The sequence below is a fragment of the Gadus macrocephalus genome, chromosome 9 (assembly GCF_031168955.1).
Source record: "Gadus macrocephalus chromosome 9, ASM3116895v1".
Classification (NCBI taxonomy): Eukaryota; Metazoa; Chordata; class Actinopteri; order Gadiformes; family Gadidae; genus Gadus; species Gadus macrocephalus.
In genome coordinates, this window is record NC_082390.1 from 8,946,170 (window position 1) to 9,015,458 (window position 69,289).

A 69,289-nucleotide genomic window follows, 5' to 3' on the forward strand; every position below is an offset into this window, starting at 1 on the left:
AATGTTACATTTTCTATGTTAAATCCGAAATAAATTGTTGACATTTCTAAACGAAAGCCGGAGACTCATCATTAAATGTATTCGTTTTCACGGTTATTCAGCTTCTTCTTCTCCTCTGGAAAAACAGGACCGCATTGCATTGTGGTATATAGGAGTAACATGTAGGGTACATCGTATGTACACTCACATTTTGGGTATTTTAAGTGCACTATATAGTGCATGAAATTAACCACTGAGAATTCGAACACCACTACAAAATGGCGAGCATCCTATATAGTGCACTATATCTGTGACAGGGAACAATTTCGAACACGGCTATCGTGTCATGAAATTGGCTAGTCGTTGTTTATTGTTAGCTACATTAGCCTCTTTAGCAAACCAGCCCGAAAACAAACACAACTTTACATTGTATTGCACGCACAGCAAGACCATGCAATGCATAAATTGGTGACCGAAATAAAGTAACAATATAATAAATCAAGTATGTAAGAGCATTTCACGTATGGATTACGTAGGCGGTACAAATTTGGCACCCGGTACAAATTCGGTGTGACAGAGCCAGTGGACTGATATGTACAGTAGCGTGACATGATGTGCTTGCACAGGCTGGCTGAATACCAGGCGTGTGACTGCATGAATCCCATTCACCAGGGACAGCAGGGCCCGTTGAGGGCCCTGAGACGGGTCAGGAGCCATCTGATCCTCCAGATGTTGCCCAGAGTGAATCTGAAGGAGCGGGTGACCGCTTCGACATGCTCAGCCAAAGTGGCTCATCGTCATTCGCAATGGAACCATTGGCAGAATTGGTAGGTAGGTACTAAATGATGACGAGAAGCTAATTCTTAAGACAGCTTCGGCTGAAGGTTGGTGTGCCTTCAGTCTGACACCGATGTCTGAGACGCATCTCGAAAAAGTACAGAGACTGTGGTTTTGTCTAGGGGGGAAATACGACATCCATCGGCATAGCAATGGAGAAGCTGGGGGCCTCAATTATAGATCAAAATGAGGATGTGGACAGCGATAAGAGGAACAAGGAATGAAACCAGAGGCACGGTGGTTCCCCTCTGATGTGAGTTGGACCACTCCCCCCCGCCATGACACCTCCAATAGAGTCATATTAATATTCACGTAATATTAATTAGGGCTGCAACTAATTAATATGTTTTTAACTGAAACATGGCTGGAACAAAACAGTGCAGCCGTTCTGATAGAGACAGCTCCTCACCACTATAACTTTTTTGATGCATGTAGATCTGGAGAAAGAGGTGGAGGGGTTGCTGCTGTATTTAAAAATGTATTTCAGGGGAAACAGATGTTATTTGGTCTCAACATGTGAAAGAGGCTACTCATTGTAAGGGGCATACTCTAGACCTGGTTATCACAAAGGGCCTCTATGTTTCTGATCTCTCTGTGACTGATCCTTCCTTGTCTGACCACTTTTGTGTTTTCTTTAACATATCTTTTATTCCCGACATACAGACAAAATCAAATACTGTCAAAAAACGGTATATCAATGAAGATTCTAATATACTTTTTAAAAAGGCCATCTCCTTGCTTCCCACTCTCAACCCATGTTCTGCTGATGATCTTGTAGAAAACTTTAATTTGAAAATTTTGAAAGTCATAGATGTCATTGCACCTTATAAGGTTAAAACGATTTCTGGAAAGCAAAAGGCACCCTGGAGAAAAGCTGCTTCTGTAACAGCACAGAAAAAAGAATGCAGGAAGGTTGAACGCATCTGGCGTAAAACGAAACTTCATATTCACCATGATATCTATAAAGAGAGCCTCCGTGCCTACAATTTAGACTTAAAAAATGCTAGAGAAACATTTTTCTCCAATATCATTAAAACCAACACTAATAATGCAAAAACCCTATTTGCAACTGTTGACAGACTGACCAACCCCCAAACACAAAATTCCACATGATCTCCATTCCACGCAGAAATGCAATGAGTTTGCAGCTTTTTATACTGATAAATTTGAAGGCATCAGACAAGCCATCAATATCTCCACTTCAAACAAAAATTTTGGACTACCACCCTGTTCAGGCAAAAGTAACGTGGCAAGGATGGCATGCTTTAATGTTATAGACTCTCAAAATCTTGTGGAAACTGTGACACAACTAAAGCCATCCACCTGTTGCCTTGATACTTTACCTACCAACCTCTTTAAGAATGTTTTCGACTGCCTAGCAGTAGACATATTGCAGATAGTTAACAACTCTCTCCAGTCAGGCAATTTCCCAAAAGCTTTGAAAACTGCAGTTATTAAACCCCTTTTAAAAAAGCGGAGCCTAGATGCCTCTATTATTAACAACTACAGACCAATATCAAATCTACCCTTCATAAGTAAAATCATTGAGAAAGTTGTCCTCCAGCAACTTAATCACTTCCTGGCATCAACTGGTTGCTATGACACCTTCCAATCAGGATTTCGACCCCTGCACAGCACTGAGACCGCTCTTTTTAAAGTTGTAAACGACATCCGTCTTAACACAGACTCTGGCAAAACCTCAATACTAATGCTACTTGACCTCAGTGCTGCATTCGACACTGTAGACCATACATTACTTCTGGACAGGTTTGAAAACTGGGTGGGGCTTTCAGGCACTGTCTCAAATTGGATCAGGTCCTACCTACAAAATAGGAACTACTTTGTTTCCATTGGCGACTTTGTATCAGAATCAACCAACGTGACATGTGGAGTCCCACAAGGTTCGAACTTAGGACCCTCTTTATTCAACATTTACATGCTCCCACTTGGGCAAATCATGCAAAATAACAATATTGACCATCATTGCTATGCCGATGACACGCAAATCTATGTATCGCTATCACCAAATGATTATCGGCCCATAGATCTGCTGTGCCAGTGCATTGAGCAAGTGAAAGAATGGATGTGCCGAAATTTCCTTCAACTAAATGAGGACAAAACAGAGATAATTGTATTTGGTTCTAAAGCGGAAAGGCTTAAAGTAACCCAACACCTTCACTCTCTGTCCCTGAAAACCTCAATCAAAGCCAGAAATCTAGGGGTTCTCATGGATTCAGATTTACATTTCGACAGTCACATCAAATCAGTTACAAAATCTGCATATTATCACCTTAAAAATGTAGCAAGACTTAGAGGGCTCATGTCCACCGAAGACTTACAAAAACTTGTACATGCCTTTATCACTAGTAAGCTTGATTACTGCAATGGTCTCCTTACAGGTCTCCCAAAACAAACTCTGAGGAAGCTTCAGCTTGTTCAGAATGCTGCTGCTAGAGTTCTAACAAAGACCAAAAAATTTGAACATATTACACCAATTCTGAAATCGTTACATTGGCTTCCTGTAGGTCAGAGAATAGATTTTAAGTGTGAGAGAGTGAGCCCCCCCTCAGAGAAAAAAATGCAGCTGAGCCCCCCCCCCCCAATTTTATTTTTTCTAAATACCTGTGTTTTGAAAGCTATTTTAATTATTTTACCCATTTGAAACATCACTGATCATAATTTTAAAACATTTGAAACATATTTTTGAAACATTTGAAACATATTTTTTAGACATATTTTTTAAACCCTTTAAACATTTTTCTGAAACATTACAACATCTTTGTGCGTTTTTAAACACATTTCTTAACACAATTTAACAACTTTATCTAAGCATGTTTTAGCTTAACCTTTTTTAAATACATTTGAACATCTTAATCTGTGTAAACTGCCAGTCGAATCAGATCTGCCTTTTTAGTCCATAGATTCGACTATTCGGCGGGGTTTGTTTACCGGCGTTGCTATGGTGACCTCAATTATAATAAGCAACTGAAAACGATGCCGGTTTGAAACTAAAACTGTGATTCTGAAAAAAGTATAAATGCTATCAAAATTCCGTTTAGATAGTATGGAAGATATAAGTGTGTAGATTTGTTTAATGGTTTGAACGATGGAAAACGGTTGAAAAAGGAATGAGTTACGATGTTTAGAAGTAGGTGTATCAGAATGGGCTGACGTCTTCAATGAAAACAGCTGAAAACGAAGCGGTATGAAACTAAAACTGATTCTGAAGAAATTTTAAATAACATCGAAATGTGTGTAGATTTTTTAAATGGTTTGCACGAAGATAAACGGTTGAAAATTGATTTAGTTCTGTTACTTCTACAGTTGAAGTACGACTGATGATTTGAATCATCGACTTTCATTTTTTTTTTCGTAAACTGAAAAGCAGGTTTCAGGTCAAGGTTGCAGGTCAAGGACGAAATAGCACAATACAGAAAACGGATCGCTAGATAGAAGGTTCGCGAATGTTCGTGAACCTTTCAGGCCCCGTGCCCACTACCTCCGTCCGTTGACTGATCCCCATTGACTTTGAATGGGGACGGACGCGCAATGCATTGTGGATCCGTCCGTTCCGTTGGAGCCTTCGGCTCCATCAGAAAGTTGAAAAATGTTCAACTTTTCGGCAGCGACGGATCCGTCATCCAATCAGATCGCTGTACGATTGCGGATTGACGCCCCGCCCTCAAAGGGGAAAAACCTCAGTTTGTCAAACCTCATGCTAATGATCATGTTTTTTTCCCCACGTGTGATTTGTTGACCATTATGTTAATTTTGATGTGCCTGTCCCCGGACGTGATTGGCTGCTGCATCGGAGGGCCGAGGATCCGGGAGGATAAATCACGGGCGAGCTCAACATCCACGGCAGCTGGCCTTGGATATGCAGCTTGCCATATTGGGTTTACGAATGGTTATTTGTTGGTTGATAGAGGTTCTTGTTAATTGCTACACAGGAACTGGGCCTGAGTTTTGTTAGAGGTTATCGAACACCGACTCGCAGCTATACTTTTGTTAAAGACACTAGACGCAGGGGTGCTGTTCCACTCATGTATTTTGGGAGCTTCTTCTTGGTTATATTCATTTATTTGATTTGGACAGCACCCAATGGTCCTTTTCCTTTTGTAGTTTTGCCTCCTCTGTTTGTGTTAAATTGATTATCCCATGCTCTGGGCTAAATAAAGAACTTCCAGTTAACCAAAGACATCTGGTTTTATGTTGCCACCCCTTCCCCTAGCGGGGGACGTAACAATCGCGTATGCAAATTTAAGCACTGTGACGCGACTCGGGCTCTGACGATACTGGAAAGCGGGAAAGCGGGTCATCTTGCATCGCAACAAGCAGGAAGAAGCGGGAAGAACCCGGCAAAGCGATTTGATTGGCTGACGGATGCCTCTGCAAAGACTACTCCCCCATCAGTCAGCCACGCCTTCCCACGTCTGTTGACTGACGGTGCAGTGGGCATGTAGGTTCAGGCACGTCCGTTGACTGATCCCCATTGACTTTGAATGGGGACGGACGCGCAATGCATTGTGGACCCGTCCGTTCGCGTCACAGTGCTTAAATTTGCATACGCGATCTGATTGGATGACGGATCCGTCGCTGCCGAAAAAGTTGAAAAATGTTCAACTTCTTGACTGAGCCGAAGGCTCCAACGGAACGGACGGATCCACAATGCATTGCGCGTCCGTCCCCATTCAAAGTCAATGGGGATCAGTCAACGGACGGAGGTAGTGGGCACGGGGCATTACCCTACATGCCCACTACCTCCGTCAGTCCCCGTAAGGCGCGGGATGACTATATGCTCTGTAAGGTGACCTTGGGCGTCTTGAAAGGCGCCTCTAAATTAAATGTATTATTATTATTATTATTATTCGACGCGATCGTCCGTTGCCAGGCAACGGACGAAGCGATCATCTGTTGCCAGGCAGATTTGGAGTGGATTACGTATGGATGACGCGCCCGGTACAAATTTGGCAGCCGGTACAAATTTAGTGTGACAGCGCCATCTTGTGAGACCAAATTTACAGGAGTAGTGGGAGGATGCAGCAGTTACAGTTACATTAGCATTTGTTGTGGATTAAACCTTTAAACGAACGAATAAGTGCCCCCTAAAACGATAACTTACGTACCTGTACAGAAAGTAGTATTTAAGTCGATAAGAAAAGCTAGGGTCCTATAAATGCCGTCCTGAAACCGCAGCCTCCTCTGTCCACTGATGACGCTGTTCTGCCAATTTCTGCTACCCATCAAATTCTGCTTCCTAGTGGTTCTGCACACGCGCATCTCGAAACTGCGATCCTGCGTGCGCACCCATCAGTTTCTGCTACCTTATGGTGCGTTCAAGTATTCTCTGCGAACCGACTCGGATCTCGGATCTGACGCCACGCCCACACTTCAAGCGTTTTATTATTTCGCTCGGAGGAAAACATGGACGCCACCCGGAAAGCTGTTGTCGCGGTAGCATTGGCAGAGGACCAGGCGATCCAATATAAGTAGGCTATAGGCCATAGTCAAGTCAAGTCAAGTCAAGTTTATTTAGATAGCACATTTAAAACAACAGTAGTTGACCGAAGTGCTGTACACAAATACAATATATTTGTGTACATAGGCAGAGATACGGACGCAGTAAGGTAGGCCTATTGCAGTAATACGAGTGATTGAAATTACAATTTAAGCCACCAAAGTGGTCCAAGCACAATGAAAACAGTTCATACTTCAAGTCACAATGGGCGCAGCCATCTTGAATTCTGTCTCGGAATTTCGCTCGGTCACCACCGAGTTCAACCGAGATGGCGAGATCGCCGTCCGAGGAAAAGGGGCGTGTTTGTGCTTGTCGCTAGGCAACGTCCTCGGACCTCCGAGACGGATGGATATTAAAACGCACCATTAACCCTGCGTTCACACCAAAAGATGCATTTGCTGCCCGAACGCGTTGCCGCCGAAGTTTTGCGGCGCAGCAAAAGTTTTGCAGCGCGGCAAAAGTTTTGCCACTGTTGCGCGGCAAGTTTTGCCCGCGGTGCTTCTGAATTCATTCACAACCATGGCCGACATTACGAGCATTGCATGTCTTTACCTGTTGTGGAAGAGGGAGAGACGTTGGAATGCCCGTCGTTTATGGGTTCATGAGACCATTCGGAGCCGTACAGAGCTCGGTGAATTTCACCGTCTTCTGCAGGAGCTCCGTCTGGATGACGACCGCTTCCAGCGCTATTTGAGGTTGACTAGGATCAGTGCTACGATCTCTCGGTTGGACATTTATACTTATATATATATATGTATTGGACACTTATAACTGGCCACGGTGGTGTTGAAGATCACCGGGTATGCGGAGACTGCAATTATTATCTTCTCCTCCATTTTAGCGCTTTGATCTGGATCAGGTAGTGAACTCAAAGTCACTCCAAGGGAGTAACACTGATTGGCTGTTACGGCGTGGCAACGCCTCAGTGGCAACGCTGTTGAACGCTGATTGGCTGTCATCACGCGTTTGCTGCGGAAAAGTTGAAATATTTCAACTCGAGCAGCATTTGACGCGCCGCAAAATACGTGAACGCGCCCGCCGCCCGTGCCGGGCACGGGCATGCTGCGCTGCAAATCAAATTTTGCTGCCCGTTTTCTCGGCAGCAAATGCTGCGGCAGCAACGCGTCTATACATTCACTTTGAATGGGATCGTGCCGCGCGTCAACTTTTTGCATCTTTTGGTGTGAACGGAATGGCTGATGGTATTTTCTTTAAAACATGTTTTTAACTGCGCAATTATCTGACAAATATGTTTAACATTGCGCCTTTTGACCTGTAAGCACGTAAATATGTGCACACTTCTGATGAATGTAGAAATAATAATAATAATAATAATACATTTAATTTAGAGGCGCCTTTCAAGACACCCAAGGTCACCTTACAGAGCATATAGTCATCATAAATCGTTTAAAAAAAACAAGACATTGTGGAAAAAATAAATAAATAAACATAATAAATAAGAAAGAAATAAAACAAAAACAAGACAAAACAAAACAAACAAACAATCAAAACAGTGATCAGTTAGACGTTGTGTGCGAGTTTGAACAGGTGAGTTTTGAGTTGTGACTTGAAGGTTGTAATGGTGTCTGACTGTTTTATGTGTGGGGGGAGGGAGTTCCAGAGCCTGGGTGCTGAACAGCTGAATGACCGGGCACCCATTGTAGTGAGTCGTGATGTGGGGATACATAGTAGTCCAGCAGAGGTTGAGCGGAGGGAGCGGGAGGGAGTGTATTCTTGGAGGAGGTCGCAGAGGTAACTGGGGGCTAGGTTGTGGAGAGCTTTGTAGGTGAGGAGTAGGGTTTTGTATTGGATGCGGTAGTGTACTGGGAGCCAGTGAAGTTGGATGAGGACAGGGGTGATGTGGTCAGATGATTTGGTGCGGGTGAAGATCCGGGCGGCTGAGTTCTGAATGATCTGCAGTCTGTTGATGAGTTTGGTGGGGAGTCCGGTGAGGAGGGCATTGCAGTAGTCTATGCGTGATGTGACAAATGAGTGAACTAGGATTTCAGTGCTGCATTGGGTCAGTGATGGGCGGAGTCTGCCGATGTTGCGGAGGTGGAAGAATGCAGTCCGGGTGATGTTGTGAATATGGGGTGCGTGCGAATGAGAGGGTGTTGTCCAGGATGACGCCGAGGCTTCATCTTTGGCTTTGGAGGAGAAGGGTACTGGGAATCCATCGATGATTATGAGTGGAGCTGGGTTGTGTTGTGATTTAGTGAGGGTGGATTTGGATCCGATGAGCAGGGCCTCGGTCTTGTTTCCATTGAGTTTCAGGAAGTTCCTGCTCAACCAGCTCCGGATCTGAGCTGGTTGAGATAGAACTAGGAATTGGGACACAGCCTATATGCGTATAAGTGAAAAGATTCTGCATATTGTCTATAAAATAACTATGCCAAATGCAGAATTGTTCGCCATTAATCCAAATAGAATGATGATGATTTAAAAATGCATAAGCAACGTCCATCCTGCCTTATTCTATAATTTAGGGAATTCACTTTAAAACACCCTATGTAAGAAATGTATAGCATGTTTTCAACCGCTAAGAGGTAGCGGCTGTAGCGTAGTGGATTAGTATAAGACCCGAACGCCAGCGACCGGGGTTCAAATTCGCCGGTCTATCATCATGCATTTTACCCCCATAGATGTGGTGCCAGCACGGCCTTGAAAATATGGGTCCAAGTTCGAAATAAGCACAAAAATATAATTCCATAAGCTTTTGTGAATTTGTATTCCATATGCATAAAAATTGGGACTTTTTAAGCTTCACATAAATTCGCGTCCCTTGGGAGTCGAACCCCCCGCGCAGAAGACTACCTCCACTCTATCACTCTGTCACGGAGACACAATGCGCAACAGTAATCATTGTCTACATAAGGTCCAAAAGGACGATCAAATAACGATCATCCTCTGATGAGAATTTGTATCTCTCATGAAGAACCCCAATTTCGTCGTTTGCACAATGAAAATAAAGTCTGAAATCTGAATATCGTCAGACAATGCCAAGGGATCGGTTCTGTCCCGTAAAACCCTCTGTCTCCGGAGAGACGCCTGTACGAGAAGTGCGCCAGTCTTAATAATCGTGCCTCACGGAGATTCCTTCGGAGGATCGCAGCCTCTACGTCCACAGGCTCTCGTAGAAAAGGACATGCCATTTCTAACACTTCCTTCTGTGGGAGAGCTGCCTTCAGTCTTATAGACAACAAACTCAGAGTAGGTCTAGGTTCTCTTGGAGAGCTATGACGAGGAGAAGGACATTATCACAAGGAAAGGGAACGCTAAAGCCTCTGTAACCCAGAGAACCAAAGCCTGGCAGCGGATCGCTGACCGCGTAAATGCGTTAGTTACATTTCAAAAGCATGATATTTGAACGATGAATCTGTTAATATCCCAGTAAAGCATTCTTAACGTTCCTACAACATAACCATTTTCTTCTAAAAAAATATGTAGCCTAGGCCTACTCCGATGGCTCCCAAGCAGTCAGAGGGGTGTTCCACGAACGGAGGTTTAACAAACACTGAGTTAACGCTGAACTCTAGGTTGATTGACCCTGTGCCGACCAACTCAGAGTTGTCGGTTCCACAGCAGCGGTTATGCATTAGTTCAATCAACTCGGGGTTGGTTAACACAGGGTTGTGCGCGTCCACGCCAAACTTAAAAAGACGTAATGTATGGATCATGGAAACCCTGATCGATATGGCGAAACGGGCCGCTTATTTCAATGAAATGGAACTCCAGGTTCTCCTGGAGAGCTATGACGAGGAGAAGGACATTATCACAAGAAAAGGGAACGCTAAAACCTCTGGAACCCGGAGAACCAAAGCCTGGCAGCGGATCGCTGACCGCGTAAATGCGTTAGTTACACGTCAAAAGCATGATCCTTAATATTTGAGCCATGAATATATAAATATCCCAGTTAAGCATTCTTAAAGATCCTACCACATAACCCCTTTCTTCTAAAACAATATGTACTCCGATTGCTTCCAAGCGGTCAGAGGATCAAGTATAAAAATGAAGTATAAAAAACATACAAACAAGCTTTTCCCACCATCGTATTGATATACATTTAAATAAGCCATTTTTTTAAGCCAATCGTGAAAAGGCCGACAGTCGGCAGACTGGATCTGGCCCTCAAATTGTCTTGACCCCGGTGGAGGAGCTGTTAATAAACATAAATCCAGGGCGCCCTGGCATGGAGGGGGTACCTGGAGGTACCTACCACCTCAGAGTCATGGGCCATACCCCACACTGGTTGAATGTAGGTTTTTGTGTTTTCTTGTATTTTTTTTGCCTTCGAAGTAACACATGCAAACCGTGTGCTTGCCACAGCGCATACTATTCCAAATGTTTCTTTTTTTGGTAACTGGGTAGAAAACCTAAAAGTGACCATTCATCAACTTCACAGATCAAGATGGATCAGTGCTTGTAATGAAGCCGCCGGCTACGATCGAACATTCTCCAGTGGATGCAAGTCCGTTAGGACTATTTTATACTTGATGTTGTAAATGCCTCTCGGCATAGTACTCAGACAATATTGCTCTTTGTATGATAGGAGGCCGATACAAATCTTGGATGGGTCATCTGAAACGACTGTGATGTGCTCAGCATCTCCAGCATTATAGCCTAGATAAAACTACCATTTGAAAAAAACGGAGGGCTACGCAAATAGTCTGGAGTGAACTGAGGCCAGGTCCTCGATTGGTAGTGTTGGCTATGTAAGGCTATTTAAATATATTAAAGATTTGCGCGAGAATCTATATCTCTCCACTCCAGCAAAAAGTCATCCAATGTGCCAAGATGTCGAGCCGTGGTCTTATCAATCGCTCCCGGTGGATTGCACGCATAATTTGCGCTCTGATATCAGCAGTTCTCTCATCAAAAGGGCATGCCATTGTGAACACATGAAATCTGCGGTGAACGCCGGTTGAAATACCCAAAACCGGGTTATGTTTCAAACTTAACCTGCGCAAAACCTGGTCCGACCAGGTTTGATTCAGAGCATATGTTGCTATAGCAACTAACATACCGTGATCCTTTTGGAACGGAAAACCTCGGGTTACCGAAAACCCTGGGTTAACTTACCCGGTTATGTGATAAAACCGGCTTTGTGGAACACCCCACAGCTGATCAAGTCAAAATGAAGTATAAAAACATACAAACTGGTATTTTCCCAGCATCGTATTGGTATAATTTGTCAGTCCAGCATTTAAATTGTCATACCATATTCGTCACTCCTGCATTTAAATTATGAAATTATGAAATTATTTATGTCCAAACATGGTTTTCATAGGAATGAATGGGCGCCATTTTGGTCCCTGCATTTAGCAGACGCATTTATCTAAGGCGACTTACAAAAATAATATTTGAGGAAAGGTTGTTCATAGAAACAAGTGCCAAGCACTATAATTTGCAAGTTCAACCCAGTCCCAAATACGGTAACAATAAAGATAGTAAGAATAAGAAACTACACAATGCTAATTTCTATTCTTAAGTGCCAGGACCTACAAACACACAATAACTGCGTACATTGGGTGTCAGGACGTACACACATACAACATCAACGACAACAACAACAAAAACAACGACGACAACAAGTGCGCAATAATCGCCATGTTGATGTAATTCTCACCGTCACCATGCCGCGGTTCGGAACCATGTGATCCTTCTGGTGACGAGGTTAAACGACTGCCCCGGCAGCCAATGGGCGGCCCAGATACTCTGACGCGCTCTACTCGGTCACAGGTGAAACCTGCTGCTGCCCGTTCACGGGCCACGGCTGGGACAGGGTCTACAGTGGTCCTCCGGGGTCCACAGCGCACCGCGGGGGTCCTGCCTCGGGGTTGGGGTTCTGTCTCCTGCGAAAGACTAGAGTTATCATGAAATGGATATTAATACGCGTTCCAGACCCTCCTTGTTTGGAGACATAGGTAATCTTATTATGTTTCTATCTCTTAATATGAAATATAACCTGTGTCTCACCATGGTATAGCGGTATAGTAATAGAGTGTGCAGCGGGATGGTGGGGTAGCCTCGAACAGAAGGCGTTGCAGGAGAACCCAGCGGTATTTTAAGTGCATGTTGGATAAGCTCGTTAGTGTGGCTGACATATTAGGAGTTGAACCTGTTCTGTCAAGTGCGTCTCTTGACTCGGTTCTGGCCAGTGCCTTTAAAACCCGAGTTACCTGAATGGTTATAATATAACGTTCTGTATTTCTATGAATTAGCGTCTCTGGCGTTATTACCATCTCTTCCCTGCGTGATTGCCACGGGTCTAGATGTGTGGGCCCTCCTGCTCTCTTGAGGTCATTACGGGGTTAAGAGATGATGTTTGATAGGAGGGTCGGAGGACAGATTAATAGGCTACACACCTACTTTTTGTTAGATCAACACGTAATACATATTTATACTATGTATTATATTCATATACATATTTATATATATAATACATTAAAATTAAAGCATAAGTGACTTCTCGAACACACCTACTATGCACCTACTTATGTTAGATAAACAATGATAATACATGTTTATACTATGTATTGGATGAATATGTATCTAATACATTGAAATTAAAGCCCCGTCTTTCTTGAACTTCAAATTGTTACATCATGTTGATTGATTTCAATGATTCAAACCTGGCGGCCATGTTGGTTGATCCCCCGTTGCTTAGCTCACGGTCTGGGATTCTGGACGGACCGCTCGGCCGTGCACGAGGCCGCGGCCCAGGGCAGGAGCCTCGACCTGCAGCGGCTCATCCAGGGAGGGGCGCCGGTCAACATCGTGGCGGTGGACTCCATAACGCCGCTGCATGAGGCTTGTATCCAGGGACAGACGCAGTGCGTCAGGCTGCTTCTGATCGCCGGCGCACAGGTGAGGCGTCCCACATCCGTCCCCTCATCCCAGGGAAAGGGTCAGAAGCCTCACAGCCCCACGTTGTTTACCTCCTCCCCTCGCTCTAAGCCTTCTCGAGGCTAAGGAGTGGACCCCCGAATCCAAAAGGAAGACACCTTGACAAGGAGCACAGACGAGGGATCCCTCCTTCTAGGGATGGTTGGGAGGGAAATCCCTGAAGAAGACTCCTGACATGACACTGTTGAGACACACACAAGATGCTGGGATGACTCCCAGAAGATAGGTACTGGCTACTGATCTCATCACTGAATGCATCCTTTAGCAAGAGGCCTCATCCCACCTGCTCCTTCAAAGACCTTAATCTGAATGGGATGTAGGTTGCTTTTATAAAAGCATTGGCTAAATAACAAAACAAAAAGTATATCGGCAATGGTAAACAGACTGCATTCATACAGCGCTTTTCTATCCAGTGGCCACTCAAAGTGCACACTCCGACGGCGGTGGCAGCCACGGAAGGCCACAGCCAGCTCGTCAGGAGAAGTCAGGGTGGGGTGTCTTGCTCAGGGACACCTCGAGAGTCCGCTAGGAGGAGCCGGGGGATTGAACTAGCAACCTTCCGGTTACCAGCCAACCGCTCTACCTCCTGAGCCACATGACGCTCCTATATTAAAGCATTAAAGTATGAAGGTCGCGTGGAAGGCTCTGTGGCGCCGGTGACGGTGAACCTGTTTCTCCCCTGTCTGCGCTCCAAGGTGGACGCGAGGAACATCGACAGCAGCACCCCGCTGTGTGACGCGTGTGCTGCCGGGAGCCTGGAGTGTGTGAGGCTGCTGCTGCAGTACGGAGCCACGGTCAACCCGCCGCTGTTCAGCTTCTCCCCGCTCCACGAGGCCTGCATGGGAGGTGGGGTCACCTGACTGGGAGCCCACCTGATGGACATGACCTTGTTTTAAACACACACCAACGCATTAGTATGTGTTTGTAGCACACTTATTGTATGTTGTAGATCCTCACACTTTTACGTCCTTGCACCTAACAATAGCACTTAGCATCGTGTAGCATCTTATCGTAGCTATCTTTGTTGTGTACGGGGAATGGGTTAACCTTACAGCTGTTAGTGCTTGGCACTTGCTTCAATTAAAATCCTTACTGTACCGACAGCGATATATAGCTTTTCTTCCTTCTGACGGATGTACGTCGCTTTGGTTAAAAGCATCTTCTAAATACCTTAAATATAAATGTTGTGGCTGTCGAGTGTTTCCAGGATGCTGACAGGCTGACTGCTACCTGTAAGGCAGACATACTATCAGGTAGACTGCTACCTGTAAGACAGACATACTATCAGGTAGACTGCTACCTGTAAGACAGACATACTATCAGGTAGACTGCTACCTGTAAGACAGACATACTATCAGGTAGACTGCTACCTGTAAGGCAGACATACTATCAGGTAGACTGCTACCTGTAAGACAGACATACTATCAGGTAGACTGCTACCTGTAAGGCAGACATACTATCAGGTAGACTGCTACCTGTAAGACAGACATACTATCAGGTAGACTGCTACCTGTAAGGCAGACATACTATCAGGTAGACTGCTACCTGTAAGACAGACATACTATCAGGTAGACTGCTACATGTAAGGCTGACATACTATCAGGTAGACTGCTACCTGTAAGGCATACTATCCTGCCCCCATTGTGTCCAGAAATCCCAAGACAAACATTGCTGCAGGACATTTTCACCCAGGAGCTCATTGAAGTCCTGTTTGACAGGGAACGCCGACTGCGTTCAGCTCATGATCGATGAAGGGGCCCTCATGGAAGCCCACGACTGCCACTTCGGGACTCCACTGCATGTGGCCTGCGCCAGGCAGCATTATGACTGCGCAGAGGTGCTCCTCAAAGCAGGTGAGTCCGTGCCTTACAGAAAGAAACGATGGTTCAAAGACCGCATTCTAACCATTTTTGGTGACCATTAGAAATCATGATCATCATCGTTGTAATAAGCAGTGATGCAATATTTCACATTCAGAAGCATTTGTTTTTTGAACGACGCCACTTCCACCGAGAAAAACCTTTTCTGGGTTATATTATGCCACAAGGGGTTATATTATGCCACCAGCTGTGAGTGTGATCATACACTACAAGCCGTTTGAAAATCTGCCGTTTCCTGTGTTTTAGTGGGAGAGTCCACCTCGATGTATGATGGATAGATATGCAACATTGGCTACAGTCCACTGGGTAGGCTGGTATCTAGGTGGACTACAGTGGACTACAGTCCACTGGGGAGGCACCCACAAGGGATGTCCCTAAGGCACATGGAAAGCCTGATTTCAATAGGCTGGTAATGGCTGATCACAATCACGCCTGGTGGCATGATATCAACCCTTTAAGAGTGCTCTGTTGTCGTCCCTCCAGGGGCGAACGTGAACGCGGCCAAGCTGCACGAGACAGCGCTGCACCACGCAGCCAAGGTGAAGCACCTGGGCCTCATCGACCTCCTGGTGGAGTTCGGGGGCAACGTTTACGCCACGGACAACCTGGGCAAGAAGCCCATTTATTACGCCGGCACAGGCTCTCCTGCTTACCTCTGCCTCGAGTTCTTTGAAAGTAAGCTGAGTATACACTTAGATAGATATCACACACAGAGATATAATTTACATCTACATTTAGAGCTTTTAGCAGAGGCTTTTATCCAAAGCCACTTCCAACGGTTCATGCACACATTCACACAGCGACGGCGGTGTCAGCCATGCAAGGTGACAGCTAGCTCGTAGGGAGCAGTGGGGGTGAGATGCACCTCGACGCTCCCGCTAACCCGCTCTACCTCCTGAGCTCCAGAACTGTGTCCCAATCTTAAAGCATACTTTATTTGAAATGTTTTCTCGTAATTTAGTTGAATTCCCTTCTCCCCCCTCCCCCCCCCCCCCCCCCTGCTCAGGTACGCCCCTCAGCCTCCAGCAGATAAGTAGGCTGGCGTTCAGGAGAAAGTACGGCTCCAACACTCTGAAGGTGGTCTCCCAGCTGAACCTCCCCGACCGCATCCGGGGGTTCCTCTGTTACGAAGCCCCACCCGAGTCCCAGGTTCCTGCGCTCTAGATTAGGGGTCCCCTGCTTTCATACGGGGGCACAGGGGATTGTTGACTTGTAAGCTATATGAGCAGCTATTTGATGATCCGTTTTTTATAAAAATGTATTTTCGATAAAGGGCCCTTTTATATCAAGTGATTTACACCAACTCATGATTCAAAGCCATAAGCAGACCGCTACTTACTGCACCACTGGGTATGGTCGTATGACGGGGTGATGTTGATAGAGTTAAGAGGCTGGTGGGAAAGCAGGTGCAAAACATGTGAGGAGCTTGGGTTGCAAGAATCTTCAGACTGCAAAATGTGTCATGGGTGCAAAACGTCGTGAACCACAGATCTAGATACAGATTCTGCACAAAGTTTCTGAAATAATATTAGTGGATACATGGCTAACTTCAACAGACTTGAATCTTCTTCTGTTCCAGGTCAATCTGGAAATTGGCTTATTTTATGAAGTTAAAGTGAATGTTGTATATTTTAGGCATTATCTTGGAAATGGTTTGTTTCATCAAACATGAAAGCTCAGAAATTATGGACAGTAATAACGTTATAATTTGTACATATTTAATACCACTTAATGTGAATGTGAATATGTAAATACAATCATCTAAGTTAATGTCATTTGGGTAAACAGACAAATACAGGATATTTTAAGCACATTTTTTTCCCTGTTCTCATTCTCATTATGTAACAAGATTCACATTACACAACAACAGATTCCAACAATGTTATGCACAAATTACAACACGGCATCACTACACAAAATTCTATGAAATGTTTTGTTAATGATAAAAAATGAATCCAAGTTCTCAAAAGAACTCAAATCTCTTGGACCACAACATTTGTCTTCCCCGAAACACATCGATTTACATATCAATATTTGAATAGTGGACGTTTTTGTTCTTGCCTTCACAAAGACACTTTTAAAAAAAATAACAAAGAAATCAGTTAGAATTTAGAATAATCAAATTCTTAAGAGCTACAACAACAGTGGTATGAATGTCAAACGATGTGAAACAAATTCCACAACTATTTAACTGCTGCACGTAAACAAACATCAGAAACATATTTTGTAAACTAAATACACACTTATTTTTTCACCCCTCTAAATCGGAAAAAAGAAAAGTTAAACATAATTTTTGGACGGAAGTGATTGGGGGGGATTTCCCCCTCCCCGTTAAAGGCCGAGGTAAACAGCCACTGGACTCACACTTACAACACAATGGTTTATCACCTGAAATCATTGTTATGTTCAAAGCGCACGGCCGCATTCCAACAGCAACACACACACACACACACACACACACACACACACACACACACACACACACACACACACACACACACACACACACACACACACACAGGAGCGTCTCCAACACTCCCCGGGCCTCCTAGACCCCCGTCTCCTTTCTCCTCAGTGACCCGCGGAACCTCTTCTCCAGCCTCGTTTTGGACTGCGACGGGGCGACGGCGTCAGGGCAGTGGTTCTCGTCCGCCTCCTCGTTGTCCAGGGAGACGGTGGAGGAGCGGCGCCGGGAGGAGACCGGGCCGGCGGTGGTCTCCGTCCGGACCCTGGGGGGCCCGGCGGGCTGCAGGGCCATGGCCCCACGCAGGCAGTTGAGCCACTGCTGCTTGTGGTAGACGTCGTTGACCTGCAGCGTGTGGGACTGGCCGTGGGACGGGTCCAGGGAGCTGACGCGGAACACGTTCTTGGCTGGAGGGACGAGAGAGAGAGTGGCGACAAGCGTGAACACGTTGTCATAGGAGGTGGACTACAGGCCACGCATTTTTCTCCCCACTTATGTTTGATCTTTATAAGCCCACACTAGTGGGTTTCATGGTGACATGGAAGACCGGCAAAAGTGTGATCATCTCCCCGGTACCCATTACGTTTTAACTGACTACCAGCTGCGACTAGTTACTGAGTATAAACTGAACCCCACACCAGTGAGTTAGATGATAGTGAAAGTCCGCTACTAGTGTGATCATCTGCCCCGGCATCCATTACGTTTTAACTGACTACCACCAACTGAGAGTAGTTACTATATTACCCAATATTAACTGAACCCCACACCAATGAGTTACCGATAGTGAAAGACTGCTCCCAGTGCGATCATCCGCATGCATTAGGTTGTGACAGACCGCTCACAAGCATCTTCCTATCACACCCAAATAAACACCAAGACTCCGCCCACCTTTCTCCCCATTGGTGAAGGCCCCCCTGAAGGACCCTCCCATGCGGGCATCGCCGTCCTGCAGGTCCTCCAGGGCCAGGTCCCGGACGGGGATGGGCTGCCGGTACACCTGGAAGCAGCTCCTCTCGTTGCGGGTCACGGGCCGCGTCAGCACCAGCAGCTCGGAGAACAGGAACACGTGCAGCTTCTGCAGGGAGACAGCGTCACCATGGTTACTACCACTACCGGAGTCAAGGGTCGCATTGAGACTACATAATGGAGGATGAGGATAATGATGATGATAATGAGGGTTGCCGATACCCTTTCCTAATCCTAATACCGATTCCTGAACTTGAATATCAGCCGATACCGATTATATACCGATAGAACATCTAGTATTGTAGCACTTGTTCTTATTGAAGGGTTCTCTTACGATGACAGCAATGTATAGTCGGTTCATTTACTGTCTACTCATTAGTTTTTTTCAGCGTAGTGTTTGTGATGTTCTCTGCCTGTATAGTAAATGAGCTAGTCATGTGATGGTATAGACTTGCGCACTCGCCGATACCAGATACTGCACTCAAAGGCAGTAAAGGAGGAATTTCCGATACTGGTATCGGAACAACTCTATTTGAGACAACAGAAGGGATGATGAAGATGAAGAGGATGATGCGTGACTGAGTGATGTCACGGTGAAATACAGCATCCCAGAGTTCATCCCCAGAGCTCCTCCCAGAGTTCAGCCTTCTGAACATCGGTCCGTCTGGATTCTCACCGAGCCGCTCTTGTTCCTCAGCTCGCCGTGGCACGATAAGCTCTTGCAGCTGTCAATCAGCGGGTCTCTCTGCCGGTCGTCCAGGTACTCCAGCTTGTCGATGTAGTATTGGCACTCCGACTCTCCTTTCTGAACGTTGATGTCGGACAGGATCCCCTGGATGATGGCGATCTGGGAAGGGACAGCGTCGTTAGTCTCACTATGCTGGTTGGATCCCCAACGACCCGAGCCTACTCGGAGGCACTCCGGAGCAACATGCCGTGCGTCTAGCTGCTGCTGAATGAGTTGTGTCTGCCTGATGAATGGCTGACCGGTACGGTATCCCATGAGGACTCAATACAGCGTGACCAGCGGCCTCAGGGCATCGCTGGTCATCAGCTACTAGAGTACAGATGGGAGGCCAGACGGGGGGGGGACAGACGCTGGGACAGAAGCAGCATAACGAGGTGATCAACGTACGGCCTTTTCCAGGCTGGCGATGTCCGGGTGCTCGGCGGGCGTGTGGCGGAGGATCTCCCGGAACAGGAGTGGGTACTTGACCAGGCGCGAGCGCGGGATGTCCAGGAAGCTCCAGAGGTCCAGCTTCCTGCTGAAGGGCGACTCCAGGCAGCGCTGCAGGAAGTCCTGCACGCGCTTGTCCTGCTTCTTCTGGTCCAGCAGGGCCTTGGCGGCCAGCTGGTGGCTGCAGTACACCTTGTAGGAGTTCAGGCCCGGGAGCTGGGGAGGGAGGGGGGGGGGGGTGGACAGGGCAGCGGGCTGGTTACCTTCACAGTGTTTAATGGTCAACGGACTGCATTCATACCTCGCTTCTCTAACCTTCACTTTACCACATCGCCTCACGTTCACACGTTCGTGCACACATTCACACGCCGACGGCGGTGTTAACCGCGCAAGGCGACAGCCAGCTCGTCAGGAGCAGTCAGGGGGAGGTGTCTCGCTCAGGGGGCACCTCGACACTCTAGGAGGAGCTAGGGGATCGAGCTAGAAACCTTCCGGTTACCAGCCAACCCGCTCTACCCCCTGAGCCACATGCCACCCTGCTGACTGGAAACTAGGTCCTGTGTGTCAATGTTGGCCCCTGAGTGGTATGAAGGGTTGTGTGTGTGCTGTGTCAACAGTGTTTCCATCTGCTTCCATATCGCGAGCAAACAATGACCAGTAATGAATGCAACGACTTTGAAAAGGAAGGGATATTTGAATGTCAGGTAAGGGACAGTAAGTGCAGCTGAAAGATATCATATGCCATTTAAAAATATATATTATCCATACACAATATAGGCAAGCCGTAACAAAAGATGACAAAAATGACCAACTATAATATGTATAATTGTCTCGTTACTTTAAAATAAACATGAACCCTCAGTGCAGAGGCAAACACGATGATATCCATGACCTTGCCTCAGTTTAAATACATACCCAATCTATAATGATCTGTCCAATCTGGCCGACGATGCCGCTGGGACCGGCAGCACTCTCTGTGAGCTTTGCGTACAGATCTGCAGACACAGGAAAGGCACAGGCACGGTTTATACACCTGAAATGGGGGGGCGAGGGCCTGGGTTGGGAGACTTCACTGAGCCCTACCCTCGTGAAGGGGAATGTAGGTGTCCAGCTCCCCGAAGATGTGGGCCAGCTCCTCCTCGGTCATGATGGACAGCTTCAGCATTGGATCGTGGTACGCCTGAAGGCATGGAAGCAGGAGGACCAGGGTGAGCAGCCGCATGTGTCTTAGTACTCACAGTGTATATTACAGAGTCTCTGAGCAGGAGCTTTCTTTCAGAGCAGCCTACTACAACCTACAACTTTATATATACATTATAGATCATATTTATTGGTCATTATTGATCATATAAATACATTACTCCAGGATGAATAAAGGTAGACTGCGGACATCAGGGTTTCGAACCCAGAACCTCTGGCCCGGGACATCCAAACTACTATGGAGTGGACTCTGTGAGGTTCTGCTAGGACTAGGTCCTAGCAGAACCTAGCCGGACCCTAGGACTAGGTCATAGCAGAACCAGGTCCTAGGTCTTAGCTAGGCCCTGACCTTTCGTGCCATCTGGAGGTCTTCGATGAGATCCTGCTCGCCTCTGTAGAGTTCATGGATGGCCTGAGGAGACAGAGAGGACGTACCAAATAAGACCACAACAAACCGAGCAATATGAACGCATGATCCAAGCAGAAAGTTGTACTCCTTGGTTGTGTCCCGAAGGGGAATTCCCGGCCCGCCGCTCTACCTCTTGTCTCTTGATCTCCTTGGTGGAGAAGGTGCTCTTCTGGTGGACGTCCAGGCTCTCGGACCACAGGGTGCTGTTCCTGCGCTTGGTGGGGGTGGGGCCGGCCCCCTTGCTGCTGGCTCTCAGGGACATCCCCGGAGACTTGCTGGACATGGACTGAAGAGGAAAACGTGAATTGAATACAAGTATACACAGCCGGTATCGGTTAAAGGGTTAAATGATACCACCAAGGGTGATGTGATCGGCCATTACTTTTAACCTTTAAACTGTTGTTTTGTTGTAGCTTTTTTTTGTTTCTTATGATTTAGCTTATGAAGCGATTGTGAAGCGTCTTTGAGCACTGGGAAAAGCACTACATAAATTTGATCTATTATTACAAGCCATTTTAAAATCAACCCTCTAGTGACATCACACGTGGGGGTGTCCACCCTGATGGAGTATAGGTAAATCAAGCTACCAGAACTCCTAGTCGACTGTACCAAATGGAACGCTGATCCATCCAGCATTCACACATCTGGGTGGGTATTACCACTATAGAGTAGATTATGCAATAACATCTAATGGGCTGCATTTATCTAGCACTCTTCTAACAAGTTACCACTCAAAGTGCTTTACAATATTGCCTCAAGGGTAATGAGCCAACCCGCTTTACCTCCTGAGCTGCATGCCACCCTTACTAATGGCTGTTCAGACTCGTTTTACTCGTTTACCTGGAGGGTTTGTCCAAAGCGCCGGACGGCTCCATTCTTGGACGGTGACATGAGGTTGGCCAAGGAGGTCACCTTAACCAGCGGCCTCACCCGCTTGTTGCTAGGCTCCTGGAGATCAAGGAACACAACGGGTGTGGTCAGAATAGAGGTGTAATGGATCCATTTAACTGTCACTAATTGATGAATCACCATTTAAGAGTAAGAGTAAGAGTGCTTTCTCTCTCCTCTTTTTTTCTGGAATCATTAACGGATAACACTGAACTCATGGTTACTAGGGGTTGGGTCCTATTCACTTCTGTTGTGATTCATGCATGTTATTAAACAGTGAAAATAATCGAAGTGCGAAATGGTACAAAATCAAAGCTCTCACCTTGAGATCGAAGCTGGAAAGACTGACTGTGTCGTCGTCCTTTTCTTTGCGTTTTCTTTTCTGGGGACGTAAACGATGAACAGTGAGGAAAAAAAAAATGATACACTGGTTGGTCATATCAGTTTTCAATAAATCTAAATATGCCCCCGCACACTAAAATATAGAATGAATGAATTGTTGTCCAACACAGTGCCCTTTATGGTCAGCGGGGGCTTACCAGACTGAAGTCCCATGGCGTCCCTGGAGTCAGGAAGGTGAAGGAGCTTCCTCTCTGCAGCGGGGGTCTGCGGACAAGCAGGGGAAAGTAGTTACTCAGCTTGACCTAGATCTGATGGCAGATGATTACAGCGACATACACAGTCCTACTCGACATTATGTGGATCATGGGTCGTATCATAGCCGCAATGTAAATCTAAAACCACTTTCTGAAATCTGCCATAGTGTTTCGGGTAATAATCCACTATGTGGACACACTGAGGATCCATGTTGAATAGAAAGCAGTAGTAGCAGGGAATTACCTTCTTAAAATCAGACCCGTAAACATGGTTACACTGTTATTACTCTTTGGTTATACTTATATTATGACCCTGATATAACATAGGTGGAATAGAAGTACATAAGTAAAGTAAGATAAAGTTATTCTGATACCACCAGTAGGAAACCCAAGCCACCATGACTGAACCCGTCAGGTCAAAGGTTAATGAGGGGCCAGGCCGGGCTGAAACCACCACACAACACATAGACATTCAACACACACCATACAACACATACCCAAAACACATGTCAACACGCACCGTACAACACATTCATATAACACGTTCACACACAACACACATCATAAACCCAAGCATAAGTGTGTAATTTCTTTATCTGCCAGTCCTGTAACAATATCTGGAGACATCTCCTTCCTATCATTACATATGACTGGGGAGCTACACTTTGTTATACCGTGGCCATGACTAGACCCCCCATAAACATAATTTGAGCTTGCTGTAATGATTCTAAATATTCTGATATTGACAGGGTGGTCCTGACATTTGTGTCTCGTTTACATACACACAACACAACACAACACATCATGATAACAAAAGGAAAACGGGCCCAGGTTTCTAAAACCCGCGCAGCCCTCCGGTCCATGCATGATGAATATAGGACCAATATATAGGAATATAGGACCATAGGTGGAGCGTCCTTACTTCTTCCTATTGTGGTCCCGGGCCTCGGGGGATGCCGAGGGGTCCGCGGGTCCGATGCTGGACGTCCTGGAGGCCATCCTGCGGAGCTGCTTCTTACTCTTCATCCCGGTACACGTCGCGTCCTCGCTCTCCTCCATGTACGGAGAGGTTCGTCCTATTATAAGGTATTTTTTTATTGATAATCGAACATACAAATGTAAACAAACGAGGACGGAAAATGACACTCGGTTAAACGAGCCAACGGAGGTTTGAATATGGCGGATCCTCGGGGTCAGCCAATCACAGAGCGGATCCGTTTCATGGGCGGGATCAGCCAATCGAGAGCGGCTCGGCTGCGGGAGGGGCGGAGCGGTTTACGACAATAGAGGTAGGATGACGTCTATATGCTCTTATATTTATTATAATGACCAACAAGTTTTGTCGAATAGTTGTAATATTGTTATATCATAAAATTGTAACATTGTAATATCATATTCTGCAGAGGAGTCAACAAGTTGCCCATTTACTGACTGCGTGTGTTCACGCATGCGCACACCGTCTACTGCTGCTTGTTCTATGGTTCTGCTCTGGTTCTACGGCATTTCTCTGAGGCACGCCCCCTTTTTGTCTTCATTTCTCGGAATTATGAGAGTAGTGGTGAGTTCACATCAGGTTCACATCGCTAGAAATTATGTCGGAAGGTTCGCGTGAACGACACCTCATGACGCTCTTGATTCTACTTTCGTTCTGCAACTCGGGACGTTTGTGGTGCGTTCATATCGCTGAAAATTATGGGGAAAACATTTTCGCGATAATGTATGTTTGTGCATATCATAAATAAAAGCCAAAGGATGGTAGGTGATAGGCATCAAGGAAACAAAGGCTTGCAAACTTGAAACTGATCCTACTAAGTTTTGTTTAGTAGCTGTTTCCTAAGTGCACATGAAACGTCGCTGTCGTGAACACGCGTCGTGAGCGTCATCACTGGCGAGCCGTCTCTTTATAACCAGGAGATTGAACGCGCCTTTAATCACACCATTATAACTTAGATTATAAGCAAAGTCAGACCTTTATTTATCTCCCAGTCATGTTACAATATTTGAATATATCTGTAATACTAGACCCCCCATAAACGTATTGTGTGGTTGCTGTTCCCATCCTAAATATTCTGATACTGACCCCATTACAGGGTGGTCCTGACCTATATGTCTGGTAAAGATGTCCTGCAACGTAGAGGGGACCCAGTCAGTGTCTAGTGTTCAGCACAATACACACAATAACATCCCTACACAAAGACATTGTGGTTTATAAAGTGTAAAGTGTGCACGTCAACTGGACATCCATGAAGAATTAAAGCAGGTGTTCATCATTCCCTTTATTTCAAGATTTCAAGATGAAACAAAAAGTTTATCGCAATTATCACGAGCTTGGTACACATCAACACCTCTAAAATTTGACTATTAGTCAGGAACAATCAAAATCCCTATTTCTAGTCAAAATGTCGAAACAGTAAGCATTTAACATTCATTAAGAGTTTTACATTTAAAATTACTCACATTCACATTTACATTTAGAGCATTTAGCAACTTGGTATACTCTCAGAATTCCGAGTGGGACCGACCAAAAGGGGTCGTTCCTTCGTGAAATGCTGCAAGAAAGCAGGGAGATTTGTGTTAGGCTGTGTGAGTCATGAGCTCCTCCAGAGCCCTCTCACGGTTGTTCTCGTGGACCAGGAGAACCGCTTTGATAGCGCTCTGCTGGAAGCCCATCTCCTGGAACTGGGTCAGGACTCTCAGGAACTCGGAAGCCTGAGGAGCAGAAGCAGAAGTTAAAACTTGGGTTGGGTCAAAACTTGTGCTGGAAGGACATGTTGTCTTTGGCGTGGAGGACCCTGTCCTCACCTTGCTCTCAGAGTTCTGGAACATCTCCAGGGCCTCCTCTACCTGGGACTCCTCGTATCCCAACTCACACAGATGACTGGTGGCCCCCAGGTAACTCAGGATCTGCAGAAGTACAGAAGGAACATAGAATATATGTAAATGGTAAATGGACTGCATTTATGCAGCGCTTTTCTAACCCTTGACCACTCAAAGCGCGGCCATTCACCAATTCATGCACAAATTCACAAACCAACGGCGGTGTCAACCATGCAGGGCGACAGCCAGCTTGTCGGGAGCAGTCAGGGTGAGGTGTCTCGCTCAGGGACACCTCAACACTCAGCTAGGAGGAGCCGGTCAACCTGCTCTACCTCCTGTGCCACATGCCGCCCATGTGGCAGATGGAATGCATATTCTTTATATTTTTCTATATCCTGTAGAAGAATATATATATATTTATATAAGAATAAGAATATTCTTATATAACCTTTATAAGAATGTAGGGACATGAGGAACATACAAGTTTGAAGTAACGTGAACGATGTAAACATTAGTTTAATGAGTCTAGTTTAGAAGAGGACCAGACCACCGGAGATGTAGCCTACCTGCTCGGGGTTCCGGTAGGCCGTCTTCTGCAGGGCCAGGATGGCCTTGCGTAGCGGGAAGCCTTTCCTTGTGACGGCCCCCAGCAGCTCTCGCTCGTCCTCGCTGAGGGCCGACAGCAGCTCCTCGGAATGGTCGAAGGAAACCTCGCGGGGTCCCACCACTCTCAGGGTCTGGAGAAGGACAAGGCATCGGGTTGATCAGTAAGATGACGCGAAAGAGAGGGATGATACAACGGAAGGGACATGAGAGGCAGCTGAGCTCATCTTCTGCCTGTGTGTGTGTGTGTGTGTGTGTGTGTGTGTGTGTGTGTGTGTGTGTGTGTGTGTTTCGCTGCGTATGTGTCTTTGTCTCTGCGTGTGTGTCTTTCTCTGTGTGTGTATGTGTGTGTGTGTGTCTCTGCGTGTGTGTGTGAGTGTACTGACCTTCTGCCTGTGGCTCTTGACTGTCGATCCCGCGGAGGACGGCCTCGGCTGCTGGGGCCTGACCTGAGAGCCGCAGACGGACTGCGCTCCGCCGCCGGCTGCGTACTTCTTGTTCACGGAGCCCAGGGAGGCCTGCTTCTTCCTGCAGTGCTTCCCCCCTGGACAGGGGGGGCTGCCGTGCAGGCTCTGCTCCAGCGACGGCTGTCTGCGGCCGCTGGAGGCAGACAGAGGCCGGGCCTGGCCCTGGTGCTTACAGTGCGGCGCAGAGGAGCCGGCGTGGAGCTCCCTGAATCTGGGGGGCGTGTCCTTTGGGGAACAGCTGCTGGAGCGCTCTCTGACCGCAAAGCGGCGGACCCCGTCGTCGGTGGACGAGCCCTCGTCGTCCTCCGAGTACCCGGCCTCGTCGTCGGGGTTGAGGACGCGGAAGCGGGCCGTGCGGGGGTGCAGGCGCCGGATGTCTGCGGCGTTCAGGCTGTGGCTCCGGGGCCGAGGGCCTTGGTCCCGCTGGTCGCTCCTCCTCGGACCGGCCCAGGAGCCCTCCTGAAGGCCGCTGAACATCATGGAGAACGGAGGGCAGGACGGAGGCTTGGGGAGCCTCTGCACCAGGGAGGCGGGCCATGCTTCTCTTCTTTGATAGCCAGGCTCGTAGCCAATCAGCACCCGGCGTTCAAGGGCAAAGTCGTACTGGGAACAAATCAACCAGCGAGTGAATAGTGGGTTAGTTAATTGACAGTCTAGTCCCTCAAAATCATCACCTTATGAGGTATTGAACTGACAAACATGACCTCAATGCGAAGGCTGTGGGATGAATCCTAAATAAAAGGTCACCCTAGTTAACCCACAGATGAACAAACACTGGTAGACCGTTATCAGACTCCCTTTCTAATGGAAGCAGAGATGAAATGAGGCTAAGCCGGCAGAACCAGTGGGGTCATGTCTGACCTTGGTGTCTCGCAGTATCTGACGGCAATCGGGGACTGGGAAGTCTGGCTTCCCTGCCGGTGCAAGCTGGCTCCGAGTCTCCCCCAGTGAGCCGGCGGGCGTCTGAAACGAAACGCCTTCCAGACTGTTCATCGTTAGGAATACGCTGCCTCAACGAACCGGTCCTCAGTCTGCATGAGAGGAGCAGGACAGCCAAGCTAAAATCACCTCAGCACATCACAGCAAAAGGTCTCATTCTAGCAAGGAACACTTGTGATTATGTGTTGAATGAGCACGCACCTTTGAGTGAGTCCTGAAGTTGTCGTCCGCAGCATGACATGTGGAGACCGAGTAATGCGTACACATTATCTCATGGGATTAATCTCTCCAATCGCTAAGCCCCTAACCCCTCATGAGCACTTGTTTACCTCACCAAGTGTGTTCCTCTTCACACCAAAATCAGTGTTGAGCAGCCTTCATATTTACGTTGATATAAAGGGGAATCATAAAAACATTGATTTATTAATTAGAAATGTAAACTTCTTTGGGAATTCTCATGAGTTAATCATCAGCAGGCTCTCTAACATTGGATGCAAGGGAATGCAGAGGGACTCATTGAAACAGACAGCATCCCTGAGATTGTGAAACTGCAATGGATGCACACCTCCAGGACCATTAACCGAGCTCTGGAGATTGTTTCTTTCTGTTTTACTGTGTGTTGCCTGCATGGACAAGACCAAATCAAATTCCTAGTATCTGTATACATGGCGAATTAAGTTGAATTGAATGACGGCTCTGGAGCAGAACAGCGCCTTTGGTGTCTAATGTTCGACACTATACTCTTGTCTTGAGTGTGTTATTGGGTTTGCACACGAACATATCACTTTGCTTCAACAGAAGGAAACCAGTGTGCTGTACATAGATATACATTTTATTTATATATTTAAACAATCACATCAATTTAGGAGTCACAACCTTGTGTCGCACAGCTTCCGTTGACGACTCTTGAAATTAAATGAGTGAAAGTAACATCGCTAAATCAAACAGGCAAACCTAATTCATCTTACTGTATAGTATGATCGCGGTGCGCTTCGAGGGCATCCCGGTAGAGTGGTGGTGGAGGAGGAGGTGGAGGGGTACTTTTGATTAAAGGCTTTATCACAGGACATGTAGAAGCACAATTTATAGCATGGCATTACATCGTTAAGATTAGCTGAAATTACTGGAGGGACAAAAACATAACCGCTCTGATTCCGCTCCTCACACTGCTCCGAGAGACTGGAGGGGTATTCTACCAACTAAAAATATCACAGGTGGTCGTTTAAAAAGGGCACCTCGAAATCCACCTGGACTGCTGCTGTGTGCCCGTGAGGACCTAGGAGTGACTGAGTCCTTAAGTTCCACGGCTGCTAATCTGAAGTGTGTGCTGCGTCAACACTTTCAGCCAAACATTCTTATAAATTATGCTATTATGAGACACCTCTTTGAAACGGTGGACGTGAAGAATCATCGACAGTATCATTGTGCTTGTGGAATATGATGACGCGCTTATGAATGATGCGAGCATCACCTGTATTCTGTAACATGACGACAACATGAGCACTCACAAAGGCCCTGTTCTGAAGAGCACAGTATGACCCAGTGATGTCTGTGTGTTTGATCCCCTTGCCATATCACCAGGATAGTCCTCTAGCTACTAAATCCGTCTCAATATTGATAAAAATGTTGTTATCCCCTGGAAAGATAAAAATTTTAAACAACCTGGCTAAGATTGAAAGTGTACTACGAGGGCCACCTCAGCAGTCAAACCTCTTTACCAAAAGAAAAATATAATTAACGTTTAAACGCACAGGACCTGAAAGGGTTGTTACGTTCTGAAGACCATGTTCAATGTGACACACGGCTCCTCTTCCATGAGTCAGCAGCTTTCCTTTTCAATTCGGTTTCTCCCCACACACACCCACACACACACACACACACACACACACACACAAACGCACACGCAGCCCAGCCATTGAAACGTGGGGGCCGGCTGGAGATGGTTTCCTTCCATGGGGGGTGGAGGGGGGGGGGGGCGGGGGGTGGAGGGCGATCAGGTCAGGGGGGAGGGGATCAGTTGTTAGCCGCGTCGGCCTGCCGGGGCCAGTTCTCCTCCTCAATGCCCGAGTCGTACTCCTCCTCTGTGGACTCCTTCACCGGGGCTCTAATACACACACACACAAACACACACGTCAGGCTAGGCACGCGTGTTCAAAGAGTGTTGTGTGTTTGTGTTTGTCTCTCTCAGTGTGTGTGTGTGTGTGTGTGTGTGTGTGTGTGTGTGTGTGTGTGTGTGTGTATGTGTGTGTGTTTGTCTCTCTGAGTGTGTGTGTGTGTTTATGTGTGTGTGTTTGTCTCTCTCAGTGTGTGTGTGTGTGTGTGTGTGTGTGTGTGTGTGTCTCTCTCTCAGTGTGTGTGTGCGTGTGCGTGTGCATGTGTGCGTGCGTGTGTATCTCAGTCTGTCTGTCTGTGTCTGTCACTCTCTCAGTCTGTCTGTCTCTTAGCGTCTGTCTGTCTGTACTGACCTGGTGTATCTGGGCTCTGTCTTGCCTTGGACCACGTCTCTGCTCAGCTCCACAGCCATGATGTCTGAGCAGGGTACCTCGAACATGGGCTCCAGCAGCAGCTTCTCCTGCAGAACCAGAGGAAACATGTCATGGTGGAGTCAGCCCACTGCCCCCTGAACTAATACGAACCGTGTCTGATGCCTTCTGGGAAAGTCACATCAGATGTTTGATGATAATAAAAAGACAATAGACGGATTTGCCTAGCCAGCTGGCCATACCAACTGGTTGGCTTCTATAGCCATGTTCCCTTCATCCCAATCTAAGCCGTACTGCCATCGGGTCTAAGAGCAGTGTTGCCAGATTGGGCCCGATTTCACACCCAATCAGATTGGGTGTAAAATCTGGCCAAATCTGGCAACACAGATCGCTCTAGGGCAAAACGGAGGCACTTTTTGCATTTCATTCACACACTTTAATATCCTGTTAAGTACTGGCACAGGGCCACTTGATAATTGATCCTGTATACACTGTTACTCCTGTTTGTCCTTACTTTAGCATCTCTTTTTGTTTTCCTCAGCACTATTTACTGTTTTTATTGCATTGTCTTATATACTGTGTCTTCCACTGCTGCTGTAACACTTACTCCAACTCTGGTGAGATTAATAAAGTTTCATTGTGATGGATCGTTACAGTTCATCTCACCATGATGGACCTCAGGCCGCGGGCGCCCGTTTTCCTCTCCAGGGCCAGCCGCGCGATGGCCTGCAGAGCGCCTGTGGTCACGTTGAGTTCACACTGAGTTCAAACACAACAGACACCAACGTCACCCACGGGCCACCAGAGGGCTCATGTCTCGGGATCACACACCGAGCAAATTCCAATCACAAACACGTGTGTGTGTGTGTGTGTGTGTGTGTGTGTGTGTGTGTGTGTGTGTGTGTGTGTGTGTGTGTGTGTGTGTGTGTGTGTGTGTGTGTGTGTGTGTGTGTGTGTGTGTGTGTGTGTGTGTGTGTGTGTGTGTGTGTGTGTGTGTCCATCATGACCCCCAATGCACTCCTGATCATCCCTGGAAGGTGGGATTCCCCGCCCTGCGTTTTCTTCCTCGCTAATAAAGGGGGTTTTCTCTAGAGCACGCTCGTCTTGAGCAGTCAAGGTGAGGCGTCTCGCTCAGGGACACCTCGACACTCAGCTAGGAGGAGCCGGGGATCGAACTAGCAACCTTCCTCCCGATACAAAGGCCCGTTAGGCTCTTGGCTTGGTGGGAGCTGCGGCGGGGCTGACCTTGTCCATGCTGAACAGCGCCTGGTACTGCGGCACCACGGCGTTGCGCGGCTCCGTCAGGATGCGGACCAGCGTCTCCTCGTCCAGGCTGTGCAGCGGCACCACCACGGGCAGCCGGCCCACGAACTCGGGGATCATCCCGAACTCGATGAGGTCGCGGGCCTCCACGATCTTCAGCAGGCGGTCCTTCTCCTCGATCTCCGCCACGGCGTCCGTGTCCCCGCTGGTGTTGGCCAGGTCGGCCGCCGCCGCTGCCCGCCGCCCCTGGGCCATGTTGGAGGGCGTGCCGAAGCCAAGGTACTGTCAAGTTTGGAGGGGTTTAAACTACGTTAGTCTTCAAGACAGGGTTACTCTTTTGATTCAAAGATTTATTACTGGAGTAGTTAAGGTTATAATAATGGTAATAATGGTATCAATACCGTTATCGGTATTATACTGACTAAAATGCAGTATCGGGTATAGGCGATCTGATACCATCACATGACATAGCTCCTTGACTTCACAGGCAGCGAACTTCATAAACACTACGGTGTTATGCTGCATTCGTTAACGGTCCGAGGTGGAAAGTCGGAATGGGAAACGCGTCATCAGACTCTGACCTACTTGTCATCGAGCTACCAAGTCGGAGAAACACGGATGCTCAAGCTTATCTGCAATAATACACATTTATTTAAAAAATGGTGGATTATAAATGTAAATGAATGATGAGAACCGTTCAATTAGAACAAGTGCTGTTCTTAGTTATAATGCTAAATGCTTTATCGATATATTTCCGGTATCGGCCGATACACAGGTTCAGATATCGGAAATGAAAAATGGTATGGGAACATCTCTAATGCCGCTTTTCCACCGCACATGTAGCTCGACTCGACACGACTCGACACGACACGACTCGACACGGTAGCAACACGGGTGCTTTTCCACCGCAAATAGTACCTCCTGGACGTGGGCGGGGTCGGCTGCGCGAAAGGGCCGTGACGTATTTGTGTACGCGACGCAAACAACACATACGCAACCCACACATGGACAGAACCCACATAACAACAATGGAGGACATCGATCACATTACTATTATTAGCCGGCATGTTGAAGAAGTTGGAGAAGTGGAACATGTTGGCTGCGGCGCTGCTATGGATGTTACCAGCATGGTTGCCATGTCGCTCTCGTGACTTCGTCACACTCTCTGGCCAATCAGTCGCCGGCCGTCTGCCGACGTCACCTTTTAGCATCGGCTCAGCTCGCTTGGTACCTAGAGCGAGTAGGTACTAGAAAAAGCAGCCACTTCAGGTACCAGATACCATGGTACCGCGGTGGAAACGCAAAAAATGCGAGCTGAGTCGAGTCGTGTCGAGTCGTGTCGAGCTGGTACCATGCAGTGGAAAAGCGGCATAAAAGACACCGGGTGGGTCAGTGGGGCCGGTGACGCGACCCTCACCTTCTCGTTCTTCCTCCTGCTGATGATCCGGTCCAGACCGTTGAAGGCTCCTGAGGCAACAAAGAGAATGTTGGTGGTGTCCACCTGCACCGTCTCGCCCCTCAGCTTCCTGGAGTTCTTCTCCGGCACGTTGACGATGGTCCCTTCCAGCAGTTTCAGCAGGCCCTGGAATGGAGCACAAGACATCAAATGAGTTGAACGTGTAACCTCGACACGGAGCGTTTAAAACGGTTACTAGAGTCACGTTCCCAATGTTGGATAGCCATTTAAATTTAGTAGACGTGTTTATCCAAAGCAACTTGCAATAAGTACTTTTTGTCAGAAGAAAGAGCAACAATAATATATGGCTGACAGTAAAGTAAGGATGTTCATAGAACCAAGTGCCACGCTCTAACAATCACTGTGTGAGAGTGAGCGGTAGGGCTGCTCGATTATGGAAAAAATCATAATCAGGATTATTTTGGTCAATATTGAAATCACGATTATTCAAACGATTATTTTTGAGTTTGAAAACATAATGTATATATTCAGCATGTCTCTCCCTAAAACACTTAGTAACTGAAATTTTGCCTTAAAAAAATACACAATGGTCAAAAAGAAAAGGTTCAAATCTAAAATAATGTACAGATATGTATCCAGCTGTTCTGGAATACTTTTGACGCTAAAATCGAAATCGAGATCGAAATTCGATCAATCGCCCAGCCCTAGTGAGGCGTGGTCCAACGCTAAATGCTGACCTGCTGGACCCCCTCTCCGCCCACGTCTCGGAGCTGATGGATCCCGGGAACACTGCCGATCTTATCCACCTCGTCCAGGAACACGATACCTGTCAACAGACCGGTCACAGCAGCCATCGTTAAACATGGTCCGGACTTCAGTTAAAGGGACGGTAGAATCTTGTCCTGTCCCCAAACTGGTCACACATTTACATTTGGCGGACGCTTTTGTCCAAAGCGACTTACATCGATTAAATACACACATTCACACACGATGGCGGAGTCAACCATGGAAGGCGACAGCCAGCTCGTTGGGAGCAGTTAGGGTGAGGTGTCTTGCTCAGGGACACCTCGACACACAGCATGGAGGAGCCAGGGATCGAACTTGCAACCTTCCTGAGTTAGGCTGACCCCAGCCTGGGACGGAGTCGTGACTGTGGCCACTTTAAATTTTTAATCAGGCGTTCCAAAAAAAACCTAGGCACTGCAGCATTTGTCGGGTTACTCTGTTGAGTTGCTTTGGACTGCCATAGAGACATACATCTTTATGCACTTGCAACCATTTCTTTCAGCACCTCTCCCAAACCCTAACCCACTTTTATTAATTGGGTCGGATCATGTTAAGCCTGAATTCTCATTTAATCTCACTGCGTCACCATTCACAACCGTTAAGTCGTTTAGCCAAAGTAGGCTACTCAATATATTTGGCATCTTGCCTTTAGGTAGACTGTTAATGTGGTTTGAAATGGGGGTGTGAACCCAGAACACTGGCATGGGAGACTAATGTTCCCTTCCCTCATCGCCATACCAACCGGGCCCTCAGAGTTAATCAATGATCTGTAGCTCTGTGAAGCCCTTTGACGACCCGCATCTATAGAACGCAGTTCAACATTAAAAGATTTACACACCTACACATTACAAAATAAACTCACAGAAAAATGTAAATGACAAAAAGAGTGAGAACAGACGGACCTGTGTGTGTGTGTGTGTGTGCGTGCGTGCGTGCGTGCGTGCGTGCGTGCGTGCGTGCGTGTGCGTGTGCGTGTGTGTGCGTGCGTGCGGGACTCTTTAGAGTGCAGCTGAGTGATGCGACAGGTGAACCACCCCAGAGTCCAGACCCACCTTGCTGGGCCTTCTCCACTGAATAGTTGGCGTCTTGGAGCAGCTTAGCGATGACGGACTCGATGTCTTCCCCCACATAGCCGGCCTGGGTCAGGGTGGTGCAGTCACAGATTGCGAAGGGGACGTCCAGGCACTTCGCCAGGGTCTGGGCCAGCAATGTTTTCCCTTCAGAAATAATAAAATAGGAAACAACAGGCCAGAGTGTCAATATAAATACATGGTTAATGATAAATGGTAAACGGACTGCATTTATGTCATGCTTTTCTAACCAGTGTCCAGTCAAAGTGCTTTACAAATCTGATTCACATTCACACACCGACGGCGTAGTCAGGCAGGGCGACAGCTAGCTCATCGGGAGCAGTCAAGATGAGTCATTGGGAGCATGTCGCTGTAAGGACTTGGTCAAGGAGCTGACTAAAGAGTGAATACCCACAATCCTCTTTCAAAGAAAGGGTTCATTGTGCAAGGACCCACGTGTGGCGCAATGTTGACACAACACTGACCTGACCCAGTGGGGCCCAGCAGCACGATGTTGCTCTTCTCCAGTCTGATCTCGGCGTTGGTGGAGTCCAGCACGTCTCCGCCCCTCCTCTCCTGCTGGGTCTGCTGGCTCCCCGGCTGCTGCATGGACGCTCCCAGGGCGTTGCCATGGGGACTGATCCCGGCGATCTGCAGCAGTTCTGAATCCAGAAAATCGGTTTTAGGTTTTGCAGGACTGCAAAACAACTTGGGTATTATATTGAATCATTTCTACACATCGATCTGAAAGTAAACAGTGACGAAATTAACAGAATAACCATCATCACATTCTGATTGTTATGTGTTCAAATGCGAACCAAACAAGAAGTGAGTCTCGTCTATAAATACACCGTCCCCTTCTCAGAAAAGGGTGGAGTTACTGCGTGAAGTGGGCTGGAGTGGGAGCACGGAGGGAAAGAGGGCAATCTAGGTCACCAGGCCAACCTATCTCATTGTCTGGTTTCGCGATGAACACACTTTTACCGCATACATGCGGATCGAGCTTTTGTTAATATTGAGGAATTGTTTCCGGGCTGTGAAGGACCAGGCGATAAGAAAATGCTTTTGTCTTCAATTTTGTCTCCGAATAATTTTCGGGAAATAAACGAGAACCGATGGGAGAAAGCGACACAAAAGACGAACTGGAGATATCCACAGCTGGACTCATGTTTGGTTTGATTTGGCATTTGTGCGGCAGGGGATGGGGGAGTGGGGGGGAACATCAACAACACTGACTGTTGCTCTAACAGCTAACAATACCAAGAACGGTGAGAAAGACCATGGACTTACTTGTGAATCTGTACTCATCCTCTCGTCTTCTCATCTCTAGCTCTAAGGGGAGACGATGAAAGCTCTCAAAAATCAATATTATCATTACATTTATATCTTATCATATAGTCCCGTGAAAGACTTCAACTCAAATGTATAGGAAATGTCACATGTCCATTGCACAAATGCCAAATCATTGATGCAATTTTGCAAATATGCAATATTGCATCACTTTTTGCAAGTAATTAAAAGTTCTCACTTATTAAAACTTGCTAAATGAATCATCCATCGTTAGGACGGGTGTCCTGTCCTCCCTCATCTTGACTGCTGAGGTGACCCTTGACAACCATAAAAAACACCAAGCTAACTTTTTTAAATAGCTCTTGGCATTTGTGTAGCAGAGCGTGGGAGCGAGAATGAACACATATTCACCAGAGTGCCTAACTCTAGAGATGTTCTGATACCTTTTTCCTTCCCGATACCGATTCCGAATGTGTGATGTTCTTTGCCTCTTTAATAAAGGAGCTAGTCATGTGATGGTATCGGATCTGAGCGAGACGCGTATTCGCCAATACTGCATATTAGGCTGTATCAGAGGAATCCCTGATACTGGTATCGGTATTGGTACAACTCTACCTAACTCCATACAGTGGAAAGCACAAACAGCCACCCAACAAGGTGTACATGTGGACAAAAGTACACAGTGTTACTAACCCCTGGGCGTCAGGGAGGCCTGCTTCTCCACCTCGGCCGGCTGGCGGCTCCCGGCTGGGATGTTGTTGTAGATGCGTTTGTAGTGGTTGTAGACCGCCACCGCCAGCACCTTCTTAGCGTAGGACTGGCCCACCACGTATTTGTCCAGGTAGGCATAAATCTGAGGGGAAGACAATGCGATAAAACATTTTTACTTACATCCGCTATATTCAACCTGAGAGGTTGAGTATATATTTACATTTAGCAGACGCTTTTATCCAAAGCAAATTACAATAAGTACATTTGTCAGAAGAAAGAGAAACGACAATATATGGCTGTCGGTACGGTATGGATGCTCATAGAAGCAAGTGCCAAGCACTAACAATCACTAGGTTAACCCATTCCCCGTATACATAAAAGATATCTAGGATAAGATTCTAATGATGCTAAGTACTATTTTTAAGGGCAAGGACGACAACATACGATAAGTGCGTACGTTAAGGACCAGGATGTACAACATATGATAAGTGTTTATGAGTATTGTGGGGGGATAAGGGAGGATATGCAGAATATAGTGGATGGGTGGTGGCTTTCTGCTGGTCTCCCCGTACCTTCTTAGGGGGAGGGGGTGGTTTCTGGGAGAAGGCCAGTTTGACGGCTTCAGCAGCAGACTCTGGCTCCTTGTTCAGACCCTTCTTGGAGTCCGTCTCAGAGAGAACCACGAAGAAGTGGTGGCATTTCTCACACTTGACGAACCGTGTTGATGCTGTGAACATAAGGAGAACCACATGATGTCACTCAAATGAGTGGATGGAATCATTCCCCGGTCAAGACATGGAAATGGATCAACTGATTATGTCAGCCTCTCATGTTTATGTGTGTTAAAGTTGGCAACACGTACCTTAGTCATTATATTATAAACATTGTCGGTCTGTATCAACGCTATTTTGCACCGAACAAATCATGAAAAAAACTAAATGATTGAATACCATTCAAATTGGGCCACACGGTCAAATCATACAAAACTTTTTTTTTTTTTTTGGTGTCACGGTATCGGTATCACACACACGTACACACACACACAAATACTTACAAACAAAGGTCTCTACATGAGTGCAGGGGTCTCCACACTTGGGGCAACGCAGTTGGCTACCTCCTTTACCGGAGCCTCCAGACCCGGACAGGCGTTTCCCCTCACCGACACTTTTCTGTTTAACCATAGAAAAACAGGTATAACAATGCACCTGTAAGTCTGCAAGTCGAAACAGAAGAGTTGTTTCGATACCGATACCAGTGTCGGAAAAGTGCTATCAGTGGTCACAATGCTAGATGCTGTATCGGTAGCTACTTGTTATTGGCCGATACTCAAGTTCAGGAGTCGGTATCGGGAAGATTTTTATTTATTTTTATCTGACATTTCTAGGAAACGGCACCCTGGTCGTGGAAACAGAACCCTGGGTGTGGAATACCGTGGCTCTATACAAAAGCCTTCAGCAGGCGCTTTAAGGGTTCTGGCTGTACCTTTCCCCCATCGCCGGCTCCATCCTTGCTGGTCCCGTCTTTAGCAGCGTAGCAGACGGCGGCCTCGGAGAATGACCTCACCAGGACGTTAGGGGCCAGGTGAGTCTCACGGGGGCTGTGTTTACTCAGAGAGAACAGCTGAATGCGGGAACATGACAAACCTGAAACAGAGGCAGTTTGGTCGCCCTTTTAGTTCAGGAAGGGCTGACAGCGATGTTTAATGATTGTATGTCACTGCATATCTTGTTTTCTGGGGGAAAACACTGATTAACAGGTCATAGCTAAAGTTTAACCTTGTTTACTTGATATATTATGGCCATGTCTCATTTGTTCGTTTTGAATATAATTAACACAATCATCACAAATGAATCCCAACGTTAAAGACACTAAAACCTCGACTGAGTATCTCAGGTGATTTGTTTACATTAATAACATGTTACAGATGGTTACAGAAAACATCCCGTTAACAATGCTAGGCTACAACAACTTTTATCTGATAACCTTCAACTTGTAGTAAATTGGTGCAGCTTATTCCTTTCCCATACGCAATACAAACAACATATTCGCACACTAAACCATCCCATAGAGCTCCAACCCTCTGTCCTGCTGATAGCACAGGACACATAACGTTGTAAACACACGCGTCTCTCACCCCGATGCGCAGAATTCAGGAACAGCCTCGCCGCCGAAGCACACGGGCAGGACATCACGCCGCTGGAGACTTTGTACCTGCACCAAAACGCATCACCATTATAAAAAACCTATCATCGTCGTGAGGATGATAACATCCAGACAATAGGATCCGTAGGGGCCGATGGGCTGAGGTTGGCCACCAATCAACAGCCTACCGTCTATGTCAACACTGAGGAAATGTGCATTTCCAAACCAACAGAAAGTCTTTTCAGTTTCGGATTACAATATAAGTGTCCATAGGTCCAGCTTTCTCTTTCATAACAACAGAGAGAGAGAGAGTTTGTGTGCGTGTGCGTGTGTGTGTGTGTGTGTGTGTGTGTGTGTGTGTGTGTGTGTGTGTCAACGAATGGGTGTAGGTGTTTGGGGTGGCGCAAGGCCGAGACCAGGGCCAGCAGCTCGGGTACTGGGGGACCCAGTCCCAGTGGACCAGTCCAAGTCCCAGTGGACCCAGCATCCAGCTGTCATTAACCCGTAGAGGACACTAGGTTCAGTTGCGGATACATACGTTATGAAACACGGTTCCATATGCACAGCAAAGCAAACAGACCACCCGGCCATACTCACAGGGACGACGAATCCGCACACCTTGACACCGTTCGCCCGATTCCGCAAAGTCACTTTTATCTGTTATTCAACTTGTGCCCGACGCATTAAAAGATCGACATATCACACGAAATGGGGGTACTTCGAGCCTCTCGAGTGGACCAACACACGCTGCCCCCCCCTCCGGACGACTGTTACAGAGGTGATATAACGAGCTGTTATGAAGTAGGTCAGCTAACGTTACACAAACTAGCGTTATCTGCTGGGCCGTGGTTACGTAGGGAGCCTAGCCTAGCTTAGCCTAGCATCTCAGGGGCCGTACGTTGCGTCATGACGTAGCGTCATGACGCAATGTTGATCTGCTGAGCTAGTGTAGTACCATTCTCTGGTAGTTCGTAGTGAAACTTAGCTAGCTAGCTTTGGCAGCTGGGACATGGATAGGTAGCGAAACATAGCTATATAGCTAGCGTTGGCTTCTGGGCTGTGAATACTTGGTGAAACTTCGCTAGCCAGTCTAGCAGCCCGGCTAGCTAGATTAGCATCCCGGGGCCTTACGTCATGGCGTAGAGAGGGACGTGACCCCCTGCCTCTGTTGTGTGTTCCTGCAATACCGGAGGCTGCAGTTCCAGGATCCGTATTAGGTTAGACAAGTTTTTTATTTATTTATATATATATAGGTTTAAGTACTAGTTTAGGTACTTTTTTTTTTATTTATTAATTATTATTAATTCACCATCTTAGGAAAAATCGCTTCCCGAAAAACAAGGGTCCTAGAACGACGGTCCTGGAACGGCAGCCTCCGGGGTTGAAGGGACATGTGAAGAGCTTATGAACAACTGTGTTTACTGTTTATGTAACTTCGGATGAGTTCCTAGCGGGTCATTTGAATGAGTGGAAATTGCTCTCCACTTGGCTTACTACTTTTTTATAAACTTTTAGCCATCATACTTATCTCCCTCCCTCCCCCGTTTAGTATGTTATTCTCGTATACTTGTATACGTTTTTCTTAGGCTAGTTCGCGCATTTATCTCTTCTAATGCGTGGTCCTCTTGATATTATAAATCAGTCCTGTTTTAAAGCGTATGCACATCATCAAAAGCAGGAAGGGCGATGTTCTGCGTGCGCATGCACGCAAAGGAGGTCAGGATCTGGAACCCAACCAACCAGTTGTACCACCCCTGAAGCAGTATCACACACTGTGCTGAGATTCAGTATCTCAGGCACCAATGGTACTTGAGATACTGAATCTTGGGTAGTAGGTAGCCATCCTGGGTAGTGTTCCTACAAAGCTCTTGCCTTTGGTCATATGCACAGAGCTGAAATCAATTTACATTTTTGGTGCGTCAATTTGTTTGAAATGACATGACATTTATTTTGTTGCATGTATGATTAATGAACAATACACACAATGAAGAAATGCTTACACACAATGAAGAAAGAGTACACTTTTCTCTCTCTCATTCACTCACTCCCACACACACACACACACACACACACACACACACACACACACACACACACACACACACACACACACACACACACACACACACACACACGTTGTCTTTTTCACTGATCCAAGCACTAATACAAAAATGTGAAGTAACTTGTAATTTGAGTAACTTTGTAACAAAGTACTTTTTTACTCTTACTCAAATAGGTTTTCCAATTGGAATACTGCCCATCTCAGGACATGCAGATGGACACACAGTGGCCTCTGGATCACCAACTAATGTCACAGGTCGGCCACAGTGTGTGAGGCTGCAGAGCGACGTGTCGGACATAATAGTGTGCAGCACCTCTGTCTAACACTCAACCCCGCAGTCTGATACTGCTTAACAGTGCTGCCCCCTGCAGGACAGTTTTCGGATGACTCTACGATTGTTGGCTGTATGAGTAGGATGCCGAGTACAGAGTGTGGTGGACAGTTTTGTGTAGTGGTTTGAACCAAATCATCTGTAACTCAACCTCACATAGACTAAGTAGTCTTTGGTGGATTGTATGAAGCAATGGACCTGTCTGAACCCAGTCAGCATCCGGGGAAAAGAGGTGGACATTGTTGAGGTATACAAATTCCTGGGCGGCCATATAGACAGAAACGGTGCATGATTGAATATCGTGCTGCCAACGGCTCACACCCATTCTGCATCGAGCCCATGGTCAAACTACACAACCAAGCCTGTCCACTACGCTCCATGACTGCCGAACAAAGTGCTTCTTCCTCAATATAGGGAACCCCAGAATGTGCTCTACAAAATAATGCGAGTTTGCAGACCGGGCTCCACAGTGGTGGAACAAGCTCAAATCACTGTGTACAGAAATGGGAAACTGTCATATAGCCAACCAGCTTCAAAGACACGAAAAGAAGATCTATTTTATTTGATGTATTTTATTAAATGTAACCTACTTAGTATCTACTGGTGTTATATTTCTTTATTAACGTTGTGTATATTGCTCTGTTGCTTTTATTCAAATGTTGTTCGCACTTAAATTTTCTTCGGGATTAACAAAGTTCTGTCTTATCTTTATGATAAATTTGTAATGACACCAATTAATTCAGTTCGGTTTTTATCACCAATATCTCCAAATTAATCCAAAAAAATAAATTTCGTCATAATGACAAAAGCTAAACATCAAGATCACTCGATAATACGATTAAACATGAATATTTAAAGCAAACAATAAGGCTGAGACGTCAGTCATAAACAGGAAGTAGTCAGGTAAAATACCGGAAGTTGCTTTTGTTGACGGGCTGCTAGCCGCATAGCTGCTGTGATCTGGGGTTGTTATTACGTTCTCTTTACAGTTCCAAAACTTGTCATTGAATCTAAGGTCCGTTCACACGGACACAAGGCTCGTCTCGTTTCACCATAAGAGTGCTGTGAGAGTTAAACAGTTTGTGTATTCCGGTAAACTAGACCAACGAGCGCTTTGTGATAGCTTAGCTCTGCGGCTAACCCTTAGCCCATCTCGCGATAGCTTAACTTAGATATTGGCTAACTTCTAGCCCCTCTCGCGATAGCTTAGCTTTGCGGCTAACCCTTAGCCCCTCTCGCTGTTGGCTCTACAGTCAGATCTCATATCGATACTGTCATCGTATATCGACCCTGTCTGATCAGTTTAGTGATTTAAGATCACCTCAGTGTCCGTCATGGCAGTGGTCAACGATGGCGCCCTGAAGAAAATGCTGAAGGTAAGCAGGCCATATGTGTGGGGGGTGCATTTATTAATTATTATTTATTATAAGGTCTGTTCATGACATTTATCCACCCCGCCAACCATGAGTTTTAGTGCTGCCCTTGCTGTCTTAAGTAGCTGGATCAGAGCCAGGTTGTTTGCACGAACCACATGAAAGTCGTCGGGAAAATAGGTTGGATAGGGGGCGGGCACTTTGAAACAATACCAGCCAGGTGATTTGAAGAACCGTCTGTCTGTCACCTGTGACGTAGATGAATAGGTCGAAGCATGATGGATGCAGTGTGGGCTCTCAAAAGGCAACCTTAGTGGTTACTCTGAGTGACAATACAGTAATTGCACTGCTGAAGATGAGAGAAATTATGAATACAGTAAAGAATCGAAAGTTTCAAACAGTAAGGTCAGTTATATAAACAAAACGCATAAATACATGATGCCAAGTTGAATACTTAATGTATACATGCACACTGTGTACTATTTACATTGCTATTATTATGTCATTAGAATAACATTATGCATCCTACTTCATAACTTTCTGAGAGGTCCTACAGTTATCTATTTAGCTCTGCTTTCAAACTGCTAAATCATTTCAGCCTCATAGCATCATTGCCTTAATTGTCAAAATTGCCAAATTGTCATATCCAATAACTCTCCTCTCCTCACGCTGCTGATTCCCTGTGCCTCGTTGGCTATATCCACAGCCAATCAGAGTACCTTTTACATTCCTTTATTACTATCTGCCTAAGTCATATTTGACCAAGGTAGCTTTTATGCTAAATACAAGATGAACCTTAAAATATGACCCATTCAATTCTGCGTGAGATTAAGGATAATTGAGTTAAGGCTGTCATTGCATTATGTTGTTTCAATGTCTTGGTTACCTAAGAAACTAAATGGTATTTACATTATTTCAACTGTAGATTACTTTGTCATTTTGAATACAAATTAATTTACCTTGATGCTACCCAGACTACTGCGACATACGTCAATGTTATTCAACTTTGTTTTAGTGATGGATCGTTATAACTGCTGTTCTGCATAATCAGTCCCATTCCGAAGTCACTGTCCTCTCTAACCACGTGTTTGGATGTGTTTTGACAGCAATACCGATACAAGGAGATGACAGTCCGAGAGATCACCAACGTCATCTCCCAGTACAAGGACCTCAAGCCTGTCATGGACTCTTATGGTAAGGTCGTACCAATTAGATGTTTGTTAGTTAGTTTGTGGAGTGTTGATTTCTTATTTATCTTGTGGAATGAATATTAACGTTTGCTGGAGGCTTCAATGTCGTGGTCTGTGTAGAAAGAAACTCCAAAAAGCTTTGTTGTTCAAGTGATAGAATGATTTGACTGTTTTTGTTCTGAAATGTTACGTAACCTTTTGTTGGGTAATATAGCATGACGTTATATTGATGTGTTTATCGGGTAGTCCATACAATTCTTCTTAATATGGGTTAGGTGATCATGAATGATCTGTGATCATTTCCTTTTTCTTTTCTTGTAAATCAGTGGGATTGGTTTTAAATTGGCTCATTTGGCTTCTTCTACCACACCTTCGCATGCATCTTTTATGTTTAAATACTATCAGTTTGTATTTTAGTTGTGTAAATATAAAAATAATAAGATTTAGAACGTCGTCATTCATTGGTTCATAGTATGTTCCTTCATGCAGCAGCAATGTTGCCTTGTCACTTATGGTGCATATCTCCCATCTGCCAGTGTTCAACGATGGCTCCACCAGAGAGCTGATGAGCTTGACGGGGACGGTTCCTGTTAGCTACAGAGGTACTGAGCGGTGATTTGTTCAGCATAAAACAACAGCACACTGTTACAAAGATATTCAGGCACATTATAGAAATGTGTACTTTCACATTTAATATGATGGATGTTTTTTCATTTTATACCATGAGGTATCATTAAATATGTTATCTTTAATGTAAACGATATGAATTTATATTATTTCTAGTTGAACTCTGACCCGTGTTAATACACGTTGAACAGGTTAAACATGGTTTTTGGATACCCATGTGGTTGTTAAATCATCATCCCCCCCCTCCCCCCTCGTAGGAAACGTGTACAACATCCCCGTGTGTCTGTGGCTGCTGGACACCTACCCCTACAACCCCCCCATCTGCTTCGTCAAGCCCACCAGCGCCATGATGATCAAAACGGGTAAACATATCGACGCCAATGGCAAGATCTACCTGCCGTACCTCCACGAGTGGAAACACGTAGGTCTAAGATTTTGTATGCGTTAGAAAAATGCAATATCTGTGGTATTGCCTTGTTATCGATTTATGCTCATGGTTTTGTTATTGCAAACATTTTTGTATTGACTAATCTTTATATTTATTTTTTGTGTAGCATTTTCTTTTAGGAATTAAAGTTATATTATCCTATAGACTGACTACAACTATTCCCCTTTGAACCAGGTTATTAAATGTATTCGTATTGAATTGTAATTACATTTTATTAGTGTAGCCCTTAATAACAGGTTCAGTCTCAAAGGGCTAAGCAGGCCGTATTTTTATGACAGCCCCCTGACTCTAGCCCCCTAGGGGGAAAGAAAAATAAATACAAATACAATAATAAACCCTTCTTGGACCATTGGAACGGTTAGATGTGTAACTGTGGTCCATCCTCACGTCTCCCCGTGTGTTCCAGCCCCAGTCGGACCTGTACGGCCTCATCCAGGTGATGATCGTGGTGTTCGGGGACGAGCCCCCGGTCTTCTCCCGGCCCACCACGCAGGCCCCCCATCAGGCCTTCCAGGCCGCCGGCCCCCCTAACCGTGAGTGCTGCCGTCGGGCCTCTTAAGGTCACACCTGCTGTCCACGGTGGTTGATGTTTGAGTGTGTAAAAACATGCCTCTTCAGCACGCCGGCGTCTGTGCAAACTGTGCCGGCTGCCTGTTCAGACGTGTTTGAACGTGAGGTGCGGTCTGACTACGTGCGCCGTGCATGCAGTTGTTTGAGTCGTGACGTGACGTTCGACCAATATATTTGCAGTACAGTTGAAAAGACAGGGGGTTTGGAGCTGATTTTGTACCTGGAGAAGAATGCACCCCAGTGAAGGCCCCTTTAGTAGTCTAACCTGAAAGAGAGGCGCACAGTGGTCTGGCCCTTCGGCGCATATGCTCACACAAACACTAAAGCTCAGTAATGCAAATGGCGGGGATTGCACCGTAGGAAACACACTTACAGAACCTCCTTGAAGCAACAATACACGTTTAAACTTAAAGGCTTACAGTGTTGAATCCCAGTATCTGGGAAGGGGCTCGAACCTTCTCACCTTTCGGGGTACTATTCTGTGATTGATCTAACTGAAGTCTGCGATCATTAAGTCTGGAGTTTTACCCCATACCTACAGGGTTTACACTACAGGAAGAATACATGTTTTATACGGACTACAAGAGATTACAATATAACTACATTTGAGAATTTCTCATATTTTCATATTGACTCGACCACAAGCTATTACCCCCCCAAAACATTGTTATTTGTTAGTAATTCACCCTTAAATAAATGTAACATGCTATAATAATAATGCATCGTCTGCAGGTGGTGCTGTTGTATCAGTTTTGTAGAAAAGGTCAGACCCTTAACTGTAATCTCTGACTGTTTCTGTGTCCTTCAGCCTCTTACATGCCTGGCCTGCCTGCCGTTTCCCCCTATGGACCGAATGCCAACCCTGGGTAAGCCATGTTCCTCCCTTATCCTCCCCCAAACCCAAACACCCACACCAAGAGCCTCCGCACTCAGCCCAACCAACCTGTTTGGACACGATTCACTCGCTCACAAAGAGTCTGTCTTTTGAATGGCCTCACTTGTGCCCTCATTCCCTAAGGCCTATATATTACAATGTTTGGGGACGAGCCAAGAGGGTAGTTGGACACAGATTATGCACACGTACATATACCGGTGTGATGTGTAGTGGGCGCGTAAACAAGCCCACATATATTTAATGTCAGCTTGGGACAGCTCAGATGCACAGGGTGACCACTTATGTGCAGGAATGCTATTGGACGAATCTGATTACATGAAAAACACTATGAATGAGATCTAAAAAAAAAATGTATGATGACTATATGCTCTGTAAGGTGACCTTGGGTGTCTTGAAAGGCGCCTCTAAATTAAATGTATTATTATTATTATTATTATTATCTAGCACAGACGGATAAGTCTGCGTCACTTTTACGCTTGTTAAACGGTGCACTATGGGTGTCATTGACTATTCAACTCTATGCTGATTCACATTTGTCTAAATACCAGACATAGCATTAGGTGACTAAATAGTGCACTTTAAATCCCTCCTGAAAATGTTGTTCTATTCTCTTGGATTTAACTCCATATAAGTTGTATTATTGTCTAGCTTTTATGCTTTATAATTGTTTTAATTGTATTTGTTTGTTTAATTACTAGATAGGTGAATCGTACAGCACTTTGGTCAACTGTTGTTGTTTTTAAAGGACTCTTGAATAAACTTGAGCGTGAACTGGAACTTAAGGACCAACTAGATCGCGGCCCTGCATGCGTAGCTATCAGTATGTACAGGCCCGGCCGCTGCCTCCAGTCTAACCCCGTAACCAGATCTCCCTGTGCTCCTTTGCAGCGGTTACCCTGGTTACCCGTACCCAGGGGGGAGCGCGTACCCGGCGGCGGCGGTACAGGGCCACTACCCGTCTCAGACCCCGGGCTCCGCTGTCGGTATGTTCTGCCCGTGGAGCTATGGGTCGCGTCCTGCAGCATTCATCGTACCCTTGGGAACCCATCTCTGTTAACGGACCCTCTTCCTCCCAGCGGCCGTGGTGGGGGGGACTCTTTGGGGACGCAATGACCACCCGATGCATTCTGTTGGTTTCCTTTTACATTTACATATAGGGCATTGAGCAGACGCTTTTACCAAAAAGTGACTTAAAGCGGTTAATACACATATTGACACACCGACGGCGGTGTCGGCCATGCAAGGCGACAGCCGGCTCGTCGGTAGCAGTTAGGGAGAGGCGTCTTGCTCAGGGACACCTCGACACTCAGCTAGGAGCAGCCCGGGGATCGACCTAGCAACCTTCGGGTGGCCAGTCAACCTGCTCTACCTCCTGAGCTAAGCCGACCCATTTCCTCTGTATGCCGTTTCCTCACCCAGGTGTCATTCAGAATTGAGAGTTGTCATGGTTCCCACGACGATTCTAGAAGGTTTTCCCGACATCCGATTATACCACGTAGCGGTTGGAGGAAACAATACACACCAAAAAAAATGGTGTGTATTGTTGGTAGTTCTCCTTTCTGCAGAATGATTAACTGAATGGCATTCACAGGCCTTGGCGGTTTCACAACGGGGGATGAGTCAACACCACCCTTGCGGACCACCACCTTATCCTTTCCCTTAGTGCTGCTTGAATCTGTATCTGAGGTACCACTCAGTCAGCCAGTGTTGCGTTATCGCAGAATTCTCCCGAACAATGTCGTTTTTTTCATTTCCTCATGTGAGGTTTACATAGGAAACCGGTTTGGCAATATTTGGCCGGTTCTTTCTGCCATTATCATTCTTGCTATTGTGAATGTTTTTATTAACTAAACCAGCTGTTCAATTTTGAACGGTGACCTTTAGACAACCTCTGTGACTTTTGAACTTCTGGAAGGGGAACTGAAAGGTCGTCGGTGAAACCAGAGTGGGGCGCATTAAAGGGCAGGGGGGTTGAGACCGGAGTGGGATGGAGCCCCCCCCCCCCACGGTACAGGGCTATATTTAGGACCGGGGAACAGTGGCTCACACCAGCCTGGCCTGCCTCCTATCTGACCGGCCGTCTGGGCTGATGCACAGCTGGTTCTAGACCAGTGTGGGAGGTAGCTTTGATCCAACTATATATAGTGAAGAAGATGGGCGGGGACGAGATGAGCCCTGACTGTAGGAGTTCTCACGGTGTGAGTTTAGAGTCCTCACTGTTAGTGCTTACAGTCCTCCTCTTGTTTAGAGTCCTCTTGTTCGAGTCCTCACTGATCGAGTCCTCACTGATCGAGTCCTACAGTCCAATCAGCGCTCCACCGAGCTGACCCGCTTATGGTCAGAACCATGACCCTTTTGTTCCCGCTTAGTTTGGACCAGTCTGTTGCAAGCCTTTGACACCTTATTCCTAAGATGACACATCGCTCGGGGAAAAATTAGCTTGATGGTGTTGCAATGTTATGCTCAAACACAGCCAGACTGTAGATGTGGTGTTAAGGGTTGGAAGATCTAAAATATATATAGAAAATAACTAATTTAACTCGTTTTTTTATGTTGCGCTTATGGAAGTGGTCAACTGTTGACTCTGCCTTTTTTAAGCTTCTCTGTGTTTACACAAGCTGCTTCTTTCAACGGCAGTTACATCCGATTTATTACACAAAGCAAAGAAAAGGTTATTCAAAGGAAAGCCTTTACTCTGCTTCACCATATTTACAATGTAAAGCGCTTTGCTGGTCTTGTAAAGCACCATTTATATAAAATAAATAATTGGTAGTTATATTATAGATATTATTATGATATATATATATATAGTTATATTAGTAAATGCATCTTGACGCTTTTACAAAAGGCACTGGGCCCCCTGGGGTTGAAACAGTCGTACAGGGTAGTGGACGGTCTAGGTTGTATGCTCTCTGGTCTTGGTTCTTGGTTCCTCTCTCTCCGTGTTCTTCTCTGCGTCCCTCACCTGGTCCCTCACCTGGTTTCTCACCTGGTGCTCCTCCCGCTCCAGGCCCCAGCCGGGACGGCACCATCGGGGAGGACACCATCCGCGCCTCGCTCATCTCGGCGGTCAGCGACAAGCTGCGCTGGAGGATGAAGGAGGAGATGGACCGCGCCCAGGCCGAGCTGGACGCCCTGAAGAGGACCGAGGAGGACCTGAAGAAGGGCCACCAGAAGCTGGAGGAGATGGTCACGCGCCTGGACCAGGAAGTGGTCAGTCAAGTTTTTCTCATCATTTTGTTGTTGTTGTTTTTTTGTCGTTGTTGTTGTTTTCGTTGACATCGTTGTTGTTTTTCTTGTCGTGGTTGTTGCCTTTGTCTGCGCTGTCCCCATCGTTAGTCATCATTGTTGTTTTTGTTGTCGTTTTTGTTGTTGTCACGTGTCTGACCCCCACGTTTCCCCCCCCCCCCGCCTGCAGAGCGAGGTTGACCGCAACATGGAGCTGCTGAAGAAGAAGGACGAGGAGCTGAGTGAGGCGCTGGAGAAGATGGAGAACCAGTCGGAGAACAACGACATCGACGACGTCATCGTGCCCACGGCGCCGCTCTACAAGCAGATCCTCAACCTGTACGCCGAGGAGAACGCCATCGAGGACACCATCTTCTACCTGGGCGAGGCCCTGCGCCGCGGCACCATCGACTTGGAGGTCTTCCTCAAGGTGAGCCCGGGGTTGGACCCCCAAACTACCTCATTTACATTTATAATTATAATAATAAACTTGTATTGTAGTTCAGCGTCCATGCATCCATGTTTTTCCGACCCTGGTACCTCTTAGTTTGGAGCATAACACTGCAGTGTTTGTGATGTTCTCTGCCTGTGTAGTAAATGAGTCATGTGATGGTATTGGATCGGAGCAGAGACTCACGTACTCGCCGATACCCGATACTGCCTTTTAGCCAGAATCTGAGGAAATTTCTGACGGCCGTTGAATTGGATTCCATCGACGTGCAACGTGTTAGGATGTTAGGCTGCATTGTTCACATTTTCAATGTAGTTATTTAATCATTAATTTCATTCATTTATTATACATTTTAAGTCGTTAAAGTGATCGGCAAAGTCGATTGGAATTCTTACTTACTGATTTATGATGATGATTATTAATTAAGCTGCAATCCTATCGGAGAACATGCACGGACCAAACATGAACACTCACGCTCACGAACATACACACTCTCTCACACACACACACACACACAAACACTCTCACACACACACACACACTCACTCACTCACTCACTCACTCTTGAGCAATAAACACACACACTCTTGAGCAATAAAGGATGCGTGTTGTATTTCTGTGCGCCTCTCTGACTCCTCCCCTTCCTGTCCGGCAGCACGTGCGTCTGCTGTCCCGGAAGCAGTTCCAGCTGCGAGCGCTGATGCAGAAGGCCCGCAAGACGGCTGGCCTGAGCGAGCTCTACTGACCGGGACCCCCCCCCACGAGCTCTACTGACCCCCCAGGGCCGCGTCTCTCCCTCTCTGCGCCTGCTACTCTCAATCAGTCCTCTTCTTCTCTTCTCTGCTCCCTCCTCCATTCGAAGCATCAAACCTGTGTTTGAAGAGCGACTAATTAATCCCCCGTCTTCAGCGCACTCAACCAGCTCGGTGTCTCTCTTGAAGTCTATGTCGAGCACTGTCCCCCCCCCCCCCCCCCCCCCCCTCGAAGCCAAAGGGTTGATAATAGCGGGCGTACTTTTCTACATATCCGGGTCACATTGGTACAAATATCCAGCGCTGGTTCCAAACAGGAAGTCAGGATCCGGGCCGTGAGACACGATGAGGCCCCCCCCCCCCCCCCACGCCGGAACCCTGAGGAGTGTGGGAAGAAGTTTACCAATTTTTATAAAAATCTAAAGAGACACTCAATCACCGCTCTGCCCCCCCCACCCCGCCGGCCAAGGCCAACGCTGAACCGCGGGACGTCCAGGGACACGCCGCTTTGCTCCTACATTGTGCTGCAGCAGGGGGTCCTGGGGGGGTGGGGGGGGCATCGCCCAGCAGGGGGTTCTGGGAGGGAGGCGGGCGTGACAGAGCAGGGGCGACATGGCGTCACGGGCGACACGGCCAGCCCGTGGGGAGGTGTGTTCGTGTGGAGTAAGCACAAATAGCTGCGGTGTAAGTTAGAGCGGCCCCTGCCCTCCTGACGAGAAGGTTACCCCGTGGTCAGGGGTGTCGATGTCCGGGGCGACCTTTCATGGAAGGGCAGCGGGCAGAAGGGCGGAGCTATAAGTGGGAAAGCCTCCAGTAGGCAGGAAGTGGCTGGAAGCTCCTCGGCCTTGAGTTTGGGTTTTGTACTTCTTTGTGTCCATGCTTTTGTTTCTTGTGATGTTGGTCAGTCCCCCCCCCCCCCTTCCCTCCATAACGACTCTCTCCTGTCCTTCCTTCCTCCTTTGCTCTTGTCTGTGTTAAGGATCGTACCAGTGGGTTTTCCATTGGGCTGCTATGGTTTGTTTCCCTGTTGATTCCTTCTTCATTTCAGGTTGTCTCGACACTCTCAAGCCAACGGCTAACTTTAGCGTTTTACTCCATTTACTTATCCTCTTTTTTCGCTTTCCACTCCGAATCGTCGATGTTATTGTTGTGGAGATTCTCTCCGTGAGTTTAGGGAGAACTATACAAAGAATTGTTGTACTAATTAAGTTAACTTATCTAGTTTCCGGTCCTCTTTAAAATTACTTTTTACTAAATGCACTTTGAATTGTACGATGGTTATTCTAGGTTTGGGTTTCATCTCGTTGGGTTCCAGCCGTAGACGACTTGTCAATTTTTGTTTTATATATATCTGTAGATTTTATGTAACTCAGTTCAATTAAAACAATTCTGACTGGATCTCCATGTGTCCTTTTATTTTACCTGCTGGATAACGATGGACTTCATAACGCACACCCTTTAACGACAACCCATGAACTGCATGGGTTGTCCGACAATACGGCATTGTCGGTCATTGTTGTTTTTCTTCTACTGAAACAATCCAAAGTATTTGAAGTATTTTTAAAAGCACACACACCACTTTGAACGAGAATAACAAACCAGGCTAATCTGCCTGTTGGGTCAAACCATGGCCTGGCTTTACAGAACAGCTGACTGAGTGGGCTTTATTGAAAACACAGGAAAAACAACGTACCCATAATGCTACACTCTGTACACAAATAGATTGCCCATAATGCTACAGTCGGTACACAAACAGAATGGAGCTAATTCAACAATGGGCATGAAAACAAGACAAAAGACCGTCACGTGATTTATTTGATTTATTTGGTGGGAAAATCTAAACATGCGAGTCCAGCTGTCGGTCCACTGGTGGTGACGGACAGGAGGACTAGAATTTTTAGGAATACATGAACCTTCTGCTGCCTCTGCAGGCATTGAACCTTATGTGTAGAGAAATCTGAAATAATATAAATACATTGTAAGGTGCACACTCAAAAAGAACAGTTGTTTTTTGACTCATTAGTTACTCTATTATACTAGGGTTCATTCACTGAAACGTTTGAGTACCACTGTTGTGTTTGTTTTTATATATAAACTTCCTGGTTCTAGTAAATTCTCTTAAAATAAAAAATATTTATCTTAAAATTCTATATCAGTGCATTTGCAGTCAAATGTTGGTGATACGTTTTTCAGTCGCTGTTGGGGTTGAGTGATGTGAGTTCAGCACTGGTGTGAAGTTTAAGGTGTTTTGGTATCACAGCAGGTACTGCACGCTGTTATCGTTGCCCTGTTTCAAGAAAGGAATGGAAGTCAAGACCAAAACAACAACTTGGATGGAAATACCTGACTGGCAAAAACAGACATATCTGAGCAGTACATCGACAGACGACACGGATGAGTGACGACCAGGAGCCAAGCACACAAACAGACAAACAATAGTGTAATTTGCATTGATTTGCAAAGGTGTTTCCACCGGTGACACAGACTGCACGGTAAAGGCTGAGGTTATGAGGTCTTTCTCAAAGGCTTCAGTCATAGATAGAAGGGGGACATCTAAACCAAACTACTTCCAGTGCGCTACACACTCCCGTGCAAAGCCTTCCTGACGTGGGTCAGTCAGGGTTAAGACTAGCACATGGAGGTCACACGAGAAAGTAACGTGTAATCAGCCATGTAACAATGTAAACGCTACACTGTAAGGTCAGGGATAGGGTCAGGGGTCACGGTTAGTTTCACAATAGGGTTGGAGTTACACCATGCCATCACGTTAATACAATTGAAGCACTCGCTGCAACACGTAGTTACAATGCTACACTGATGAAAGTGTTACTGGTTTTTGGGGGAGGAGGTGGGGGAGAGATGGAGTAAGGGGGGGGAGGTAGGGGTGGGGTATGAGCTCAGAGCAAGGATCTTCACAGGGACAGCTCCTTCTGGACCTCCCACAGTGTCTCGGCGCTCTTCACCAGCTGCTTCTCCTCGTCGGGCTTCAGGGTCATGTGGATGACGTCTGTCAGGCCGCTGTTCCCCAGGACACACGGAACGCTGAGGAACACCTCGTCCTTCACCCCGTGCATGCCCTGCTCGGTGGGGAGGGAGGAAGGAGACAGTCAGGCGTTTGATGGGAACACCAGCCGGGATCACCTGGGCCGGGGGCTGGAGTGGTTGCGTTGGCGTGGGACTTAATGTACTCACTTATTGTACGTTGTACGTCCTGGCACTTAGTACTAAACATAGGGTAGCGTCTTATCCTGGCTGTCTTTGTTGTATAGGGGGGAGGGGTTAACCTAGTGATTGTTAGGGCTTGGCACTTGGTTCTATGAACATCCTTACTGTGCCGACAGCGATATATCGTTCCCTTTCTTCTGACAAATGGATTTATTGTAAGTCGCTTTGGATAAAAGCGTCTGATAAATGCCCTGAATGTGAAAGGACCAGCGCCACACAAACAGGCCCTGTTCGTTTGTTGTTACTTTGGAATAGTATTGATTATTTAAATAATCTTTTTATTATTATTATTTACTTTTTTATTATATTATTCATTTGTAAAAAACTATCAATAGATAGCTGGATACTTACTCAGATCTAATGTAGGTTAATAAAGACTTTAACCTTTTAGTATAAAACCTTATTCCCCTCCCAGCAGGGGTCTACCAGGTGGTTGGGTAAAGTGGGGCTGGTTACCTGGACCAGGGTGGACACCGGGTGCACCTTGTGCATGTTCTTCTGGATGCTCTCCACCAGGTCAGCAACGGACATACCGATGGCCCAGGAGGTGTAGCCCTTCAGCTTGATCACCTCGTAGGCACTGAGGACACACACACACACACACACACACACACACACACACACACACACACACACACACACACACACACACACACACACACACACACACACACACACACACACACACACACACACACACACACACACACACACACACACACACACGTTTAAGATGATATGTTGAACTGCCCTGCCTTGGTTTAATATATGATCGTACTGCTATGTAGGGCCGAGTTGAGCCAACCTGCCATACACAGGGCTATCATCCGTACCCTGGTAGAAAACGGTACATAGACTCCATGAAATGTGCTCCTCCTGCACAGTGTTTCAGTTCAGTCGTAGCACCGAGCTCACTTGACCTCAGTCAGAGGAAGCATTCTCACCACAGAGCTCACTCAAACTCAGTCCCGTATTTTCACTTTCCGTTTCTTTTACTTCCTGCATTCCCTTGTGACCCTGGTGTGTGTAGAACCCTTTTGTGTCTTATCGCTGATGTTGACACACTGCACTGTGGCTTTGCGTTGTACCGCAGATCAATGTGGCGCGTTTCCTTGTGTCAATGCATGCATCGGACTGTAACTTTAGTTTCTGCCAGCTGTGAGATAGCAGACCGGTACGGTGGACCATGCCAGAAACTCACCCCTCCACCACCTCCTTGTGGACCTTCTTCCAGTTCTCAGAGTCGGCCTCTGTGCCCATCTGGGGGTTCAGCCCCTGGAGAGAGACCCCAGCCACGTTCACACCACTCCACACGGGCACTGTGGGGGAGGGGGGGCACACACACACACACTTTTAATACAACAGATTTTACATTTGTAACACACAGGTTGTAGGAAACGTAAACGACCTCAAGGCAATGCTAAATACACGTGTGATAATGATTGAAACTAGCTTGATTTAACATGACATCTAGATTTAAATGCGATATAGTGCGCTATATTATCATCAGAATAACACAGGAGTGTTTGTGATGTTCTCTGCCTGTGTACGTAAATGAGTCATGTGATCGTTTTGTTCTCGCCGATACCCGATACTGCTTTTTTTTGCAGTATCTGCAGTATTTCCGATACTGGTATCGGTATCGGAACAACTCCAGTCAGAACGGGGTGCGGCCCACCCACCACTAGAGTCGCCGTGCTCCCCCACGATCCAGCCGTGGCAGCTGGACGGGTGCAGGTGCAGCTTCTCGCCCATCAGGTGGCGGAAGCGGGCGGAGTCCAGGTTGGTGCCGGAGCCAATCACGCGGTTGCGAGGGAAACCGCTCAGCTTCCACGCCACGTAGGTCAGGATGTCCACTGGAAGGTCGGGACATGAACCACGGTTACCATGGAGATCCCTTCCAGTCCACAGGGAGTGTAGCCTAGAGCCATGGTTGTACAACAAGATATCTGGAGACCACCAGCTGACTAGTCTCTCCCCCTCCATCCTCTCCCCCCCTCCCCTCGCTCTCTCACCACCACCAGAATACAGTCCCTCCCCCCTCACCTGGGTTGGAGACCACCAGCAGGACGCAGTCTCCCCCCCCCCTCACCTGGGTTGGAGACCACCAGCAGGATGCAGTCTCCCACTCCCTCCTCCACCCCCCTCACCTGGGTTGGAGACCACCAGCAGGATGCAGTCTCATCCTCCACCTCCCTCCCCCCCTCACCTTGGTTGGAGACCACCCCTCCCTTCCCCCCCCTCCTCTCCCCCCCCCCCCTCACCTTGGTTAGAGACCACCCCCCCCCCCCCCCTCACCTGGGTTTGGAGACCACCCCTCCCTCCCTCCCCCCCCTCCTCCTCTCCCCCCCCCCCTCACCTTGGTTAGAGACCACCCCCCCCCCCCCCCCCCCCTCACCTGGGTTTGGAGACCACCCCTCCCTCCCTCCCCCCCCTCCTCTCCCCCCCCCCCCCCCCCCCCCACCTGGGTTGGAGACCACCAACAGGATGCAGTTGGGGCTGTACTTGACGATGTTGGGGATGATGAACTTGAAGATGTTGACGTTGCGCTGCACCAGGTTCAGCCGGCTCTCCCCCTCGTTCTGGCGGGCCCCCGCCGTCACCACGACGATCTTGGAGTTGGCTGTCACGGCGTAGTCTGTGGGGGGAAGACACCGGGTCAGCCACGGCGGGACGCACCGCAGGACAACAGCAACAGCTCAAGTGCTCTAGTTGCAGTTACAAATATGTTTATTGAGGTCTTTCTGTCTGTCCGTCTGTCCGTTGCGTTTATTGGAAGGACGCGGGTTGGTGGTGTTGAAGCTTTGCTGATAATGATACATGGCCTGGTGCCTCCATGCTGCCATGCAGGAGCTCTCTCGCTGAGTGTGTGTGGTGGTGGCTGAGTACTCAATGCACAACAGGTGTGCAGCCTCACCCAGCCCCAGAGTCCAGTCAATCAGACTCGGGCCAGGTGAGGCTGCTTCAACCAGCCGTCATCCACACACCTTGCTCCAGGTGTCCCTGAGCAAGACACCTCATCCTAACTGCTCCCGACAGGCTGGCTGTCGCTTTGTGATTATTTGCATGAATGGGTGATTGTTAGGTAATATTGTAAAGCACTTTGAGTGGCTGTTGGTTAGAAAAGCGCGGTATAAATGCAGTCCCTTTTAGATAGCAACTGAGCAGTAAGGGAGAAGCGTCTTTGTGGCCTGGACTGACCTTTGTCCGCGACGATCTTGTGCGTCTTGAGGAACAGAGACCCGTGCTGCAGGTCCATGACCTCGCCCTTCAGCTTGTCCTCCATCACGTCCACCAGGGCCAGCTCGTCACACAGGTCCTACACACACACACACACACACACACACACACACACACACACACACACACACACACACACACACACAGTTTCCCATTGATCAGCATTGAACAGCTCACTTCTGTTATGCGTCGATTTTTGTAGTCCTTTTACGTGCTCTGCCTATCAACCCCCTAGTCGGAGTCACAGGACCCCTCAGAGCTGTTTGCAGTTGTAACGACCTCAGGGTCCTAATGTCTCGACTCTCAGGGTCGTCTGCTGGTCGGTCTGAAGGCTAGTTCTCTCTACATCGCCGCGGAGCAACATTCTTCCCGCAGACCGGTCTCCACTTTGAGAAATCAGAGCGGGTCTCTCAGGCGGGCTCGGTTGCCTAGTAACCAGACTTGTGTTTCCTTGGGTTCAGGGGTTTATCTGATTCATGGTGTTTGGCTTTGTGCTTCATGCATGCGGCGCTACCCCTCCCGTTCTGCCCGCGGTTCTCCAGGACCCATCTTGCCTTGCCTGTACGCGGGTGCACGACCCACAGTCCCAGACAGACGCCCGCACTCTCCCCCGGGACTTGAGACTGTACTGGCTCGGATCCACATGAACGGACAAACTACACTTCAGTTTGATGTGTAACCGATGAGGATAACATAACCAACCATGAAGGTTAATGGCGGACTGACTCAGTCAGTCCGTACAAAACGAATTGATGTTTTTAAGAAATGTTAACCTTAGCTTGTTCCTTATCCAAACAAACTGCAGCATCTATGTTTATAGCTCTATGATAACGGGGGTTCAGTGAATCGTTGATCGTCTGCTTTGGTCTTACCTTGAGCAGGATGCTGACGGCTGACGCCATGCCAACCATGCCGACCCCCACCACTGTCACCTTGTTCGTGGAGCCAATTGGCTCCTCCTTCATCACATGACTGATGAGTTTATCCTTGGTGGACATCTGAGGGGGAGGGAGGGGGGCAAGGAGGGGAGGAGAGGGAGACACAACAACAAAGGTGAAGTCGAGACAAGATCGTACAGATAAATATTAAGCTGCGTGTGTTTATTGGCTCACATTCTTATACATCAATTCCTCCATTTAAATAGAAATCCCAAACCACAACGATTGGCACCCATTGCATTAGCAAGATGCTAAGCATTCAGATTGGCCACTTCCCTATTCTCCCTGGTATCCTAGTGTCTGTATATCCAGTCAATCTATACATTACGTTTCGCCAATCGCCATCTCAGCGCAAGGCAACCCGGCACTACTCTTACATGACGACGCAACTGTGGTTACATCACCCCCTCCCCCCGCCTCTCTCTCTCTGACTCAGAAGCACGTAGCACAGAAGAGGGGCGTGGTGGTGTGTTCAGACGCACGTAGCGCAGAGACTAGCATGGTCTGGACAGACAGGACGCACGTATCGCAGAGACTAACGTGGCGTGGACAGACGCACGTGGGGCAGAGACTAGCCGGGTCTGGACAGACGCACGAAGTGGGTGTGATGATGATGATTCATGGGACAAAGTGTACCCTCTGTGTAGGCCCATCGCACATCAGTCAACCTGACCCCTAGTGGAGCCTACCGGCTGGTTCATCAGTGTGCCAAGACGCGTTTTTCCGGAGTAAAACCGGACACCAGCACATTGTTTCCTGCTGTGGGCACCGCCCCCCAAGCAGTCCACCTCTCCAGAGTTATTATTTAAGGATATGGCTTCAAGGGAATTATATAGCCTACAGCCTTATCCAACCACCCGAGCACACCGAACACAGGCAACCCGTCTGTTCATGTAACCTCATAATAGACACACATGTTGAGTCTTAATACAAACAACGTGTTTATTTATTATTCATTAGGTTAGTTAAAATAAGCCAGAAACGCCCTCCCCCCTGCATCTCCCAGACACCTATAGTAGGCTCTATCCCAAACACTACATAATGTCTGTATCGCCATCATCAGGGCTATATCACTATCTTTAGGTCTAGCCTATCTAACAATCATTGGGTCTATATCACTATAATCAGGTAAATATCAATACATCCGGTCTATATCCCTATAATTAGGTCTATTGCACTTGAATTAGTTCTATATCACTATATAATTAGGTCTATATCAGTTTAATTAGTTATATATCCTCATTCACTCGCTGGCCAGAGCTACTCCAAGCTAAAAGGAAAATGACGTCAGAAGGTGTCCTACCTTGAGGCTATAGTGAAGCGATGTAGAAGAAGACTCTGAACTCCTGACTGCTACCGGACGGCTGGTTGCGGCTCTCAGCAGTGGCGGCGCCGGTGGCTGTATTTAAAGAAGCGGACATGCGCAGTAGCGGAGGCGATGGGCGGGTCTCGGCGTATCGTGTCGAGCGGCACGTAACCGAGAGGATGTGGGGAGTCTGTGGAGCGCCTGCGCAGTGCGAGATGTATATCCTTATCATAGGAAATGTGTCGTCATATTGGATTTTATTGTATTTTTGTGGTTTCAGATATTGAATTCATGTAACATGACGTTATTATTAGTGTTATTGGTATTAATAGGTATTCAGAGTATCTGTGGATACCTATGGTTATTCTAGAGATTCTTATTCTTATTATTGTGGGCGTCTAATTTTCCCTTAAACGAAAAGAGACGCTAGTGAAGCAATTAAGAAATGTCTCTTTATAAAGTCCTATGTGCTGAATACATTCCTTTTAATTGTATTACAAGGAAACGGCCACAAAGGAAGAGGATGAATCGCTTGTGTAAAGGCCAGTGTTGTGAGAAGCCAGCGTTGCTGTACTCGCGGCCCGTGGCGCCCCCTAGTATTTACATCTTGCCACTGCACCTCCGCCTGCAGCTCCAAAACTGTTGCAGAGAAGTTGCGCAGTAGGCCTACTTATATTTTAATCCAGTCAGTGGCGATTTCAAACTATTTTCAGGGGTGCACACCAACGAATTGTATCAGCACACCTACAGAAATATAATTATTATTATTATTTTCCAAAATTTAGGAGGTTAAGATCTAGGTAGTTATTCCCTGGATCCGTTTCAGCAGTCTCAGCAAAGACTTGTCATGGCATTCTAACCAGGGGCCTCTACGAATTCTCTTTTTTGCATAGAAAATTTCCTTTCCTATGGAGATGACCCGGAAGTGCTTGGAGGAAAGGTGGTTCGAATTCTAAAAATGCTTAAGAAAGGAGCCTTTATGCTTCCTTTAACCCTCCTTAAGCATATCTCTTCCTGAGCTTCCTTTGCAAAGGAAAGGAGATAGTGGTATCCCATAATCCTTAATGGCGCAATATTTAAAGCAACATGCCACCGACGAAGTTTACCGACTCTACGCGAAGACGCGTGAGTGATAGCAGAGAGACGCGGTAAAGCAGAAGAATATAAGAGAAGAAAATACAATTGATAATAATGGATACCAATTCCAAAAAATAATTATTTGAATACAAATTAATTCATTGATTGCTGGTTAGTAAGCACATAAAAAACACCATAAGAAAAGAAAATCCCAACTTCGCATTTAAGAAAGACTACTGGGGGCAGTTAATTTCAACATCAACATAAGTTCAGCCTCTTTTTTTTCACATGTGAATTCAAGTGGCCTAAAATATTCCCGTTGGCCAAGTCCAACCTAAGTGATTCTCACTGTTGGCGATAACCTGATTGAAATCAATACGACAAGAAGAACGCATGGATCAAAGAGCACTTGTTTAGTCTATCTTCGGAAAATTGTAGTTTCACACTAGAGACGCTAGAGGTCAGCAATACCCGCCGTCACGCAATGACGTCGGCTAGGAAGAGTGGAGTAGAATTCATTTAAAACAGTGCTGTCTTTTCCCATGTTCGAAAGGAAGCACCTTTTCATCTCTCCTTGACCCGATGACGTTTTCCACAAAGGTTAAGGAAAGGAGGCATAAAGGTTAGGAGATTTGACTTGGTTGAGGCCCCAGGGCTTCAACCAATGTTGCCAGATTGGGCCTGATTTAAACATGATCACACTGATAGCTACTCGTAGATGGAGAGAGAGGAGCCTCGATGGGTTGCCCTCACCTGTTTTGGAAAAAGTAATTGCTTCCTCTTTCCCTAATGACATAGAGTACTTGGCTTTGTGCAGCATCTCACCCCAGCTATCTTTGTATACGGGGAATGGGTTAACCTAGCGATTGTTAGGGCTTGGCCCTTGGTGATATGAAGTGTACCGACAGCGATATATTGTTGTTTCTTTTTCTTCGGAGAAATGCACTTATTGTAATTCACTCTGGATAAAAGCGTCTGCTAAATGTCCTCAATGCAAATGTAAATGTAGGCCTTTTAGAACCTGTAACTCGTGTATTCTTTTTTTTTATATAGCTTCCACCGAACTGGTTTTCAGTCTGAGATCGTTGTCTCTTATCTCTGGCTTGTTCCTTGTTGCCCAGGTGAACACACTGGAGGGAGGACCTGTTGGACAACCTCTGTATTAAACGATTCCTCTCTTCTTCCTCGAGGATATGGTGACTGTACCAAGGGGGTTCAGAGATCGATGTGTGTGTGTGTGTGTGTGTGTGTGTGTGTGTGTGTGTGTGTGTGTGTGTGTGTGTGTGTGTGTGTGTGTGTGTGTGTGTGTGTGTGTGTGTGTGTGTGTGTGTGAAAATACCACTTTATAAGATCCCTAAAGATATGTGATGAAGCTAAATTAAGTTTCCTTTTCTTTCTGTTTCGTATTCCCTTCATAAGAGAAAAAAGTTAATTCATAACAATTTAATGTAAAAAAAAAGCAACTCAAGTATTCTTTTAATCCAAATGGAATCTATGAATCAACTGTATCATAATCATGACTACCGATAGTCATAATATGACTATAGAATAAGACATATATTTTCCAAACCACCGAATCTTTCTATTATTTAACATCTTTCTTGGTTGTATGCAATTGTTGTAAAATGAACTTTGCCGGGTTCCTTCCAGCCCCGATTCCTCGCCCAATTCTTAAGAAATGTTCTGCGATTAGTTAAATTAGTGGAAAGTGGAACAAACTAGAAATGCAGGACGATTATCAGGCTATATATTCAGAATAGATTATCAGGCCATTGTAAAATCGTCCCTGAGAAATTAGCATTACTGTCATCACACGGTGCTGCATTTTCCCTGATACCTCACCTGGTTCATGTGGTCAAATATCCTCCCCAATAAGATGATGAAAGATCCGCTCTATTCCGATCTCGACGTCCATCACGGACGCGCTTCATCATTTTGACCAGCAGGTGGCGGCATAACACAAGTAATAATAGCGACGTATTACCAAAGGTTACTTGGGTCACAAACACCGTATCCTCTTATGACCATCCAGATATTCAGCAACAGAACGGGAACCTAGGAGATCAGGATGGTCTCCCAGGTCTATAAAAACACAGCGATACAGATATTATATCGTAGTTTAAAGCAGACGCAAACTAAAAGCGAGTTCAGACGCCGCAGTGTTCCATCCCTCGAGACTACATTTCCCACGGTGCCCTTGGCCAGAATCCTTGCATAAAACCAACTCGATCCGGCTCTACTTGAAGTGGGGGGAAACGCTGTATATACCAGATCTCTCTCTCGTTAGCGTGTAGCTCTGCGCTCAGGGACCGGAGACAACACTGTTATTGCGCTGGGCTTCGGGGCCGCTGTGTGGCAGAGGGCTGTCAGGGTTATTCTGCTCTCCTCACCATCTAATCTCCTCTCACTACTCCGTCCAGAAGGGTAAACGACAGAAGAACCTTGCTTCACATCAATCATAGCTTAGGGCCCCACAGGCCCCCGGACTGGGAGGTTACGATGCTGGACTTCAGGCCCCTGAACCGTCCCAATCTATTTTCTTACTTGCCTTTCATGTATTTTGACCATTCCCCTCTCATCCCTTCTCCTCCCCCTCTTCGCTTGTTCTCTCTCCCCTCCCCTCCACTCCCCTCTCCTCTCCTCTCCTCTCCCATCTTCTCTTCTCGTCTCTCCTCCTCTTTCCTTTCCTCTTCTCTCCTCTTTCCCTAACTCTCATAATTTCCTCTTGTCCTCCTCGCTTCTCTTTCTTTTCCTTTCCTCTTCTCTCCTCTCTTACCTTAATTCTCTTCCTTTCCTCTTGTCCTCTTCTACTCTTCTACTCTCCCCTCTTCTCTTGTCCCCTCTCCTCTTTCCTCTCTCCTCTCCTCTCTTGTCCTCTTTCTGCTCCCCTCTCTCCTCTCCTCTCTTGTCCTCTCACCTCTCTCCTCTCTTCTCTTCTCTTATCCTCTCTCTCCTCTCCTCTCATCCTCTCCTCTCGTCCCTCTGCTGTCGTCTCATCTGAGGAACGTCTTGCCATTGTGACGGGGCGGTGTCACTGCCCGGTCACAATGTGATGCTGCTTCTCAGTGTTGTTGTTTACCGCGTTGGCCCTCAGTGAAGATGGATGTGTCCTTCCGTCCTTCTGACACGTCTCTCCCCGACCCAGGGCGCTGCCGGCCGGCTCACATCAGACACAGAGGGTAAGAGGAGCACATCTGAACAACCAGCGTGTCTCTGCTCTCCCTGGGCACCGCTACAGCGACTGAAGACCTCGTTTTGTTTCTCCACCCTCCCACCTCCGTGATCATTAAGGCGCATTACGCCGGCCGAGAACCAGCCTGACCTGGCTGCCTCCGCCGCTGGAGCCGTCTGGCGTTGGGCTAAATGATGATGGGATCCAGGCGGAGGGGTCTGGATACAAGAGGGGATATCTTCTCCAAACCTCCCACCGAGTCCAACCCCGAGAACAGCTGTGTAGATCTGACCCCTGACGAGCCATCACTACACACGCGCACACGCACGCACACGCACACACACGCACACAGGCCTGCTCTGATGCTAGTGTATGTTCATGACCTCACCCAAGCGTCTGTGGTTGAAGACATGCACGGACGTGTGGGTGAAGACATGAACGTACACCAGTATCAGTACAGGAATGGTAAATGGACTGCATTTATACAGCGCTTTTCTAACCAGTGGCCACTCAAAGCGCTTCACAATGTTGCCTCACATTCACCCATTCATGCACACATTCACCAATCGACGCTCAGCCATTCAGGGCGACAACCAGCACGTCGGGAGCGGTCAGGGTGAGGTGTCTTGCTCAGGGACGCCTCGACGCTCGGCTAGGAGCCGGGGATTGAACTAGCGGCCTTCCAGTTACCAGCCGACCCGCTCTACCTCCTGAGCCGCATGCCACCAGTGGAGTTTCTGTTGTGTTCTTATTGGAGGCCGGAGCCCCACGGCGGGCTCGGCGCCTCATGAACGAGGCCCTGTGTGTGGTCGCCGTGCGTCATGGCGGTAAGACGGGCCACCTGTCCTGACGACGGAGTGTGCTCACCTGCGCTTCGTGTTGATTCAGCCCCCTCCTCCTCCTGCTGCTGCCTCCCTGTGTCTTTGTGTGTTTCCGCGGTCGCCCTCTTCTAACCCGGTCGCATGAAGAAGAGTTTTTTGCAGTGAATTTTGGGGTCCGCCCCTTCCACCTGCCCGGCCTGGTGGGATACGCCCCCACAGCACTCGCTATACGCCACGTTGACGGACGGGGACGGACGGGGAGGGACGGGCTGTTTAAGAGGGGAGCCAGCGCTGCTCGACGGATGCCAGACCTTTCATCATGCATCGCCGGACCGCAGACTGCGGCTCCGCCCCCCCTCACCCCCCGGTTCCCGCGGCGATGGTGACCCTCCCTCCTGTGAAGGAAGAAAGGTGTGTGCATGCTGATCGTGGGTTATCTGGTGGGAATACCCACACCCGTGTGTGTGTGTGTGTGTGTGTGTGTGTGTGTGTGTGTGTGTGTGTGTGTGTGTGTGTGTGTGTGTGTGTGTGTGTGTGTGTGTGTGTGTGTGTGCATACGCATCATGAGGTATGGTCAATTTAAGTTGTTAGACTGAAGATGAGTCACTGGGTAGTGTTGGGTGGTCAAAGGACATTGATTTATAGAGCAGGAGGAGGAGGGGCTGAAGGGGGAATATGGATAGATGGGTCTGAAAGGGTCTCCCATAACCCAGCCCACCCCTGCTGTCGGACCCCCAGTGTACTGAAAGGTAGTGGTAGTAGTAGTAGTAGTAGTAGTAGTAGTAGTAGTACATGTGAACAGAGAGGAGATGCTCCTCTAAAGGTCAGGGATGTCCGATGTTCCCTTCATCCTCCTCCTCCTCCTCCTCCTCCTCCACCTGCTGCTTTCTGTCCTCTTCATCTCCCTCCTCCTCCTCCTCCTCCTCCTCTGCATGCTGCGTTCTCTCCTCTTCGTCTTCCGACCTTTTCCGTTGAGCTTAATCACAGCTGAACCTCTTTGTAAGAGGAGACAGTATCCGGCTTTATCAGCCTTGGCTGACGCTGGCACACGCTCGGAATACGATTCCTGTTTCCAACGCAGACGCACGGAATGAACAACAGAAGATTAGAAGGAAAATTCAAAACCAAACACAAGAGAAGTCCATTTCTAGAAACGATATCCACATAAACAGTGAGGCTGTTGAATAAACAACGACGAACGATGGAAGTCATGAACAATGTTTACAATGTGTACGGGCAAGAGTCATTGGTGGTTTCTTCCCAATGCTAAACTCCTTTCAGCTGTTATTAGAACGTTATGTCATCAGCGCACACATAGCCGACACAAGACTGCCCGCGGCGTCGGGGCTGTGGGGAGGTTATACTTTCTGCTGTCATGATTGATATTGATTCACAATATTCTGAGCAAAAGATGAGAAGCACCAGGTGTGTATGGTACATGTTATTCCTTTCATTCTGGTGATGATCATTGAAAAAAAAAAAAATTGACAGTTTGAACTAAATCATCGTATAAATTGCACCTTTGAAGACTTCTCTGTAGGATCACATACGACCAGACCGACCCAGTCTGACCTGAATATCTATTAGATCCATTGAGGATCCCACCAGTCTGACTTGAATATCTATTAGATCTACTGAGGATCCACTGAGCTCCACCTAAGAAACACCATCCATGAATACCTGGTCCAATCACGTCGACCGGCCTTGGCCTGCCACACCTGAGGAATAAACTACAATACCCATCCTCTTTCACACACGCACGCACGCACGCACGCACGCACGCACGCACGCACGCACGCACGCACACACACTCAATTGCATAAAAAATGCATATTCACACAAAAAGTATACAAACAACATATGCAAAACAAAAACGTGTGTGTGTGTCTGTGTGTGTGTGTGCGTGTGCATGCATGCATGGGGCAGAGGACATTGCCAGAAGCTAATGTCCAATTGGCCGGAGAGAAGACTTGATTTAGAGTGTATGTGAGTCACTTTCAAGGACAAGCGCTTTGTCCCGGCCCAGCGGGAAGTGAGTCAGAACCCCCTCCGTCTCTCTTCCCCTCACAGCTGAACCCCCTCCGTCTCTCTTCCCCTCACAGCTGAACCCCCTCCGCCTCACATCCCCTCACCACCGAACCCCCCATCTCACATCCCCTCACCGCTGAACCCCATCCACCTCACACCCCCTCACCACCGACCCCCCCGTCTCACATCCCCTGACCGCTGAACCCCCCGTCTCACATCCCCACACCACGGAACCCCCCATCTCACATCCCCTAATCGCTGAACCCCATCGTCTCACATCCCCTGACGGCTGAAACCCCTCCGTCTCACATCCCCTCACCACTGAACCCCACCGTCTCACATCCCCTAATCGCTGAACCCCATCGTCTCACATCCCCTCACCACTGAACCCCACCGTCTCACATCCCCTAATCGCTGAACCCCGTTCCGTCTCACATCCCCTCACCACTGAACCCCCGTCTCACATCCCCTCACCACTGAACCCCCGTCTCATATCCCCTCGCCACTGAAACCCCTCAGTCTCACATCCCCTCACCGCTGAACCCCCTCCGTCTCACATCCCCTCACCGCTGAGCAACCGACCGGGTAGAGTGAGCTAAGGCTGGAACCATTTCCTAGTTGGTTTTTCAGTCATCATACTTAGAATTGTGTATGATCTTATTCACAGAGAATGGGTTAACCTAGCGATTGTTAGTGCTTGGCATTTGGTTCTATGAACATCCTTACTGTACCGACAGCGATATGTTGTTATTTTGCCTTCTTCTGACAAATGCCCTTATTGTAACTTGCCTTGGATAAAAGCATCTGCTAAACTGCCTTGAATGTAAATATGAATGAGTAGTGCATGTATCAGTAATGTTTGGTTAAATAAGCGCTTGCTTCCTTTTCAGAACCCTCTTTTCCCGGAGTGTGTTTGTCTGTCTGGCCTCGTGTTCCTGCAGCCTCCTCTCCATCACACGTCCCTCGCTCCGTCCTCCACTCAAGGATTTCTCCCGCCTCGTGACTCCCTGTCACCACCACAGTCGTCTCACAAATCACCCCGTTTGAAAAGAATAAATACATCCTGGGTGCAGAGATTAACCCCGACAGCAGACGGGTAACTCACATATTGTTCTACGCAAACCCTGCCTCACATTCACGCCGGGAGATTGTGTCAAGGCGAGTCTGTTGTGTTAGTCGTGTTCTTGATCAGTTACATCTACATTTACATGTATGGCATGTAAGGACATTTTTCAGAAGGAAGAGAACCAATATATCTCTGAGATTACAGTAAGGATGTTCATAGAACCAAGCACTAACAATCGCTAGGTTAACCCATTGCCTGTGTACAACAAAGATAACTAGGATAAGATTCTACACGATTCTAAGTATTATTTTTGTGCAATGACGTACAATTTGTACGTCATTGCACAAAAATAATACTTAGAAGAACACCCATCTTTCGCACCTATTGTATTTTGTACGGTACAAAATACAATAGGTGGGTAAGAGGGGTGTGCTAAGTGCCCTAAAAATAGCCTGTTAGCCAGCCACATAAAATAATCATTAACGAGCAAAAACAAAGGATCGGTGAGAGTAAGTTGTTACGGGTTTGAGATCGATGGTGGAAGTGAGCGATGAACAGTTTATCTGGCAAACTGAAAGGGTCATCAGAAAGTAATCAAGGTCTAGTTTTCCGGAGAGTTCCTGTTGGTTTGTTGGGTTGTTCCAGACCCTCTCTGAGAGATGAGGGAGAGGAGAGGATGAGAATGGACGAGGTGATGGGAGGAGAAGGGGGCGGAAAGGGGTTTGAAGGGGGGAGAAGGGGGGAGGCCAGGGGGAGGAGAGGGGGAGAGAGAGAGAGAGAGAGAGAGAGAGAGGTGGGTCTGGAGGTGGAGTGGGCCGGCTGGTCTGAGCGCTGCAGGTCTAAGAGCTGCTGCAGCTAGCTGCACTATTAGCTCTGTAAGTGGTCAGATCTTTCCTGCCCTGAGTCAGCTGACCAGCGCGTTCTGGGCGTTAAGCTCAGCCCGGTTTGATCCGGAGGAACCGATCCATATGTTTTCAGACGTAGGCTGATATGGCTTCGATCGAAAACAAACGGCTCCTGTTTTCCTCTCCTGTCAACACAAATGAAGGTCTTAATGCTCGATGATAGAAGAGCAGACAGTGTGTGTGTGTGTGTGAATGAGTGTGTGAGTGAGTGAGTGAGTTAGTGAGTGTGTGTGTGTGTGTGTGTGTGTGTGTGTGTGTGTGTGTGTGTGTGTGTGTGTGTGTGTGTGTGTGTGTGTGATGAGCGATGCGGTGTGTTTGTTAAACTCTTCCTGGAAGCCTTACTTACTAAAAAAGGGGTGTAAGTAAATGTTTAAAACGGCAGGTGGTCAGAAGAGCTTTGCGTCTACGTGTGTGTGTTTGTGTGTGTGTGTGTGTGTGTGTGTGTGTGTGTGATGAGTACCGGGGCCTCAGCGTAAAGTTCACCAGACGGGTCCTGCCCGTGTGTGTGTGGTGAACTGGTGAGCATCAGGTTCATGAGACATCACTCCTCCTCGCCTGCCCGGCCCCGTCCAGCTCGTGGTCAGTCTCTCTCACCGTCTCTCTGTAGTCAACAACCACCCAACCATGCTGAATAGCACCGTGACAAACAGCCAAGGTCATGCTCTCTCTCTCTCTCTCTCTCTCTCTCTCTCTCTCTCCCTCTCCCTCTCTCTCTATCTCTATCACTCTCACTCTCACTCTCCCTCTCTCTCCCTCTCTCTCTCTTCCTTTATCTT

The 69,289-nt window shown here is 47.2% G+C and overlaps 6 protein-coding genes across 8 annotated transcripts; 2 read left to right on the plus strand and 4 right to left on the minus strand.

The window, feature by feature from the left end:
- The first annotated feature begins 12,048 nt into the window (after positions 1–12,048).
- Positions 12,049–16,931, plus strand: asb13b (ankyrin repeat and SOCS box containing 13b). Its single transcript, XM_060061702.1, has 6 exons — positions 12,049–12,258; positions 13,002–13,201; positions 13,936–14,086; positions 14,959–15,093; positions 15,604–15,795; positions 16,127–16,931. The coding sequence occupies exons 1-6, from the start codon at positions 12,213–12,215 to the stop codon at positions 16,282–16,284; spliced, it is 882 nt and encodes a 293-aa protein (XP_059917685.1). The 5' UTR covers positions 12,049–12,212; the 3' UTR covers positions 16,285–16,931.
- net1 (neuroepithelial cell transforming 1) lies at positions 16,822–24,014 on the minus strand. Its single transcript, XM_060061663.1, has 12 exons — positions 23,743–24,014; positions 22,764–22,830; positions 22,547–22,606; positions 22,177–22,284; positions 21,467–21,622; positions 21,277–21,339; positions 20,811–20,907; positions 20,643–20,722; positions 19,686–19,943; positions 19,227–19,397; positions 18,473–18,659; positions 16,822–17,991 (listed from the first exon to the last, which is right to left on the minus strand). Exons 1-12 carry the CDS (start codon positions 23,877–23,879, stop codon positions 17,669–17,671), a joined length of 1,707 nt encoding a protein of 568 aa, XP_059917646.1. The 5' UTR covers positions 23,880–24,014; the 3' UTR covers positions 16,822–17,668.
- Positions 24,015–25,076: 1,062 nt separating this feature from the next.
- LOC132465021 (ubiquitin-associated protein 1-like) lies at positions 25,077–28,237 on the minus strand. 2 transcript variants are annotated; one of them, XM_060061691.1, is made up of 6 exons: positions 27,848–28,237; positions 27,569–27,738; positions 26,627–27,310; positions 26,204–26,374; positions 25,623–25,724; positions 25,077–25,529 (listed from the first exon to the last, which is right to left on the minus strand). In XM_060061691.1, the coding sequence occupies exons 2-6, from the start codon at positions 27,698–27,700 to the stop codon at positions 25,395–25,397; spliced, it is 1,224 nt and encodes a 407-aa protein (XP_059917674.1). In that variant the 5' UTR covers positions 27,701–27,738; positions 27,848–28,237; the 3' UTR covers positions 25,077–25,394. The 2 variants fall into 2 exon arrangements, with proteins under 2 accessions (XP_059917674.1, XP_059917672.1); XM_060061689.1 differs by having other exon boundaries at positions 27,569–28,237.
- Positions 28,238–28,457: 220 nt separating this feature from the next.
- LOC132465000 (ATP-dependent Clp protease ATP-binding subunit clpX-like, mitochondrial) lies at positions 28,458–39,707 on the minus strand. 2 transcript variants are annotated; one of them, XM_060061657.1, is made up of 15 exons: positions 39,406–39,707; positions 38,801–38,877; positions 38,149–38,309; positions 37,721–37,835; positions 37,239–37,393; positions 36,649–36,808; positions 35,956–35,997; positions 35,151–35,327; positions 34,648–34,812; positions 33,547–33,635; positions 32,810–32,974; positions 31,375–31,674; positions 30,796–30,888; positions 30,112–30,218; positions 28,458–29,750 (listed from the first exon to the last, which is right to left on the minus strand). In XM_060061657.1, the coding sequence occupies exons 2-15, from the start codon at positions 38,853–38,855 to the stop codon at positions 29,660–29,662; spliced, it is 1,875 nt and encodes a 624-aa protein (XP_059917640.1). In that variant the 5' UTR covers positions 38,856–38,877; positions 39,406–39,707; the 3' UTR covers positions 28,458–29,659. The 2 variants fall into 2 exon arrangements, with proteins under 2 accessions (XP_059917640.1, XP_059917641.1); XM_060061658.1 differs by lacking the exon at positions 35,956–35,997 and having other exon boundaries at positions 39,406–39,706.
- A 2,386-nt stretch (positions 39,708–42,093) lies between these two features.
- Positions 42,094–52,133, plus strand: tsg101a (tumor susceptibility 101a). Its single transcript, XM_060061693.1, has 10 exons — positions 42,094–42,577; positions 43,681–43,768; positions 44,301–44,366; positions 44,649–44,812; positions 45,246–45,372; positions 46,218–46,275; positions 47,193–47,287; positions 49,315–49,517; positions 49,723–49,962; positions 50,639–52,133. The coding sequence occupies exons 1-10, from the start codon at positions 42,536–42,538 to the stop codon at positions 50,726–50,728; spliced, it is 1,173 nt and encodes a 390-aa protein (XP_059917676.1). The 5' UTR covers positions 42,094–42,535; the 3' UTR covers positions 50,729–52,133.
- A 407-nt stretch (positions 52,134–52,540) lies between these two features.
- On the minus strand, positions 52,541–59,602 carry ldha (lactate dehydrogenase A4). The gene is made up of 8 exons (XM_060061699.1): positions 59,442–59,602; positions 58,073–58,198; positions 57,162–57,279; positions 56,425–56,598; positions 55,643–55,816; positions 55,162–55,279; positions 54,417–54,540; positions 52,541–53,812 (listed from the first exon to the last, which is right to left on the minus strand). Exons 2-8 carry the CDS (start codon positions 58,196–58,198, stop codon positions 53,648–53,650), a joined length of 999 nt encoding a protein of 332 aa, XP_059917682.1. The 5' UTR covers positions 59,442–59,602; the 3' UTR covers positions 52,541–53,647.
- Between the last annotated feature and the right edge of the window lie 9,687 nt (positions 59,603–69,289).

Excerpts from the sequence above, each read along its gene's own strand:
- asb13b (XM_060061702.1), top strand. The coding sequence starts at position 12,213 with ATGGATATTAATACGCGTTCCAGACCCTCCTTGTTTGGAGACATAG. Across the intron at positions 14,087-14,958 it reads CCACGAGGCCTGCATGGGAG|GGAACGCCGACTGCGTTCAG; the intron begins GTGGGGTCACCT and ends CCTGTTTGACAG. Across the intron at positions 15,796-16,126 it reads CTGCCTCGAGTTCTTTGAAA|GTACGCCCCTCAGCCTCCAG; the intron begins GTAAGCTGAGTA and ends CCCCCTGCTCAG.
- net1 (XM_060061663.1), bottom strand. The coding sequence starts at position 23,879 with ATGGAGGAGAGCGAGGACGCGACGTGTACCGGGATGAAGAGTAAGAAG. Across the intron at positions 22,831-23,742 it reads CGGGACCACAATAGGAAGAA|ACCCCCGCTGCAGAGAGGAA; the intron begins GTAAGGACGCTC and ends GCTTGTCCGCAG. Across the intron at positions 17,992-18,472 it reads CTTCACCAATGGGGAGAAAG|CCAAGAACGTGTTCCGCGTC; the intron begins GTGGGCGGAGTC and ends TCGTCCCTCCAG.
- LOC132465021 (XM_060061691.1), bottom strand. The coding sequence starts at position 27,700 with ATGAACAGTCTGGAAGGCGTTTCGTTTCAGACGCCCGCCGGCTCACTG. Across the intron at positions 26,375-26,626 it reads TCAAGAGCCACAGGCAGAAG|ACCCTGAGAGTGGTGGGACC; the intron begins GTCAGTACACTC and ends GTCCTTCTCCAG. Across the intron at positions 25,725-26,203 it reads CCTACCGGAACCCCGAGCAG|ATCCTGAGTTACCTGGGGGC; the intron begins GTAGGCTACATC and ends GTACTTCTGCAG.
- LOC132465000 (XM_060061657.1), bottom strand. The coding sequence starts at position 38,855 with ATGTCCTGCCCGTGTGCTTCGGCGGCGAGGCTGTTCCTGAATTCTGCG. Across the intron at positions 31,675-32,809 it reads GCAGGAGGAAGAACGAGAAG|TACCTTGGCTTCGGCACGCC; the intron begins GTGAGGGTCGCG and ends CAAACTTGACAG. Across the intron at positions 30,889-31,374 it reads CGCTGTTCAGCATGGACAAG|TGTGAACTCAACGTGACCAC; the intron begins GTCAGCCCCGCC and ends GTTTGAACTCAG.
- tsg101a (XM_060061693.1), top strand. The coding sequence starts at position 42,536 with ATGGCAGTGGTCAACGATGGCGCCCTGAAGAAAATGCTGAAG. Across the intron at positions 43,769-44,300 it reads GCCTGTCATGGACTCTTATG|TGTTCAACGATGGCTCCACC; the intron begins GTAAGGTCGTAC and ends CCCATCTGCCAG. Across the intron at positions 45,373-46,217 it reads GGCCGCCGGCCCCCCTAACC|CCTCTTACATGCCTGGCCTG; the intron begins GTGAGTGCTGCC and ends TGTGTCCTTCAG.
- ldha (XM_060061699.1), bottom strand. The coding sequence starts at position 58,198 with ATGTCCACCAAGGATAAACTCATCAGTCATGTGATGAAGGAGGAGCCA. Across the intron at positions 55,280-55,642 it reads GGAGCACGGCGACTCTAGTG|TGCCCGTGTGGAGTGGTGTG; the intron begins GTGGGTGGGCCG and ends CCTCCCCCACAG. Across the intron at positions 54,541-55,161 it reads CACAAGGAGGTGGTGGAGGG|TGCCTACGAGGTGATCAAGC; the intron begins GTGAGTTTCTGG and ends GTGTGTCCTCAG.